General features: G+C 35.9%; 1 protein-coding gene across 1 annotated transcript; it reads right to left on the reverse strand.

The window, feature by feature from the left end:
• Window positions 1-37,665: 37,665 nt before the first annotated feature.
• On the reverse strand, window positions 37,666-42,199 carry LOC149748711 (zinc finger protein 133-like). Its single transcript, XM_089915035.1, is given in 1 exon segment — window positions 37,666-42,199. A coding segment is annotated over 1 exon segment (1,047 nt). The 5' UTR covers window positions 40,274-42,199; the 3' UTR covers window positions 37,666-39,226.
• Between the last annotated feature and the right edge of the window lie 29,890 nt (window positions 42,200-72,089).

Raw genomic sequence — 72,089 nt, forward strand, 5'->3', positions numbered from 1 at the left:
ATCCTCCAAACAAAAATATTAAACGTTAACACATATAGGACACTCTCCATGTCAGTTACAATTTTAAGCCCTTTAATAATTCAAAAAATCCTTACGACATATACAGACAAGATAACTGACACATAAAGTATTAAGTAATTCATTCATGATTACATACCAAGTGAAAAGTGAAGTTGGGAAATTCACAGCTATAAATGCCTATGTTAGAAAAGAAGTATCTAATAGCAATAATGTACGCTGACATTTCAGAAAGTAACAAAAAGAAGAGCAAAAAAAAATAGAAACCCAAAGTAAGAAGGAAAATAGTAAATATAAGAGCAAAAATCAAAAAAAGAAAAAAATTATTTATTTAAAAAGATAATAATATAGAAAATCAATGAAATTAGAAGTCAGTTTTTAAAAAGTTCAATTAAATTGATAAACCTTAGCTAGACTGACCAAAATAAAAAAGAGAACATACAAGTCACTAAAACCAGCAATGAAAAGAGGGCCATACTAAAATCATTACCAAAATTTCAAAAATTGTAAGAGAATGTTATGAACAACTTCATTTTAACACATGACACTACTTATATAATAGATAAATTCCTAGAAAAACATAACAGCTATCTGAAGAAGAAATAGATATTTTGAATAAAGAAATTAAATTTGTAATTAAAAATCTTCCTACAAATAAAAGTTCAAGCCTGGATTGTGTCACTGGTGAATTCTAACAAATATTTAAGGATGAGATAATATGAATCCCATATAAAATATATCAGAAGATTCAGGAGAAACCACTTTTTAAAATTTATATTAAGAGAACATGAAAATCCACAAAATAAGACAAAGTACAGCCCTATATACTTCATGAACATAGATACAAAAGCCCTTAAAAAAACATTAGCAGATCAAATCCAGCAACATATACATACTATGACCAAGTAAAGTCAATCCCAGGAATGCAAGGTACATTTGACATCTGAATGTCAATTAATATATTGCAACATATTAATAGAATAAAAGATAGAAAACACATGAAAATCTCAAATGACCCAGAAAAAAATGGAAAAATCTCAACATCCATTCATAATAAATACTAGCAAGCCATTAGGTATAAACAGCAACTTTTTCAAACTAAAAAAAGAAACATCTACAGCAATCCTATAACTAACATCATGCTTAATAGTGAAAGACTGAGTGTTTTCCCTCTAACTTCAGGGACAAAGCAATAATTTCTTCTCTTACAACTCCTGTTGAACGTTAGTACTAGAAGGTCTACCCAGTGTAAAATTATAAGTCATAAAAATTAGAAAGGAAAGGCAAAACATTCTTTATTCAAGGAAGACATAATCTTTTTTTCTTTAACACCTTTATTAGAGTATAATTGCTTTACAATGTTCTGTTAGTTTCTGATGTAAACAAAGTGAATCAGCTATATGTATACATATATCCTCGTATCCCCTCCCTCTTAAGCCTCCCTCCCACCCTCCCTATCCCACCCCAATAGATGGTCACAAAGCACTGAGCTGATCTCCCTGTGCCATGCAGCTGCTTCCCACTAGCTATCTATTTTACACTTCGTAGTGTATATATGTCAATGCTACACTCTCACTTTGTCCCAGCTTACCTTCCCCCTCCCCATGTCCCCAAGTCCATTCTCTACATCTGTGTCTTTAATCCTGTCCTGCCCCTAGGTTCATGAGAACCATCTTTCCTTTTTTAGATTCCATATATATGTGTTAGCATACGGTATTTGTTTTTCTCTTTCTGACTTACTTCACTCTGTATGACAGACTCTAGGTCCATCCACCTTACTACAAATAACTCAATTTTGTTTCCTTTTATGGCTGAATAAAATTCCATTGAATATATGTGCCACATCTTCTTTATCCATTCCTCTGTCGATGGACACTTAGGTTGCTTCCATGTCCTGGGTATTGCAAATAGTGTTGCAATGAACATTGTGGTACATGTCTCTTTTTGAATTATGGTTTTCTCAGGGTATATGCCCAGCAGTGGGATTGCTGGGTCATATGGTAGTTCTAGTTTTAGTTTTTTAAGGAACCTCCATACTGTTCTCCATAGTGGCTGTATCAGTTTACATTCCGCCAACAATGTAAGGGGGTTTCCTTTTCTCCAAACCCTCTCCAGCATTTATTGTTTGTAGATTTTTTATGATGACCATTCTGACTGGTGTGACGTGATACCTCACTGTAGTTTTGATTTGCATTTCTCTAATGATTAGTGATGTTGATTATCCTTTCATATGTTTGTTGGAAATCTGTATATCTTCTTTGGAGAAATGTCTATTTAGGTCTTCTGCTCATTTTTGGATAGGGTTGTTTCTTTTTTTTGATATTGACCTGCATGAGCTGCTTGTATATTTTGGAGATTAATCCTTTGTCAGTTGCTTCATTTGCAAATATTTTCTCCCATTCTGAGGGTTGTCTTTTCATCTTGTTTATGTTTTCCTTTGCTGTGCAAAAGCTTTTAAATTTCATTAGGTACCATTTGTTTATTTTTGTTTTATTTTCATTTCTCTAGGAGGTGGGACAATTAGGATCTTGCTGTGATTTATGTCATAGAGTGTTCTGCCTGTGTTTTCCTGTAAGAGTTTGATAGTGTCTGGCCTTACATTTAGGTCTTTAATCCATTTTGAGTTTATTTTTGTGTATGGTGTTAGGAAGTATTCTAATTTCATTCTTTTACATGTAGCTATCCAGTTTTACCAGCACCACTTATTGAAGAGGCTGTCTTTTCTTCATTGTATATTTTGCCTCCTTTACCAAAGATAAGGTGACCATATGTGTGTGAGTTTATCTCTGGGCTTTCTGTCCTGTTCCATTGATCTATATTTCTGTTTTTGTTCCAGTACCATACTGTCTTGATTACTGTAGCTTTGTAGTATAGTGTGAAGTCAGGGAGCCTGATTCCTCCAGCTACGTTTTTCTTACTCAAGATTGCTTTGGCTATTCGGTGTCTTTTGTGTTTCCATAAAAATTGCAAATTTTTTGGTTCTAGTTCTATGAAAAATGCCATTGGTAGTTTGATAGGGATTGGCTTGAATCTTTAGATTGCTTTGGGTAGTATAGACATATCACAATGTTGATTCTTCCAATCCTAGAACATGGTATAGCTCTCCACCTGTTTGTATAATCTTTAATTTCTTTCATCAGTGTCTTCTAGTTTTTTGCATACAGGTGTTTTGTCTCCTTAAGTAGGTTTATTCCTAGGTATTTTATTCTTTTTGTTGCAGTGGTAAATGGGAGTGTTTCCTTAATTTCTCTTTCTGATTTTTCATCATTAATGTATAGGAATGCAAGAGATTTCTGTGCATTAATTTTGTTTCCTGCTGGTCTACCAAATAAATTGATTAGTTCTAATAGTTTTCTGGTAGCATCTTTAGGATTCTCTATGTATAGTATCATGTCATCTGCAAACAGTGACAGTTTTCCGATTTGGATTCCTTTTATTTCTTTTTCTTTTCCGATTGCCATGGCTAAAACTTCCAAATCTATATTGAATAATAGTGGTGAAAGTGGGAAGCCTTGTCTTGTTCCTGATCTTGAATAAAATGTTTTCAGTTTTTCACCACTGAGAATGATGTTGGCTGTGGGTTTGTCATATATGACCTTTATTATGTTGAGGTAGGCTTCGTCTATACCTAGTTTCTGGAGAGTTTTTATCATAAATCGGTGTTGAATTCTGTCAAAAGCTTTTTCTGCATCTATTGAGATGACCATATGGTATTTATCCTTCAGTTTTTTAATATGGTGTATCACATTGATTGATTTGCGTATATTGAAGAATCCTTGCATTCCTGGGATAAACCCCACTTGATCATGGTGTATGATCCTTTTAATGTGCTGTTGGATTCTGTTTGCTAGTATTTTGTTGAGGATTTTTTGTCTCTCTTCATCAGGGACACTGGCCTGTAGTTTTCTTTTTTTGTGACATCTTTGTCTGGTTTTGGTATCAAGGTGATGGTGGCCTCGTAGATTGGGTTTGGAAGTATTCCTCCCTCTGCTATATTTGGGAAGAGTTTGAGAAGGATAGGTGTTAGCTCTTCTCTAAATGTTTGATAGAATTCGCCTGTGAAGCCATCTGGTCCTGGGCTTCTGTTTATTGGAAGATTTTTAATCACAGTTTCAATTTCAGTGCTTGTGATTGGTCTGTTTATATTTTCTATTTCTTCCTGATTCAGTCTTGGCAGGTTGTGCATTTCTAAAAATTTGTCCATTTCTTCCAGGTTGTCCATTTTATTGGCATAGAGTTGCCTGTAGTAATCTCTCATGATCCTTTATATTTCTGCAGTGTCACTTGTTACCTCCCCTTTTTTATTTCTAGTTCTGTTGATTTGAGTCTTCTCCCTTTTTTTCTTGATGAGTCTGGCTAATGGTTTATCAATTTTGTTTATCTTCTCAAAGAATCAGCTTTTAGTTTTATTGATCTTTGCTATTGTTTCTTTCATTTCTTTTTCATTTATTTGTGATCTGATCTTTATGATTTCTTTTCTGATCCACTGCTGACTTTGGAGGGTTTTTTTGTTCTTCTTTCTCTAATTGCTTTAGGTGTAAGGTTAGATTATTTGCAGTTTTCTTTTTTTTTGAGGTAAGATTATATTGCTATAAACATCCCTCTTAGAACTGCTTTTGCTGCATCCCATAGGTTGGGTTGTTGTGTTTTCATTGTCATGTGTGTCTAGGTATTTTTTGATTTCCTCTTTGATTTCTTTAGTGATCTCTTGGTTATTTAATATTTATTTTGTAGCCTCCACGTGTTTGTATTTTTTACAGTTTTTTTCCTGTAATTGATATGTAGTCTCATAGCGTTGTGGTCAGAAAAGATACTTGATATGATTTCAATTTTCTTAAATTTACCAAGGCTTCATTTGTGACCCAAAATATGATCTATCCTAGAGAATCTTCCATGAGCACTTGAGAAGAAAGTGCATTCTGGTTTTTTTTGCATGGAATATCCTATTAATATCAATTATGTCCATCTTGTTTAATGTGTCATTTAATGCTTATTATTCCTTATTTATTTTAATTTTGGATGATCTGTCCATTGGTGAAAGTGAGGTGTTAAAGTCCCCTGCTGTTATTGTGTTACTGTCGATTTCCTCTTTTATGGCTGTTGTCATTTGCTTTATGTATTGAGGTGCTCCAATGTTGATATTTTCAATTGTTATATCTTCTTAGATTGATCACTTAATCATTATGAAGTGTCCTTTGTCTCTTGTAACAGTCTTTATTTTAAAGTCTATTTTGTCTGATATGAGTATTGCTACTCCTGCTTTCTTTTGATTTCCACTTGAGTGGAATATCTTTTCCCGCCCCCTCATTTTCAGTCTGTGTGTGTCCCTAGGTCTGAAGTGGGTCTCTTGTAGACAGCATATATACAGGTCTTGTTTTTGTATCCATTCAGCCATTCTATGTCTTTTGGTTGGAGCATTTAATCCATTTACATTTAAGGTAATTATATGTATGTTCTTATTACATTTTCTTGCTTTTTTTTTTTCTTATTACATTTTCTTAATTGTTTTGGGTTTGTTTTTGTAGGTCTTTTCCTTCTCTTGTGTTTCCTGCCTAGAGAAGTTCCTTTAGCATTTGTTGTAAAGCTGGTTTGGTGGTGCTGAATTCTTTAGCTGTTGCTTGTCTGTAAAGGTTTTAATTTCCCTGTCAAATCTGAATGAGATCCTTGCTGGGTCAAGTAATCTTGGTTGTAGGTTTTTCTCTTTCATCACTTTAATATGTCATGCCACACCCTTCTGGCTTGCAGAGTTTCTACTGAATGATCAGCTGTTAACCTTATGGGGATTCCCTTGAATGTTATTTGTTGCTTTTCCCTTGCTGCTTTTAATATTATTCCTTTCTATTTAATTTTTGATAGTTTGATTAATATGTGTCTTGGCATGTTTCTCCTTGGATTTTTCCTGTATGGGACTCTCTCCCCTTCCTGGACTTGACTGACTATTTCCTTTCCCGTGTTAGGGAAGTTTTCATCTATAATCTCTTCAAATATTTTCTCAGACACTTTCTTTGTCTCCTCTTCTTCTATGACTACTGTAATTTGAATGTTGGTGCATTTAATGTTGTCCCAGAGGTCTCGGAGACTGTCTTCAATTCTTTTCATTCTTTTTTCTTTATTCTGCTCTGTGGTAGTTATCTCCACTATTTTATCTTCCAGGTCAATTATCCGTTCTTCTGCTTCAGTTATTCTGCTCTTGATTCCTTCTAGAGAGTTTATAATTTCATTTATTGTGTTGTTCATCATTGTTTCTTTGCTCTTTAGTTCTTATAGGTCCTTGTTAAACGTTTCTTGTATTTTCTCCATTCTATTTCCAAGATTTTGGATCATCTTTACTCTCATTACTCTGAACTCTTTTTCAGGTAGTCTGCCTATTTCCTCTTCATTTCTTTGGTCTGGTGGGTTTTTACCTTGCTCCTTCATCTGCTGCATGTTTCTCTGTCTTCCCATTTTGCTTAACTTACTGTGTTTGGGGTCTCCTTTTCACAGGCTACAGGTTCGTAGTTCCCATTATTTTTGGTGCCTGCCCCCAGTGGGTGAGTTTGGTTCAGTGGCTTGTGTAGGCTTCCTGGTGGAGGGGACTAGTGCCTGTGTTCTGGTGGGTGGGACTGGATCTTGTATTTCTGGTGGGCAGGGCCATGTCTGGTGGTGTGTTTGGGATGTTTGTGAACTTAGTATGACTTTAAGCAGCCTCTCTGCTAATGAGTGGTGTTGTGTTCCTGTGTTGCTAGTTATTTGGCATGGGGCGTCCAGCACTGGAGCTTGCTGACCATTAGGTGGAGCTGGGTCTTGGCATTGAGATGGAGATCTCTGGGAGAACTCTCACCGATGGGGCTGGGAGATCTCTGGTGGTCCAATGTCCTGAATTCAGCTCTTCCACCTCAGAGGCTCAGGCCTGACACCAGGGCAGAGCACCAAGATCCTGTCAGCCACATGGCTCAGAAGAAAAGAGAGAAAAAAAAGAAAAAAATAATAATAAAATAAATTTTAAAAAATTATTAAAATAAAAAATAATAATAAGAGAGCACCCAAACCAATGAACAAATCCACCAGTGATAACAAGTGCTAAGAACTAAACTAAGGTAAACATAAAAATCAGAAAGAAATCAGTTGCAGACAGCAAACCCCAAGTCTACATTTGCTCCCAAAGTCCACCACCTCAATTTTGGGATGATTTGCTGTCTATTCAGGTATTCCACAGATGCAGGGTGCACGAAGTTGATTGTGGGGATTTAATCTGCTGCTCCTGAGGCTGCTGGGAGAGATTTCCCTTTCTCTTCTTTGTTTGCACAGCTCCTGGGGTTCAGCTTGGGTTTTGGCCCCACCTCTGTGTGTAGGTTGCCCTCAGGCATCTGTTCCCCGTCCAGACAGGAGGGGGTTAAAACAGCGGCTGATTAGGGGGCTCTGGCTCACTCAGGCCAGGGAGACGGTGGGATATGGTAGTCCTAACTGAAATGCAGGGCGGCAGTGGCCACCATGATGTTGCAACAGCCTGAGACGCGCTGTGAGTTCTCCCAGGGAAGTTGTCCCTGGATCACAGGACCCTGGCAGTGGCAGGCTGCACAGGCTCCCAGGAGGGGAGGTGTGGATAGTGACCTGTGCTTGCACACAGGATTCTTGGTGACAGCAGCAGCATTAGTGTTTCATGCCCATCCCTGGGGAGCTGATAGCTGTGGTTCATGCCCATCTCTGGACCTCACTTAGGCAGTGCTCTGCCTCTGTGGGCACACGGGGAAGGAATCCCCTCTCCTTGTGCACACTAAAACAATGGTCTCTTGCCTCTTTGGCAGGTCCAGACTTTTTCTGGGACTCCGTCCTGGCTAGCTATGGTGCAGTAGCCCCCTCAAGCTGTCAAGGAAGTCATAATCTTATAAGCAAAAAATTTTAAGGACTCTACAAGAATATGAATATGTGAGTTTAGTGGTACTGCAGCATAAGAGATCAATATATAAAAATCATTACGTTGTTATGTACCTAGAATAATGCATTCTGAAAATGAAATTAAGAAGGCAATTGGATTTGAAATAGCATCAAAACTAACATAATGCTCAAGAATAAATTTAGCAAATAAAGTGCAAGATTAGTACATGAAAAATTATAAAACATTGCTGAGAGAAATTAAACAAGATCTAACTAAACAGAGGTACATCACATTCGTGGATTCTAAGACTCATTGGATTGGGATTTTTGCAATTTGATATATAAACTCAATGCAATCCCTATGAAAATCCCAAAAGGCTACTTTGTACAAACTGACAAGTTGATCTTAAAATTAGCATATTATCACAGAAAGGGATATCAGTCACACCGAGGGGACATTTGGCAATGTCTGCAGGCATTTTGGCGTTCATGACTAGGTAGAGGCCAGGAATGAACCTAAGCATCCTATAATGTATAGGGTCACCTTCCATAAGAAAGTATTGGTCCCCAAATGCAAATAATGCTGAGTCTGAGAAACCCTGATTTAACAGCAGCAAAAAAATAGATTAATACCCACATTCCTTAAATTGGGGTATACTGTCCCACCAAAGCCAAAAGATCTAGTAATAGAGAAGAAAAAGAGCCTTTTCACCCTTGGAGAGTACCTAATGGATACTGCCAGCTCTGACTACATACAATCCCTCTCTTGCATGTTTACATGTCTTAAAATTTTTCTTTTTTTCATGGACACTTTCTTCCAATGTTCAATTAACTGATTATGGTCACATCTTGCCAGCATGATAGCCATTTGCCTTTGCTAATAATCTGTCCTAAGGCATTAAATATAATTTTACAGAATCATATTCTCAGATAACAAAATTTCACATATTTCTTATATTTTGAAGGATTTGTCTGTAGCTTCTGTGTACTAAAATTTTATATTAGGAACATTTCTAAGTGGTTGACTTACTTTAGTATTATTATCTATACAGTGGTGATTTATCATATTTCTCCCTTTATGTTTATTAGGCAACAAATGCCCCAAAGTCTCTAATAGTTACTTAATTCAAATCTTTGAATTTCTGCACTTCTGTGCTTCTCAGAGACTAGATTGCTTTGGGAAATTTTAGCGTCAGCATGTAATAGTAAAATTGATCAACTGCACCTCAATTAAAAAGTACAAATTTGATTTTCTTGTAAAAAGCGATTATTTGTCTCTGAGGTAAAATAAAACTCATATTTAATGCATGTAGTTTATACAATGTGTTATTTTACTCTTCGCATTTAGAAAATGTTGTATCTTAAGTTTGGATATTGCAATTCTGACAACTCCAACTTCTGGGTTTTTCCTCATACCACCAAGCAGTTCTCCAACACCAGCTGGATGTCTTACAATTCAACTCAGTTCTGACACTATCTACCTGGAGATAGCCTCAATTCTCAAAGGTTTAGGGCTCAGTCCCACAAGACTGCCTCCCACCCTCACTTCTGATGCCAATTACATGTCCAGGTGGTCACCTGTGCTTCTGAACTACCAGTTTTAGATTAGAGGTTCCAACAACCCCCTCTCTGGGTTTGATTAATTTGCTCAAGTGGCTCCAGAACTCAGGAAACCAATTTACTTATTAGATTACCAATTTATTACCAAGGGCATAATTCAGGAACAGCCAAATGGAAGCAATAAATGCATTGGGCAAGGTATGTGGGAAGGAGCACAGAGCATCCATCTTCTCTGTGGCCACACTAGTCTCCCTGCATCTCCATGTATTCACCAACCCAGGAGCTCTCTGAACCTTCTCCTTTTGGATTTTTCTGGAGGCTTCATTACATAGACATGATTGATTATATCACTGGCCATTGTCATTGTTGATCTAGCCAACCTCCAGCCTCTCTCCCCTCCTTGAAGGTTGGAGTGGGTCTGAAAGTTCCAACTCTGTAATCATTTGGTTGGTTGATTTCCTTGGCAACTAGCTCCCATTCTTAAGTGCTTCCAAACCTCAGTCACCTCGTTAACATAAACTCAGGTGTGGTTCAAAGGTGTTTGTTATGAATATCAAGAAGCCTTTATCACTTTTATCACTTAGGAAATTCCAAGGGTTTTAGGAGCTCTATGCCGGGAACAGGGATAAAGAACAGGCATGTATTTCTAATTATAAACCACAGCATTATATATATGAAAAATTCTTGCTTAGCCGACCAATTAATATTAAGGTCTGTAGCAAAATTTCATTTAGCACATTAAATAATATGATAAGGACTTCCTATGGTCTTTTGCACATGCCAACTTGGATTTTAAATCAAGCCTTGAATTTGTGAGCCATAACGAATTGAAATACGTACTCAGTACCATAATTTTCAGTTCATTTAAACATTTAGTTTCATTTAGTTCAAATCTAATTAAAATCCATCTTCTCTCCATCTCTATCATGTTATTACCTTGCCGTCATTATTATATTAACAGTTGAGTTTTTTCACAGTAGTCTTTTCTTTACAAATAATTGAGTAAAATGCAGCAGGTTAGAAATTATGAAACTGGCTGTGCCATTTACAAAACCTATAAGATTCATTGATTGCCGCTCTCCTGCATCATTCTGTAGCTGGCTAAAATTTACCTTCATTGATGAAAGTCTACCAGGAGGCATGGCAATAGAAGGTATTGATGAAATGTCTACAGGGAGAAAATGCAATTGTGATTACTGTGAAATTCCACTTGGGAATCTGTTTTAAACTTCACATTTGAGAGGTAATTCCATTTGTTTTCTCCTGCTTATAAACCAGTGTTTTAAACCATAGGTAATTGCCACAGGATAGTGCAATGACAGTTTCCAAGGTGCTTTCCACAGATATGATTGGAGCAATAAAGACTCTTTCTTGCTACTCCTTATTTTAACTGAAACTTACCTTTCTCCAGGACTGTATCTTTCTATCTTTTCCCAGTAAAGGATAATAATAGAAATAGCTGCCATTTGTTGAGGGATTACCAGTGTCCAGTCCTCTGCTCAGCATTTCATAGAATTGCCTTTTTTATCAGAACCATAATCTCCTAATTTTGATATTATCACCCCTATTTTATAGAATCTGATATTCAGAAGACTTTAATAAGTTGTTTGATGGTAGATACACAGTGTGTAGGAGCATTTGAGCTGTAATACTTGCTCTTAACTGCTAATTTTTCCTCTCCCTACATAACATAACCCCATTAAGTGGAGGAAACATCAGTATTCCCCAGGCCATTATTACCACTTCCTATTCACTATACCTCCACCTTCATGTGTAAAAATGATTTTTTGAATGGCATGTCATCCTGCTATGCTTCTGTATATCATTATTTTATCAATATCATCCACAAATCTCCTGGTTTATTTCACTATCTATACTGAGCCTTTGTCCCTGGACTTGGATGATTTCAATATTCATGTTGACCATCTACTTTTTATCTTAATACTAACATCTCTTAATCACTTCTCCAATGCCCTGCACATCCACTCTTGCAAACTATACCCCGGGATGTGCCTAAACGTGGCCATTAACCCAAAATGCTTGACATAGGAAATATTACACTCCAACATTGTACTCAAAACACAACCAATTGTTCATCTTTATTACTTTTACTACTTTTCTTCTTTACTTCTTTTTTTTTTTTTCTGCAATACACGTGGACCTCTCACTGATGTGGTCTCTCCCGTTGCGGAGCATAGGCTCCGGACGCGCAGGCCTAGTGGCCATGGCTCATGGGCCTATCCGCTCCGCGGCATGTGGGATCCTCCCAGACCGGGGCACGAACCCATGTCCCCTGCATCAGCAGGCGGACTCTCAACCACTGCGCCACCAGGGAAGCCCTTTACTTCTTTATTATCTTTCATGTCTCGACTTCTTTATTTTTATCTCAGTCTATTAAATCTGTTATTTTTTCAACCATTATCTCAATATAGCAAAATGATAGCATCAAAAATAAATAATACCATGTATTATTTTTTAACAACTATGTGCTAGGCACTTTATATGTTATCACAACTGTGGATTATAGAGGTACAGCAAAGCACCCAAATTCAAACAGGACATAAGTTATATATTTAGAATAGAAAAACATGTCTACCTGTGTGATTCCAAAGTCATGTTCCTTTCACTGCACCATACGACCACAATAACAAAGACACAGTCCTTTAATTATCTGTCATCTTTTTGATCATATTTATTCTCACCTATCTTGCAGAGTTCAACCTCTGAATCATTATTTACTCCAATGAAAATTGGTTCTAGGGGCTTCCCTGGTGGCGCAGTGGTTGAAAGTCCGCCTGCCGATGCAGGGGACATGGGTTCGTGCCCCGGTCCAGGAAGATCCCACATGCAGCAGAGCAGCTGGGCCCGTGAGCCATGGCCGCTGAGCCTGCATGTCCAGAGCCTGTGCTCCGCAGCGGGAGAGGCTGCAACAGTGAGAGGCCCGCGTACAAAAAAAAAAAAAAAAATTGGTTCTAGGCGGGGGAGAGAATAGCAAATAATTAGATATTATAATGGTTTTTCACCCTTCAAAATGTATAATGTACATACAGAGTATATAATAATATTTAAATTTTATCAGGAGGGCAAGTAAAAAAAATCTAAAAAAGGCTACTTAGAGGGAGAAGAGAAGCGGAAAAACACTGCCATCAGGTCGTGTTTTCAAACTATAGCTATGAATCCAATATTGTGCTTGATCTCTCTGTATTATTCTAGTCAACTCTGTTCTCATTTATTTAAACACTCCAAAGTTTATTATTCCTTCGATTCTTATATTTCTCAGCAAACGTGTAGATATAAGAACACACACATGGATGCACGTACATATCAAATGATCTTGTATCCTTCCTCATGGAGAAATTTGAAGTTTCAGGTGAGAGATTTCTCAATAGTCTGCCCCTCCTTACTTGTCAGCCTCTTATATGAACCTATACTCATGCTCACAGTATTCCTCCTTTCTCAGTAGAAAATGTATCTCTCTTCATTTGTATTCTGAAATGACACCTCAGTATCTTGCACCATCAAAGTATTTCTCTAGTAATTATATCTTCGCTTTTCTTTCCAGTATCCACTGACTCATTGCACATGCTATATACGCTTTGCCTGCAAGAAACAGAAAACACAACTATAAGTGACCTAAACAAATAGAGGTTTTCTTTACCTAACAGAAATTCTGGAAGTAAGCAGTTGCTGTCATTGGTTTGGTAGCTTAGCAATGTCAAAGGCTGTAGCTCCTTAATTGTTTTGGCCTTTGCCTCCTGGTGTAGATGCTGCAGCTTCATGAACCACATCATTTTAGAAGCCTCCTACAGACTTCTACTTTGGTCATACTGGCTAAAATGTATTGGCCTGATTTGTTTCATGTGGCCACTCATGCTGCTTTAGAGTCTGGAAGGGTGAATATCTAGTTTTTCAGGCCTCAGAGTAGGGGCAGAAAGAAAGAAGAACGTTGAGAAAGAATATAGAGTTAGCTAACCTGTAGTATCTAACGTAGCATTTCTATTTACTCTTGTGTCTTCTGTTTCATAAAAAGAAGGGTTATGCAAAAGAGGACTGTGCCAGGTACAAAACTGTGATTTTCCCTGTGTGTTCAACCTCACATTTTTCTCTTCCTTGCATGATAGTCAGTCTCTAAGTCTTATCCTCTGCAGAGTTTGCCTGAACAACCCACTTTTCTATTTTCTGGATCCCTCTGTATGAGCATGTCTAGGACTCTCTCTAAAAGCATTCTGAATATTCCAGAGAGGAATACTTTCTAGATACCTCTGCCCTGACATAGGAATAATTATTTTCCTTCCTATCTTAACAACATCAGCAAAAAGAAGTACCTTTAGTGCTAAGTAATCTTTCCTTGTTTTCTTTTCAGTTATGAGCATTTGTGTATCTTTATCCCTTTAATAATACTTAAATTTATTGTGATAGAGAAGAAATAAAAGTATGTTCAATATGCTATCCTTAACTAGATGTTTTATTAACATATATTGTTATTATTATTTCATTTATCTGTATCAATCAGAAGATGATGAGTTCTTGAAGGCAGAGACCCTCAATTAATGTTTTTCATAAGTCTTTAGAAACAAACATGGTAATTAAATAGCACTCACTCAGTTATTGCAAGATGTGAAAGAAAGAAAGAGAATGAGAAAAGAAGGGAGGAAAGAAGGAAGAAAGAAGGGGAAGAAGGAAAAAAGGAATGCTTACAGATTGTAATACAAAGGCTTTACTTGGACTTCATAATTGGTATCTTTCAAACTTTGTGAATCATTAAAATATATTTCATCTCTGGCCATTAATTTCCTTCTTGACTAAATTTGAAATGATACTATCTGTTTACTGTATTGCAAATGGTACCTCCAAGATGAGATAAGAATATGAGCATGTTTATGAATTGTAAACAGTTACAAAATATTAGGAATTGTTACTTGACAAATTTTGTCCTTTGACAATTACTATATTGTGGCATTGATATATTGATGAATAAAACCACATTCAATTTCAGTACACTAGGAATGGAGGGGAATGCCTTTAACTTGATAAAGAACATCAAAAACTCCTACAGTTAACCTTATTTAATAGTGAGAAACTAAATGCTTTCTTGCTAAGATCAGGAACAAGACAAGGATGGCCCCTCTCACCACTCCCTTTAAACATCATATTGAATGTTCTAGCTAATAAGACAAGAAGAGGAAATTAAAGGTATGCTGACTGGGAAGAAGGAAATAAAATTGCTTTTCTTTGCAGATGACATGATTGTCTGTGTAAAAATCTGAAGGAGTCAACGAAAAATTCTGGAACTAATAAGCGATTATAGCAAGGTTGCAGGATATAATGTTAGTTTATAAAATCAAATCCCTTTCCTAAATACCAGCAATGAACAATTGGAAACTGAAATTAAAAACACAAGACCATTTACCTTAATGACTCCCAAAGTAGAATGCTTAGGTGTAAATCTAACAAGATATGTGTAAGATCCATATGAAGAAAACTATAGAACGTTGATGAACAAAATCAAAGATGACTAAATAAATGGAGAGCTATTTCATGCTCACAAATAGAAGACTCAATATTGTCTGAATGTCAGTTCTTCCCAACTTGATATATAGATTCAAGACAATACCAATCAAAATCCAAGGAGTTATTTTGTGGATATTGGCAAATGGATTCTAAAATATATACGGAGAGGCAAAATACCAAGAATAACCAACATAATATTGGAGAAGAGCAAATTTGGAGGGACTAACACTACTAGACCTCAAGGCTTAACTGTAAAGCTACAGTAATTAAAACAGTGGAGTATTAGGAGAAAGAATAGACAGATTAATGGAACAGAATAGAGAGCTCAGAAATAGACCCACATAAACATAGTCAACTGTTCTCTGACAAAGGAGCAAAGATAATACAATGGACCAAAGATAGTCTTTTCAACAAACAGTGCTAGAACAATTGAGCATCCACATGCACAAAGGAAAAAAAAAAGAAGATAGACACAGACCATACACATTTTACAAAATTAACTCAAAATAAATCAGAGACCTAAATGGAAACTCCTAGAATATCACATAGACAAAACCTAGATGACCTTGTGTTTGGTGATGGACCTTTAGATTTGACACCAAAAACTATTCATGAAGAAAAGAATTGATAAGCTGAACTTATTAAAATTAAAAATTTCTGCTGCATAAAAGGCACTGTCAAGTGAATGAAAAGACAAGCCACAGATGAGAAAATATTTGCAAAAGACACATGAGATGAAAAACTATCATCTAAAATATACAAAGAACTCTTACAACTCAATAATAAGAAAATGAACAACCAGATTAAAAGATGGACCCAAAACTTTAATAGCCATCATACCAAAGAAGGTACATAGATGGCAAATAAACATATGGAAATATGCTCCACATCATATGTCAATAGAAAATGAAAATTAAAACAAAAACGTACCACCAAACACTTAATAGAATGGCCAAAACCCAGAACACTGACAACACCAAAGATGTCAAATATGTGGAGAAACAGGAATTTCATTCATTGCTGGTGGGAATGCAAAATTCTATGGCCACTTTCAAAGACAGTGTGATAGTTTCTTACAAAATGAAATGTACTCTTATCATATGATCCTGATTGTGCTCCAGAGTATATACGCAAATGAACTGAAAATTTATATCCACAAAATACATGAACATGGATTTTATAGCAGTGTTATTTCTAATTCCAAAACTTTGAAGTAATCAAGATGCCCTGCAGTAAGTAAATGGATAAATACACTGTGATACATCCAGAAAATGGAATAGTATTCAGCACTGAAAAGATATGAGTTATTAGGCTATGAAGAAACATGGAGGAAATTAAATGCATAGCACTAAGTGAAAGAAGCCAATCTGAATAGGCACATGCTTTATGATTCAAGCTATTTGGCTTTCTGGTAAAGACAAAACTACAGCGAGAGTAAACAGATCAGTGATTTCCAGGGCGTAGGGGAAAGGGAAGGTCAAAAAGACCTAGAGTCTGTCCTACAGAGTGAAGTAAGTCAGAAAGAGGAAAACAAATACTGTATGCTAACACATATATATGGAATCTAAAAAAAAAAAAAGGTTCTGATGAACCTAGGGGCAGGACAGGAATAAAGACGCAGACGTAGAGAATGGACTTGAGGACACGGGGAGGGGGAAGGGTAAGCTGGGACTAAGTGAGAAAGTGGCATGGACATATATACACTACAAATGTGAAATAGATAGCTGGTGGGAAGCAGCCACATAGCACAGGAAGATCAGCTTGGTGCTTTGTGACCACATAGAGGGGTGGGATAGGGAGGGTGGGAGGGAGACGCAAGAGGGAGGGGATATGGGGATATATGTATATGTATATGTATAGCTGATTCACTTTGTTATAAAGCAGAAACTAACACACACACAGAAAGACCTCTAAAAAAAAAAAAGACATAGTACAGAGGAGTTTTAGGGCAGTCAAACTATTCTGTACAATAATATAATGTTATATGCAATACATTATACATATTTCCAAACTCATAGAATGTACAACACCAAGAGTTAACTCTAATATATGAACTACGGACTTTGAGCGATTATGATGTGTCAATGTCAGTTTATCATTGTAACAAAGGTCCCACTCTGGTGGGGGGTGTTGTTAGTGGAAGGGCTATACGCGTGTTGGGGGTGGGAGTATATGGGAAATCTCTATACCTTTCATTTAAGTTTGCTGTGAAACTAGAACTTCTCTAAAAAATATTTTATTTGAAAGTAGTAACAGAAAACAGCATTCACCAAATACTTACCTCTTACCTGCCATGTCCCTGTTTGTGGTGCTGAAGACATAACAGTGATCACACAAACCCATCCTGGACCAAATGACACTGAGCTTGTGTTATATTCTACTGGAGAGACATTGATTTCTTAACTCATTGTGATACTTTTTACTAAAGACTAACACCTTACATACTGTGCTTTATATGAGTCTGTTACATATGAAACTGGATGGGAAAAAAAAAAGAGAGCAAAAATCAAACATTTTTAATGCTTGTTAGCATTACAGTGGCAAAACCTTAGTCCCCAAACCCTGGCTTTATTAAGTTTAAGTTTGATTAATCTTTTTAACCTTTATGAGTTTTATAAATATTTTCCTTCCTGAGTTTTATATTTAAGTGTTAATTATTTTACATTTTATATAAAATCTTATGTATTTTAAATATTATATTTATATGTTGATTATTCCAATATTTCTTAACAATGAGGAAAATAAAGTCTCAGCAAGATTAATAACATGCCCAAATTCAACATGCAATTGTAATAGATCTTGGAATCAACACACTGTCTCCCACTCTGCATGCCTACTTGCTTAATGTGTATGAGGCTTTCTTTATTGTGTTCACAACATGCTCTTCCTTTATGAAAAGTAGGAGAAACCACAACATAATCAGTGAGATCACAAGCCACCCTATGCTATTAATTTAATATTTTTTCCCACAGAATTCAGGTTGATAAATACAAGATAGGTAGACAAATTATGAAGACAGTTTTCTATTAAAGTGCAGAGACTGTAACTCTTCTGCGTGAGCATGAAAATTGTAAACTGTTTTTAAAAAGCTACACCGTTAAAGAAGATTGCTGCATAGATGCAGTAAAGAAAAAAATAAGTGAATATAGAAACACAAAGCTTTCAAGAGTAAGAGTCTCAGAATTTTAACTATTGACAAAGAGAATTTTAACCTTTAAGCCAATTTTGATTTTGATTGCTGAATCCAGTATGCCCTTTGTGTTCCAAGAATTCAATATAGGATAAACTACTTTACAGATGGTTAGACGTTTTTTTCCAGATTTCAATGGAGAAAAGCAAATTGGATATTGAGCCATACACAAACGCTCAGTTCCCTTAGAAGCTAAACAGAAAAGGATGTATTTGCAAGTCACTAGGAAGGCAGTGTGATATTGCTGAAAGAATAATGATATTGGAGTCAGAGAGACTCCAGCTCAAGTCTAGGGATTATGCACTCAAGAAAATTAGTTCATCTCTCTGAATTTTTATTTTTTCTTCAAAAGAATGATTTCAAAAGGTAAAATTTATAAAGAACCTATCAGAGGGCCTGATATATACTTTGCCTCCATGTATTAACTATATCTATTCTTTTCTTTGTGACACCATATGCTAAGCACTGGACAACAAACTCCTGCCTAAGAAACATGAATCTAGAAGGAAAGATACACACAAAATTAGGCAATTTCAGTGTAGGGTGACAGCGATATAGATGGAAAAAATACATGGTGTTAGGAGAATACACAGGAGTATCTTCCAGATATGCCAGAGTGTCAGTAAAAACTTCCAGGAGGAGGCATGTCTACGCTGGATGAGGATCAAAAGAGTTAGTCAGATGAAGACAAAAAAGCATTCTAAAGCTAGAGGAACTGCGAGTAGCCCAGAGTCAAGACATATTGCAGTAGCCCACTACTACTAGCCTCTAAGAGTAGATCCTGGTGGATAAGAGATACAGAAGCTGGAGAGGAGAGTAGAGATCAAATTATCAAGATTAGAACCAACCCAAGTCTGATTCATCCATCATTTTTTGAGTTAGGAAAAGGTGGAAATTATGATATCAATCAATGAGAACAATAGCTGCTTTAGCACTGGAAGAGGGGCCAGGAAGACCCTGCTGGTCTAGGGTCTAACCCTTAGAAGCTGGGTCCTTGGCTATTCTAGGAAGGTAGAATCAGGCTATTGTGGTGGGGCTCTTGAGGACTCAGCACCGTAGCTTCATGATGAAAAAATTTCAACATTTAGAAAACCATCATAATCTTTCTTTTGTGTACTAGCTAAATATCAGTTCTAGATTTAGGTTTAAAGACTGGTAAATTAAATCACAGCTTAAATTTATTTTTGCTCTGAAGTCATGTTAATGTGGGCTAATATTCTGCTCCTGTTCTGTGTGAGTGTGTGTGTGTGTGTGTGTGTGTGTGATTGTTCCACAGGATATACACTCCAGCTATCAATAAATAGATCAGGTTTTATTTAAAAATTACTTGTTTATTTGAATTAAACTGTAAATGAAATTTACAATTCCAAATTAAATTTATGATATTAAATTGGTGATTCTGGTACCATACAGACTGTGTCATCCAGCTAAACTGACCTACAGTTCACAGACAATCACATTTGTATAGAACCTTGCCATTTTTAAAAACACTTTCACACTATCAAATGTAATCCTCACAATATGGGGAAGAAAATGGATCAGGTTTTCAATAATTTACAAACACTCTTCAAGTTAACGTTCATTGCTGCAATATTTTCAGGAGCAAAAATGGGCAGGTATTATCAGTATCTCTACTTTGTAAATGAGGAACTTGAAACCTGTGAGATAAAATCTATCTTGACAGCTAAAATGAGTTTGGTATCTCTGGACTGAAATATATGAAGAAATATATACAGGATTAAATTTTTTTAATTAAGGAATTTTCACAAATGTTCTCATTTCAGTCTTTATGAGTAAGTAAAAACCTAGAAATTACTTTCTTCCATGGTCTCTAAAGCATAAAAATTTTGGAACCAGATTCTATCTCAAAAGTGGCTTTTCAGTACACCATTTTTACAAGGAGTTGAAGAAATTAGAATTTGGTTTTGGACTCAGTAACTAAAATATGTCTATTTAGTGAAAACTTGAAACTAGAATTCACAAAAATACTTTCGATATGACAGGAGGCAACAACAAGGTTGCAAATGAGAACAATAGAAGAATACGAGTAAAATAATGACCACTTTTAGTAAAACTTTTTCGAAACATTCGTTCAGTGAAACTTACTACTAACATTAATTGCACTAAATAATTATTGGCCTGAGGATACAGAAGATACCCTTGTACATATAGCACTATGTTTGGTATGGCACATACATATACAGAAAATATTGTATTTCGGATTAGAGAGAACACCTTTAAAAGTAAAAAAATAAGAAGATTCACTAAATATGCCTTCTAGTTGAGTACATTTGGCCCGTTTCTTTGGAGGAATTGGTGCCTACAATACATTATATGTAAAAAAATATGATGTGTTGTAAAAAAGTAGAAATAACACAAGTGAAAAATAGAAGACAAGGGAGAGAAAAAGAGGAAAGCAGAAAAAACTCATTGATTAGTCAGTAAGCAGAAGTTAAATGATTACATTGAAACTGACAAAGCAGTTAGTACATTAAATAAGATAGCAGACAACCAAGGAAATTTTTTTAATGGTATAAATACAAAAATTAGGACTAGAACAAAAATTCCCTAAATATCCCCCCAAAAAGTTGGTAAATTAAATAACAATGAATACACATTTTCTAGAGAAACATAGCAAATGTAACACAATGCACAAAATTACAAAATATTATGACTGAATTGAGATGAAACATATATGTTACACAAATAAATAGTGTAATATACCCACTGAAAGACATATTTTTCCATTGGACTTACAAAGCAAGGTCCAACTATGCTCTGTACGTAAGAGATACATCTAAAACAAAATGATTTAGAAAGTCTAATACTAAAGCTATGGACAAGGTGAGTGGAAAAAATGAGAAAGCATTGGTAGTGATCTTGATATCAGATACAGTAGAAAGTAGCCTAAATAATATAAGTGGGATAGCTCTTATAGATAAGTCAAACTTTGTGCCCTAATAAGAGAGATATAACCTCTTCTTGGGTCCTCATGCAACACTCACAGAAAATGATCATATAATTGGCCACAAAGGAAATGTTGATTAGTTCCATGAAGTAGATGAATTACAGACAAAACCCAAATGTGAAAAACTTGAAAGTGCTCCTGAAATAACCAAAAGTTGACTTTAACAAATAGTAAAACATCCCTTCCTCTTAGAATGACTCATATTAAGAAGATATCACTTCTCCCTATGCTAACTTATAAATTTAATACAACTTTAAAAAATAAATAAAGATGTTATGTGCAATAAGATGGCTCAAAAGTTCATGTAGATAAACAGTCAAGAATAGCCAGTAAAACACTGAAAAAAGAAAATCTAAAAATAAGGATATTAAAACAGACAAACCATATATTAAGACATATTACAGAGACTCTGTGATTAAACAGTGTAGTACTGGTCCATGAATAGAAAAATATACTAATTTCAATTGTATTAGTATAGATCTAATTTTATCTCTTTAAAAAAGGATACCCAGTTGTCTGGCCATCACTTATTTAAAATTCCATCTTTGTTCCTGTGATCTGAAATGCCACCTTTAGTATAACATACATAAGAATAAATTCAAAATGTGTCAGAGATCTAAATGTTAGAAATTGAAGTCGTAAAAGCCCTAGGGGGATAATATAAGTAAAGAAAGTCTTTCTAAACTTGATTTAATATCCAGAGGCAATACAATTTTGATAAATATGAATATATAATTTGTTTAATTGTATGCCCAGAAGAAGCACTATAAACTACATCAAAAGACAATTGACAAAGGGAGAAGATCTTTGCAAAATATTTCAAAAAAATTGAGAAATAATGGACAAAAACATGGAAAAATAGAAAAATTCATGAATAGATAATTCACAAAAAAAGGAAATAAAATGGTCCTGACTCACATGAAAAGACATTCAAATTCAGTTAAAGAAATTCAAATCAGAAAATTATTGATACACCGTTTCTCACATATCAGATTGGCAAAAATTTTTTAAGTGGCTACGTATTCTATTGGAAACCAGTGAGCTAAGGAGCATTCTTATGCACTGCTGTTGGGAATAAAACCTGTTAACAACACTTTCTCATGGGAAATTTAGAAGCTACATATGCATTTGCCACTTGATCCAGCAATCCACTTCTTGGAGTGTATCCTGAAAATTCAACAATACAAACATATATATATGTACTATCATTTATTATACAATTGTTTGTAATTGCAAAACTTTGCAAACAGCTAAATGTCCTACATAAGAGAGTGGTTGAGTAAACTATAATACATTTACACAATGGAGTATTATGCAGCTATATAAAAATGAAGGAGGAAGATCTCTACAAACTTATGTGAGTGAACTTTAGCATATATTGTTAAATTAAAAAAATCAAAGTGCAAAATAGTATCTTTAATGTTTCCTTTCATGTAAGGAAGTACATGTATATGATATGATATGATATGATATATATAACATACATGTGTGCAAAAAATTAAATAAATACATGTAGTAAAACCCAGAAACTAAAAAAATATATTACCTACAGGGCATAGGTTGGAATGGGGTGAAAAAAATGGGGAAATGGAAACAGGGTACACGATATGGGAGAAGTAATGCTTCCCTGATCATACATTTTTATATATGTTTCCTTTTCAAACCATGATATAATTTGACATACTACCAAAATAAAGTACTTAAAACCAACCAGGAAGGAATTGGAAGATAAAATGAAATACAAGTGGCAACAAACAACACTAAATATATTGCATACTTATAACTCACTAGGGGATGGTGGAACAAATGAAGTTAATTTTATAAACAGGATTTTGACAGAAATTCAAAATAACTGTACATGAATACTGTGCTCTAGTTGATAAATTTGTTTTTCACAGGAATATAGGTTAACAATTCTGAAACTGTATTCTAGGTTTGAAAAAAATAAATATATTCTATAGAACTTGCTATTCAGGAAAGAATTTACAAATAAAGGAAGAGGAAGACTTGAATGAACCTTTCAGTGTTGGATTAGAGTCAGAAATATGAGAATGTCATAGATACAGATATAGAAATAGTAAAAATATGTATATGAATAGTATAAATGTGTGTATTTCCGTGTTGATGGTATATTCGCTTCCCAGCTATGTTGCTTGAAAGGGTCTAAAAACAATGACATTCCAGTAGCAATGAACACAGAGAGTTTTGATTTCTAAATATCACTGTTATATAAGAGAGAACTCCTTGGGAAAATTGACAGATTGCAAGGTTGGGGCAAGGCAAGTACAACATAAGTCTAAGTATTAATATTTTTGTGGCACAAGAAAGTGCTTAAAAAAATGTTCAGGCCATTTGAAATTACACAGAAGCCAGTGGTTGGATCTGGGACAATTTGAGCAAAATTATAAAGTAGAGTAATAGGTTAAAACCCATTGAATAAAACAAATATTAGTGAGTCTATACTGGTAATTGAATTAATAAATGAGATAAAGGGACAGCCTTACTGAGAACTCAAACTAATAAATGCAGAACTCAAACTCAAACTAATTAGAACTCAAACTAATAAATGCAGAAGGACTAAAGGAAATTATCATTCAGCAAACACCAGAGTAATATTTATTGTAGAAAATGTTCATGAATGAATGCCAAAATTAGGGAGCAAACATGATGAGAAAAAGTGTATACTCATAGTTTTAAAGTATCTACTCCAACATATTTGTTCACTACGAAGGGAAAAATTGTAACCTTACAGGGGAGAAACCTGATTTACACCACCTCTCTTAAATAAGGGATCAAAACTAGCATCAATAAATAAGAAATTTAAATAGCATGAATCCTCTGATATTATGCACTAAGAAGAGTTTATCATCACTCCCATGGCAATCTAGCCCAAAACATATCTGAATTTGAACATGAGAAAACATCAGACAAACCCAGATAGGTAGACATTGTACAAAGTAACTAGTCAGTACTCTTCAAAGATGTCAAGGTTATCAATGCAAACAAAGTCTGAGGACTGTCCCAGACTGAAAAAGACCAGAAAGACATGACAAACTAAATATTATCTGAGATCTTAAATTAGATCCTATATCAGAAAAAAAAAGACATTAATGGGACCACTCCTAAATTTGAGTACATTTGTAGATTACTTAATGTTACTATTACTTAATATTAGATTACTTAATAGAGTTGTATCAAGGTAAGTTTCCTGATTTTGATATTTGTACTCTGGTTGTGTAAGTTATAACATTTGGAGCATCTGGGTGAAGTATCTAAGATACTTTACTGTATTTGCAACTTTTTTCTACGTCCAAAATTAGTTTTTATATAATAAGTAATAGCCAGAAACTAAACAAAAACTTGGAAGAGGACTTACAGATTCATCCATACTTCATTTTTTATTTATTCAGTGAAGAATTATTAAGGCTTATTATATGCTAGGAATTGTTCTCTGCTCTGCAAGTAGAGACATATGTACAATAAATAAAACAACTGCTTTCTTGGAGCTTCTGTACCATTTGAAGGGAGAAATTGTAAAGAAGGAAAATACAAAATACTTTATATGATAAGTAAAAGTCCCTTTTAGATTTACAAAGATAAAGAAAATAAAATAGACTGCTGGTGTGATTGCTATTAACACAACAGAGACAAGGAAAAGAGACACCTTTATAGCCAATCATTTGGTATGGCACTTCTGCAAATTAAACCAAACCAGACCACAAGAGGATCTGACAGGAAAGGAAAAATCTACCTCAATGAAGAAAATTAAAGCAACAGAACCTACAGGATGGATTTTTCATCTTAAAAGAATGTTTAAGCTATATTATTAGCTTTAAATTAAAAAATGACTTTGCTCTAAGAGCCATAAGATGTCTGTGATAAACTGTTTATATGCAGGAAACTCAACATTGCAACATGCTTTTGAAGAAAAATTGGATTAGTTGATGAGGGAAATGCTTATCTCATTTACATGTTTATTTCCAACACAAAATATGTAAGACCCATACTCACCTGGCTGTACATGTTTTACAAACCGTTGATTCCCTTTAAAGGAAAATAAAACTATTTCATTCACAAGAAAATAACATTTCCAAGCCAACTTGAGGACTGCATACTAAATTATTTTTTGGAATGGGAAGACTAGTACCAATAGAGTTACTTCAAAGTTAGGTCATATTTAATAGAAAATATAGCATAACAAAATGATTTCACAGTGACAGCAAGGGTAGATTTGAAGTCAGAAATTTGAAGTCATTTTCCAAAAAAATGAAGCTCAGGAAATGTAATTTTGCTAATGTTCCAAAGTTGCAATTATTATCCTCCATTAAAACCTGTTTCTTCCCTTGCATTCCCTGTGTTTACTGATGGCCCCTCCCTCCGCAATTTGTCCAAGTCAGAAACTTTCTCCTTTTCCTTTTAGCTACTCTTTGACAGAAACTTGATTATCACATCTGCTCTACTATATTTTTAATTTACTAAGGCTTAAATTTCTTCTTCTTTTTTCTATTTCCATAACTGTTCTCCTTGGTTCAAACTCTCATCCTTCTTGTCTTAGACTATTCTTTTCTCCAAGTATATTTCTTTTCCTCAAATATCTTCACTACCTGAATCAATTCTCCATGGAGTGATCTTTTGAAAACAAATGTCGTTTCATGGATTCATCAAAGACTCAATATTTCCACAAGTCTAAATATAATGGCATCACAAAGACTGTACACTCTAAGACTTTTATATTCTTCATCTACTATGACTATCTTAACATCACAACCATAATTATTTGCCATTTCCCAAATATGTTATGTCCCTCATGAGAGTCAGTATATTTAATGGTTAAGAGTGTGGGCTCTCTAGGGAGAGACATCCTTGTTTAAGTTCTGTTTTGCCACTTATTAGCTGTGTAACTTAGGGTCCTCTTTGTGTGTCTTTATTTCTTTACCTGTAAAATATTGATAAATATGGTATTGACACCTTCAGCTATTGTAAAGAATAAAAGGGTTCATCCTTAAATATTTAATGACTGACATGAAATACAGTGATCTCTCAATAAATATTAGCTGTGATAATGATGATGATGGTACTGAGGCTGATGCAGAAGCAAATCTCAATATTTTTGTAAATGTTTGTTTTCTTTTCCAGAAACATAATCTTTCCACTCTAGTTCTCTGCTTGGCAAACTCTGAGTCATATTTCATGGCATAGACATTTCACATAGATAAAACAAGTATTGCCTGAGTTTACAAATATCTACTACAGAGCATATCCTATTATACTGTGCATATTTACTTGCCTTTTTATGCATATGATATTTATATAGTATCAATTCGTGTATGTGTAAATTGAACATAATATTTTCTACATCATAGGATTTTATGGACACTTAATGAGATATCTATGTAAATTTCTTCCAAAAGTGCCTGGTACATTATGAGCAAAGTTCAAGTGTTATTTGTTATTGTTGTTGTTTTATTTTCTAAATTTTGAGTTCCTTGGTGTGGAGGCTGTGCCTTACTTATTATCACATCTCCACTTCCCAGAACACAAATGGCACTTAATAAGCATGACCTTACTAATATGCGGAACCTTAAAAAGTCAAACTCATAGAAATAGAGAATAGAATGTAGTTAACAGGGACGGGGGTTGTGGGGTTGGAAGGATGTTGGTTAAAGGGTACAAAATTTCAGTTATAAGGTGAACAAATTTTGGAGACCTAATGTGTATCATAGTTAACTATAGTTAATAATAATGTATTTTATATGTGAAATTTGCTAAGAGAGTAGATGTTAAGTGTTCTTAACCATACATGTACACCCACACCCACACACAAGGCAACTATGTGAGGGGATGGTTATGTTAATTAACTTGATTGTGGTAACCATTTTACAATATACGAATATCAAAACATTATGTTGGACACCTTAATCATATACTATTTTACTTCTCAGTCATATCCTAATGAAGCTAGGAAAAAAAGAGTTAAATAACTTATAAATGAATGTTCTAATTGAGCAAGATTTAGAAAATTAAAACAAATTAAGGTTTTTTATTACATATATAGCCCTCCAAAGTCAAGATTTATAGACATTGGGGAACTTGTAGGTCAAATAAGGAATATTATTACAAACCATGAAATGTAACAAAATATTATAAAAAAGTATTCATTATTCCAAGTCCCAATGCCACTATCAGAAGTTAGTCTTCTGGTGTACCTCTTCAAAATACTCTAAAATTCTGAACACTTGAAAGCTCTGAATACAAGAAGACTGGTCCAGCCCGGAAGTAATAGTAACCAACTCAAAAATCATAAGAAGAATCATTGAATTCTGTGACCTTTGAATAATCTTTATTGGCTACACTAAACAAATATCTCCATCCAAGACAGGATGCCTAGCAACATTCTTTCATTAAGCAAATGTCTATTGTGTGCCCACTCTGTGCCAAGCATTGTGCTAGGTGTCGGGACAGTGGCTAACAAAATGAACATCCTTGTTTTACAAGGAGATCTGAGTCTAGAGGGAAGATAGGCCTTAAATAAGAATAGCTCTCACATCTAAAGTCTTTCTCAAGGAAAAGCACTAAATATCAAGATATTTGTAGAAAGTATATGTTATTATCTGCCATTTATTACCTTTTAGTTGCTTCCCCATTTTATATTTTATTTCAATTCCATTTAGTCAAGTTTAGAGTCTTCAACAGAAAGCCATGCCGACAGCCTTTTAAGATGTCCTGTAGTTCCTGGAAATGTACTGTTAGGTGCCTTAGTGATGCTGTTGGTATATCAAATTCTTAATGACCTCTTACTGAACTTAGAGCAACAGGACAGATTTTACAGTGGAGTTCAAGCTCTACAAACACTAAGGGCTAATCAATGGTCCTTTAGTAGCTTGTCACAGTGTCAAGACATGGCACATGATAAACTCACTCTCTGTAGTTATACAGTGGCTCAGGCTGAATTTCCCAGGTGTCTGTTTGGAAGTCTGTCATTTGGCTCTGGGAAGCCAAATGGCAGCTGGAGAAAAGAGAAGCAGTGAGGCTGAGTAAGCAGGAGCATTTCATAAACGAAAGGTGAGACAAAGCATTTACATCCTCCCTCCATATTTTTATCGATTTCAACTTTAGAGCACGGGGAGAATTTAAGGGCTGTGGCTAATTATCCTCCTCCAACTTTAACCACAAAATAATAAAGTTCATTTAAAAAATATAATCACCACAATCCTGGAATATTTAAATAAATAAAGCCCCACAGTGTCTAAATCTTTTTTTCTGCTAGGGTAGAGACACATGTTTATGTGGGTTTGTTTGTATGTAACTGTATCTCACATCCCAGAATTACTCTTATGATCAAGGACTCACAGATCTGGCTAAGACACAGGGAAACTGTTTATAACCTTTCAGGCGCTGTGTCTACGTCTGGGATTTTCTAGAAATGAACACAGTTCAAGTTTAGTGTTGTGCCCATATTAATCTTTAAAATACTATTTGCATTTTTAAGATAGCAGTACCTTAGATTTTTATTGCACAGAGGTACTTTGAAATGAATCCAACAGAATATTTGTTATGATATATACTTGTTCCTCAATTCAATACCTACTTTCCTTGATTTGCATTTATTTATATCAGCAGAAACAAGGGTATAATCTGTAATCATGACTTGTGTCATTTATTTTTATTTTTTGAGCATATAGATGGTTGTAACTTTATTTATTTAATTTTTATTTTATATTGGACTATAGTTGATTTACAATGTTGTGTTAGTTTCAGGTGTAGAGCAAAGTGATTCTGTTATACCTATACATGGATCTGTATCATTTAAAGAAAGCAAGATGTGATACAGGGAATTAGGGTTGTCATTTTATTCTTACTTTAGGTAGCTGAATAAACTTGCGCAAGACATTTCAGTTTTGAAGTTCTTATTGCTAGCACTTACTGTCTAGGAAAGAAGCCATTATTTTTAAAGTAGATGTGAATTAGATGTCCTCCCTGCAGCATTGTAACATTCATAGAGCATTTCCTATGAACAAAGCACTACCTATTCTTCATATTTTCCAGACACCCTTTCATTTAATATTAACACGATTTTTTGAAAGTGGTCTTCATTTAGTAGATATAAACATTGAGAATTAGGGAAGTTAATAGTTGAAGGTCACAGAGCTGTGATGTAATAGAACAGGATTTATACATGGATCTCTCTGCAGACTGAGTTTTCTGGTATCTTATGCCAATACTCAAACATCAGGAAAACATTTCATGACATGTGAACCCTAAAAATCTCAAGAAAAAGAAGTCCAGTGCATTTACATTTGAATCTCCTCTCCCACGTCTACAAGCAGAAACCTATACCTTAGTGTGCAAGTGATTGGGAAAAGATTTGGGTTATTGGTGATGACAATTGCATGAAGACAATACAAGTAAAAGAAACATTCGTATCTTTATTACTTCCCAAATTTAATAGGGTCTCTAAAATACTAAGGGACATTGACACCTATTTCAGACTAGGGGAAGTCTCATAAGATCTTGCATTTTAAGAAAAATATAGAGGAAATGTAGCATATTCTAAATGAGGCGGGTGAAGAGAACTCATATGATGTCACATGCAGAACATTTGAAGGGACTGGGAGTTGTTTAGCCTAGGTAGGAAAAAATTATGAACTATGTTTGCCACATATGGGCATTGGAAGGGTAAGCAATCAGGAAAACAATCAAGCAATATCTTAAGCAATTAAAAAATTAAATGGTAGGTTCAGCAGATAATTGCAAGCAAAACATGGAAGGATTTCCTAATGATTAAAGTGGCCTAAAGATGAAATGTGCTATCTAAGAGGGAAATAACCAACCACAGAGGTCAGGTGACCATCTGGCACTGAAGGTCTGGCATGGATTCACTGATAAATTCAGACCTGGGGTGATGATATTGACATCAGATGTTAATTATAATCTTGGTATTTCTTCCTGGTTCAACTGTAGCACAGGCCTTTGGTGACTCTGTGTGCCTTTCTTTCCACTTGACTGCCTCAAAGACAAAGGAGAGACTGTCTCAACATCCTCATTCCCTTGTTGATGGCTGAAAAACACTTGTCTTAAATGAGGCCGATAAACCTTAGTTGAGAACCCAAACAGTATAAAAACAAATAAACTTTGGCTATAAGCTATCTATCTAGATAAACTATTAAAAAATTTTTCAAAGACAACAATCTAGCTTGGCTGAATAAAAAACAATCATTTGGCCATTTGTGCAGACTCAAAGTTTTTATTATCATGCCAACTTCTTATTTGTTCCTGACTTTTTTGTATTGGCAACAAGGCTATCTTTTTTTTTTTTGCGGTACGCGGGCCTCTCACTGTTGTGGCCTCTCCCGTTGCGGAGCACAGGCTCCGGACGCGCAGGCTCAGCGGTCATGGCTCACGGGCCCAGCCGCTTCGTGGCATGTGGGATCTTCCCGGACCGGGGCACAAACCCGTGTCCCCGGCATCGGCAGGCAGACTCTCAACCACTGCGCCACCAGGGAAGCCCAACAAGTCTATCTTTGTTATTGTTTCTTTAGAGGCAGAAATATTCCATTGTGCTGTCAACAGCGGCAGCCTTCCCATATCCCATCAAGTTTCATTTTAGATGGACACAAACCAGATTGCTTCCTTACTGTGGCAAATCTCTTTTTCTGAAGATAGCATAGTAACCCCCCAACCCCTACCCGGTGAGTTACCTTTAAAAAGACAACTTTGACTCTAACTCATTTAGCTCATTTTCAGGGACAAAGTGGCAGAATTTATTTTTCCTTCCATCAACGAAGGAGAGACGTGTACTTCAATGTCTAGTGTCTATCTGTCCTCACTTCCTCCCAACCCTACCCACATACATGCATACCTTCTTCATCTGAAATATCCCAAAATGTACTTAAATAAGTTACTCAAGCATCATCTTCTCTAAAAGTTATTGATGCCACATTCTGCTTCTCCTTTACTTCTTGGGAGCCCTCTTCTGGGTTCATAAATCACTGGAAATAATGGGTCTTATTATTATCACTGAAATCATCAATTTACTTGTCTCTTACAAATACTGCCGCTGGGAGGCAGCAACTCTGGTTTTGCTCATTTTATTCTCAGAATCTGGCCAGATACTCCTGTTCCTACAAGACAAGGAGTAGGTACTTGGTGAAAGTTTTTTAGCCAGGCAACAAATGTGTTAATACTGTTTCTTACAGTCTGAACTGTTTTCTGGAGTAAAGGTGGTAGGGAGTGCTAACCAAGTGTATACTGCAAGAAGAATATGTTATTTTGCTTCATGCAACATAGGATGTCTTGTCATGAAGCCCAGCCAGTCCTAGAATTCACGTAGTCTGCTGCTTTGACTAGATATGTGCTTTTTGTCAGAAGAAATAACTCCTTTTAGAGGCACATCATATCTCATCCTCTTTTTGAGTCAGTTACTATTTCATTCTTAAATATGCCTGTATTTAAAGATCTTCAAAGCCACACCATCCAGCATATTATACATAGAGTCAGAAAGTTTGATACCTCTGAATATATGCTGACCCACAATCTGATTATAGAAAAAGTAAATGATGTTATATCATACCTGGGGGTATTTTGTGGCAATCATGTGGAAAATTATGCAAGATATTCCCTTTGTGCAGTACACACAGTCTTAGTCTAATGCATCACAATGAAGTATAATAAAACACTTCAAGAACGCCTTCATTAATTACGGATTATAAAAAATAATGACAATCATCTCCCACACTTTACCTAATGTCTCCATGTAATGAATCTTCAGTAATGGATGTGTGCCTGTCTTTGACAGCCTCTATTTTTCCTTCCTAATAGCCCTCTCATTTATTTTACTGCAACTATGTCTTCACTACTGGAAGTGTTTAAGACACACACTGTAAATAGTAGTTACATCTCACCCAAGACAAGCCTAACAGACCAGTTAGACCAATTAGATGCCCCTTTCTCAGAACTGGACAATTCAGTAGAAAACTGTTTGGTTTCCATTTCTTCTGAGCAGCAGTATATTAACTGGGTTGTTCCTGCTGTGAAATTGCCTTTTTGGTCCTAATCACCTAGTACCTGGATCTTGATGACTCTGAAGCCTACTTTTCTAGCCTTCTGTACTTTCTTTTATCTCCTCTTTCTGGGCTGTAAAGCAAGTTTGTCGTTTTCAACAGAACTAAGTGAAGAAAAATGCAAACAAAATAAAATATAAAATTGTACCAAATGAAAGAAGAATTGATGAAATTAGGATTAAAATATTCCCCTTTGTATTTATTCAGTGAGTTATATGGCTTTCATTAAATGTAATGTGCTCTCGGAGGTAGATGTACCTGAGCTGGCCTAACCACAAATTGATTTCTGACCTCAGGAAGTTTTTATAACATATGGAACAAAATATCAGGCCTAGTGGAGAGTAGGAAGCATCTACATAGATGGTGTAATGTATAGTAGAGGATATAATGTAACATTGTATGAAAGATCAGATACATTGCTATGAGAGTTCTGAAGAGAGAAAAATTAACTATGGCTTATGGGGCAGAAGTAGTCAGAATAATAATTAAAGAAAAAACACACATTTAACTTGGAAACAGAAAAAATCAAAACTTTGTCGATGCCATGAGAAATGTGAGAAAAAGGATGTAAGTCAGGAAGTTTGAAGATGATTCAGTTAGTAGGTCATTTAGACGGGAAAGTCGACTAAGTACAATGGAACAGCAGAAAAATCATAAGATCAACTGCAGTTGAGATCATGGAAGGCTTTGAATGCATTTATTTGTAAAACAGCTGGGAGTCAACATGCTTTAGAATTAGTAGCCTAACAGTTCTGTGGAGGATGGATAGGAGGCATGACAGAAGGGGAGGGTTCTACTGGGAGACCATCACCACTGCACCTCTGAGATTTACTGAGTGTGAGCTTGCCTTTAACATTCTGAACATGCTCAGTCCTATAAGTAAGGATCCCTTTTATTCTCTTATCCTCTTAATTTGTTTTCTTATGTAAGAAAAACGGAGTCTTTGGTAAATCATTCTATTTTAAAGTAACATTCAAATCTTACAGAGAAAATGTTAAAAGTCCATTTGAGTCTGCAGAAAACTGAAGAACAGGCATTGTTTGAATTTTACGCATCACTGATACATATCTTCAATAGACTCTGTTCTTAAAAGCACAAAGAATTCTACTGAAAAACTGTTTCTTTTTTTCTCTCTCTAATTTTCTATCTCTTTTCCTACTCCTATTATTATTTGGCTGTGACTTTTAATAGAAATAATAGTTTTCCTCTTTACACACTAGGTAATAACTTGACCACCAACACATTTAGAGGGTTATTTATATTACACTTTCTCTTTCAATCCAGAGAATGACATTCAGATAAAGGTTTTCTTCCAGCTTTCTACCCCTGAATATAGAGACTGTGCTTTAAATGAGTTTCATTGAGTCATTCAGCATTCAGTAGAACATGTTCACAAATCAAGTCTGACTAGGAGAAACGCTTCCAGTTATCATTTTAAAAGTCATATGTAGAAAGCCATACCTAGAAAATGATAGCTGAGGCATTTTAAAAATTGAAGACATATTATAAAACCTGCTGGCTTCCTTAATAAGCACATATCATGCACTTGGACACAATGTTTTGCTCATCTCTTAAATAAGTAATTTCATTAAAAAACATTCTAATGTCAACAATATTTTTCCTAGAGGTATGGTAGTAAATCAAAACCTCAAATTCAATGTAAAAAGGTCCCCTAGATATTAGTAGGAGACAAGACAATGATAGGCCTGTTTAAATGTAACACTAAGAGATTCATGACACCAGGTATATTTGGCACATACTGCTATCAGACAGAGTGTAATCAAAAATTCCTGCAAAATCTCCCAATTAAAATGCTTAGTCTTTGCTAAGTGCAAGGTTTATCAAATCACAGTGAGAAGTGCCGCTGGCTGAATGGTAACTGTGCACAGAGTTGCCCTGGTGGGGTTCTCCGTTTCCTGCCGGCAAGGTACAGTGCTTTTTCCCAGCGGCTTTTTGTTAATCTACAAGGACTCAATAGTTATATTACAAAACAGTAACAATTTGCTAAAATGGACTTAAATGAAAACTGGCAGGTATTTGTTTTTAGTTAAAGGCCAATGTGTCCTGGGCAACAGATGCCCAAATCTCTTTAGAGAGTACCTGGGAAATAAATATTTTTTAATGTTATACTTGTTATTTTTATTGCAAGTGACACTTGGCTTCTCCCAGAGTGCAGCCTGCTTTGTGGATGTTACTGCGTTCATCTTCACAGCATGGTGAGCAGGTGTCAACTATGATTATCTTGGTTTTGCAGGTGGCAAGACAGAAACTCTGAGAAGTTATATGACTTGATCAAGGTCCTAAAAGGACCTGAAGCTGCAGCTGCCCTGGACCAATTAAGTTTCTTGTTTATTTAGACGAGGGGGACCTACTAATAGGAGACAGCAAAGGGAAAAGAGTATTTTTTTAACGGCTGCTTACCATAATTCTAGTTTATATAGTATCATTTTAATCTTAATAACACTGAAGATAAGGAAATTAAACTTTTAGAGAGAGCCAATGAAGTCCAACCTTGTGGAGCAAATTAAAAAACAGAGCCAAAATTTGAACCAAGATGATTCCTATGACTCTTCCCACTGTATTTTGAAGATTTTTTTACTGCTATGGCAGTTTATTTGTCTTTATTTGCCAAGGTACTGCATAGAAACAGCAATTATGATTAAGTTACCTGGTTTTAAGAAGGTGAGAGAAGTAGGAGGTAACTGAATCCATCAATATCCAAATCTATCAATTTATACTCCCCCAGCCCAGAAAGGCAGCTTGCCTTAATTATTCTAAATATTTTCCTATGGCCTCCCTACTATTGTATATCATAGCTGGCATCTTGAAGCTGACAGGGGATCTTGTCCCTTAAACTAGATTTTACAGATGAGGAATCCATTTAAACGTTTATCCAAGGACCAGATGTCTAGAAAGAAATTCCTCTATCCAGATTCCTTCTGCTCTTGCTGGAGGAGACTCCAGAGGGAAAAGTTTGACAAGCAGATATTGTAAACAAACTTTCTACCCACTTCTCATATACACAGCTCCAGATTAGCACCATCTATGGCTCACTCCTCTCACATTTTGATTTTAATTCCAAACGTTAGACTCCTAAGGCAGTGTGTGTTTGAGCTTGAGCAGAGATCGTAGAATGACCCAAGATTGCACGTGTTGAATTATTACATAAAGCTTATAAGTTCTTATGTATTTGCTGCTCATTTAGTGCCAAACTTTTCCAAGGAAAGTATTCTTAATAGGAATCTTATATGAAATTTTAGATTTTGTGGGGTGTGTCTGTGTGTGTGTGTGTGTATGAAATCATAAGTAAAATCCTTTGCCTAAAAAGTTTTGAGATATACAAAAAATAAAGTCATATAGTTAAGTCAAATAACCTCACACTGCCAAAAGGGGAAACATAAATTTTAATAACCCCAAACCAATAAATGTTATTTGTTTTACACTAACACAGTGAACTGAGACTGATTCAGATCATTCTCTGATGTCAAAGAAAGCTAGAAAAGGAACATAAATCACAGTTGCCCAAAACATCTTGATCATATTATATCTATTGCAGGTCAATTTATATAATAAATGCTAATAATTCCCTAGAAATTTCATTCATTTTAATCCCAATAATAAGTGGATCACATCTAGCCAGTTTAATGTTTTCATAACTAATTTAATATGGGAATACTGATTAATGAGAATGGGTCAACCATGAAAATTTATAGTGGTTTATTGCTTATTTGAAATTGAAGTTGCAAGAACTAAAATGTTATATTTACTAAATTAGGAGAGAGAGTTGGTCTAAATACATTAGAGAGAGAGAAAGAGACAGACAGATACAGAGACAAAGAGAGACAGTAAAAGAGAGACAGAAAAAGAGAGACAGAAGATTCTTGCTCAAGCTAGAAGATGATGTAAGTTTAAAAGAAAAATTATTTATGAAAAAGAAAACTACTTAGGCAAGTGCCTTAAGACAAAGCAAATATCCTGTTTAAAATTTGGAACTAAAAACATTTCTAAATAAGAATCACAGAAGCACATCTGCTTCAGAAGCAAGTGGCAGAGTTAAGTAGTGTAATTTTTATTTAGAGTCCAAAATATGAGAACAAATTTTAAATTTAGTGCCTCTTCCTAATATGGTTGACTAGATCAGGGTTTAGTGACTGGTTTTCCCAGTTCTAAAGAATGAGGTGATGAGTAACTTTCAAAGCAACAACTCCCTTCTAATGTTATTTCTGGGTTCATTTAAATCACTCATTTGAATCTCCATGAAAGTTATTTCAGAAAGAAGTGGAAGAAAAATGACAGTTAATTTTACTGCATCGGCAGATTTGGAGAAAAAAATTCAGATGTTGCATATTTTAATATTAGTATTCATGTTTGGTCCTTTTCTTGGAGTTCTGATTTTCCTTTTGAAATATCCTTCCCCCCCTCAAATTCTTTAAATTAGTTATAATAATTGATTTAAAGCCCTTGCTGCCATTTCCAATAGCTGGGTGATCTTTTGGTCTACTTCTATTATTTTCTTTTGAATCAGGTTACATTTTCCTACTTTATTCTATATCTGTTAATTTTTAATTATATTCAGAACACTGTGTATTTGAAAAGAATGGTTAGAGACTATTGTATGGATATTTCAAGAGAGTGCAAGCCCTTTCTTTTATCTGACAGTCAGGATATGAGCTAATCTTTCTAATTTCTGTAGGAGTTGAGTTATTCTGGGCTGTGTTGCAAGTCCAATTTTAACTGTGATTAATACTCCAACTACCAACCAACCTAACAACACAAGAGCTTCCTTCCTTTCTTTCTTTCGTCCTTACTCTTCCTTCCTTCTTTCCTTCCTCCCTTCCTTTTTATTTTGTGCTAATATTTTTATTTTGGTATAATAAAAAATTTAGAGGAAAATTGTAAGGAAGGTAGAAGGCATTATTGTATACCTTTTAATTGGACTTAACCAATGGTTTATATTTGTTCCATTTGTTCTCTCTCTCTCTCTGATCGCTCGCTCTCTCTCCTCCCTTCCTCCTGGAAAATGTACTTATATTTTATATACATTTCTTTTCTATGAACACTTTGAGACCATTTTTTTTTCTGAGCAATTTGTGAATATGTTGGAGTCACTGGGCCCCTTTACCTCTAAAAACTCACCTGTGCACTTCCAGACTGAGGGCATGACTTCCATGACCACCTTACACTGCGTTTATCACTGACCCAATATTGATTAAACACTATTCTCTAATCCATAGTCTTTTGTAACTACATGTTTTTCTGTCCACGATCCAATCATATACCAAGCATTGTGTTAAGTTTTCATGTGTCTGTAGTTGCCTAAAATATAAAGCAGTTTATCAACCTTTCTTTGTCTTTCCTGGCCTTGATAATTTTGCAGGGCAGTAGTTTCATAGACTATTTTAAAATTTCTGTTTGTCTATTTCATTTTTGTGTGGAAATTTTTTAAAAACAAACATCTTTTTATTGAAGTATAGTTGATTTACAACGTTGTGTTGTTTGTCTAGTTCTTATGGCAATATTTAGGTTACATATTCTTTGGCAGGAATATTAAAAAGAAAAATAACATGGTGTCCTTTCCAATGAATCCTAGTAGGAGGACTGTGGCTAACTTTGTTAAGGTGATCTAGGCCAAGTTGCTTCATTATAAAATTACCATTTTTTCTTTGTAATTGTTTCAGTTGGAGTTTTCTGAGAAAGCAGGTAGGATTAGATGTTCAAGAGACTTTTGGGAAAATCATATTTGAGGAAAAAAATGGAAAGGGAGGCAGAGAAGGCAAGGAGAGGCCTCAGATCTAGACATGGGGGAGAAGGGGAAGGAAGGAGGCTGGGGAGGAAGGCTCTCAGCTGAAGCGTAGTCTAAGAAACCTTCCGCCAAGCCAATGGGTGGCCCTGGAGCCAGAGCTAGCCTTAGAGGGGCCAAGTGTTTTAGGGTCGGATAGTTCTTTGTTGTGGGGAGCCATCCTCTGAACTGTAAAAGGCTTAGCAGCATCCTTGGCCTCTACCCACTAGATGCCCGTAGCAGTCTCCCAGTTGTGATTACTGAAAAGTATCTTTAAACATCATCAGTGTTACCTAAGGGATAAAATTACTTCTAGCCGAGAACCACTGCTTTATACATTTAGGTCTTCTCCTATCTTCTGGTGAAAGTTCGTATCTCTGAAGACCACTCGTTTTTCACATAAGATTTCCCCTAAAGTTGTCCTTTCTTGCTTGATGGGGTGTGATTTATTGCTAAAGCCTCGTCTACATTCGCTGGGCATAAAACTTCTCTACAACGAGTGAGTCCTCCTGTGTCTAATGAGGAGTGATTTCAGCCGAAAGCCTTCCCCACACTTACTGCAAATATAAGCCTTCTCCCCCGAGTGTGTCCTCTGATGAGTGCTGAGGGTCACCTTATCAGTGAAGCCCCACTCACTCTCCCTGCATACATAGGGCTTCTCCCGTGAGTGTGTCCCCTGATGTCTTAGGAGGGCTGCTTTCTGGCCAAAGCCTCGCCCACACTCAATGCACTCAAAGGACTTCTCCCTGGAGTGGGTCAGCTTGTGTCTGACTAGATTTGCTTTCTGGCTAAAACCTTGTCCACACTCAGTGCAAACGTAAGCCTTCTCCCCAGAGCGTGTCCTCTGATGACTGATGAGTTGTGACTTCTGTCGAAAGCCTTGCCCTCATTCCCCACACACAAAAGGCTTCTCTCCTGAGTGTGTCCCCTGATGTGCAATGAGAGTAGACTTAGGCCTAAATTCTCACCCACATTCCTAGCACATGTAACGCTTCTCTCCTGAGTGTGTCCTCTGGTGTGTGGTAAGGTTTGATTTATCACTGACGCCTTGCCCACACTCCAGACACACAAAAGGCTTCTCTCCTGAGTGTGTCCTCTTGTGTTTAACGAGATATGACTTCTGACTAAAGCTCTAACCACATTCATTGCACAAATGAGGATTCTCCCCTGAATGAAATCTCTGGTGTTTCCCGAGAGTGGATTTATCTCAAAAAAGCCTCCCACAGTCCCTGCAGACGTAAGGCTTCTCCCACGAGTGAGTCCTCTGGTGTGTGATAAGGTTTGACTTAGCCCTGAAGCCTCCGGCACACAAAGGGCTTCTCCCCTGAGTGTGTTCGAAGGTGTCTGATGAGGGTTGACTTCTGGCTAAAGCTTCGCCCACAATCCTCACATGCAAAGGGCTTTTCCCCAGAGTGTGCCGTCTTGTGTGTGACTAGGTTTGACTTCTGGCTGAAGGTTTGCCCACACTCTCTGCAGAGGTAAGGCTTCTCCCCCGTATGTGATCTCTTGTGTGTGATGAGAGTTGATTTATAGCGAAAGCTTCGGCCACACTCACTGCAGAAATAAGGCTTTCCTCCTAAGAGAGTCCTCTGATGACTAAAGAGAGTTGATTTCTGGTTAAAGCCGAGCCCACAGTTTCCACAAATGACTACCTCGAATCCCGAGATTTCTACCCACTTTAATGCTTTGCCTGTTTCTAAAGGTTTTGGCTTCCCAGATGAGCTGAACCTTATTTCCATCACTGTCTTGCTTTCTCTTGAGCTTAGTAGCTGTTCTTCAGATGGGCTGGAGAAAGTTCTTGAAGTAACTCTCTCCCTTGTCCTCCCAAACAAAGATTTGGAGCCACCTTCTCTGTCTTCACCTTCCACTCTGTCACCCCAGAAGCTTTCATAAGAGAATAGCTGCAGCTGCTGCTTCTGATCTGCTGGGCAGAGATCTGCTCTTTGGAGGGTTCCTGCAAACAAGCCTGGACAGATTGGAAGGTGATGATCATGCAGCACATGTTGATGTAATTGCTGACCACAGAAGACCAGAACGGAGGAGGAATAAGGTGGAATTTCTGGCTTTGGATCTGCTGAACAGGGGCTGGGCTGATGTCCTCTCTCCTCTTTCCAGGGCTCTTCTCCATACTCTAGCAGAATGACAGGTGTTGGTTTGGAAAATGAAATTCCCAAGGAGACTAGGTTGCTGTAGTTTTGCAGCATCACTTCCCTGTACAGGGTCCTCTAAGCATGACTTAACAGCTGCCACTCTTCCTGGGTGAAGTCCACAGCCACATCATGGAATAACACGAATGTTTCTTCTCTCCTGGCTTTCAAGAGCCCCAAGACCATTATTCTGGTCCCCTGAATGTTCTCCCTGGAAAAAGGTGAGGCTAAAGTCTTGGGGACACGCTTGCAAAGTCTATCCCATGGCAAGTGTGACAATGGTAAGGGATGCCGAGTTAGAGGCAGCCTGCTATATCACCTATCTTTCTTTTAGAAGTTATATAATTTTAACTTTTCCATTAAGGGTATGCTCTGTCTCAACTTCATTTTTTGTGTTTGGTGTACGATAGAGGTCAGTTCATTTTTTTTCAATATAGATGTCAAGTTGTTCCAACATTTCTTCAAGAAGATTTTCTTTGCCTTTTGAATCGCATTGGCACTTTTGTTGAAACCAATGGGTTATACAAATATGAATCGATTTCTTGACTCTCTTCTGATCTCTGCTCTGTTCTGCTAGCTGTATATGATTGTCTGCATTTGAGCTGGAAGACTTGGCTGAAGTTTCAGATAGGTTTGCTTCATTACTGTTTTTGACCTCACAAAGTCCTTGAATCCAGTCATTTGGAGAATGCCCAAGACTAGGTGACTTCTCTTTACTTACCAGGCTTTTTTTTTACCAGGTTTCTTAGTTAAACACGAGAGTGGCGAGTGTGGAGAGGTATAACTGCTTAGCTGAGTTGGAGTTCTTCCAACCTATAGTCCATTCCACTGGCCTGCCCTGTCCTCAGTCCTGGCATTGGAGTCTGAATCCAAACTTAGCAATGACCCCCAGATGGAGGTGGCAGCTGCCTTCCTCCTCTCTGAAGGGTTTGTTTCTCTATGGAATTCAGTTTATTTTGCTTCTTAAATCCACCACTCTGCTGTACCTTCGTAGAAAAGTATGATTTTTATTTTATTTTGTCTGTTTTACTTGTTACATTGGAACAAAGCTTTTTTCTGTTCTTTTATAGTCTAACTGGCAGCAGAAGTATTGCTGGTGGAAAAAAAATAAAGGGAAAGTTTAGAATTGTTCATAAATAAAAGAACTTGCATATTGAATCTTTTGTGCTACCAATTCTTTTTTCTTCTCTTTACCATGACTATCACAAATGGCTAGTTTTTGTCTTCAGCCATTAAAAATGTATTCTTAAGTCTTTAGCACTGTCTAATATTTAACTTTAGCAATATTATTTTAGAATACAGGGTCAAAGTTTTACCTTCCTTTTGTGAGCTGGAGAAAAACGGGCTGAGATAGGTCCATGTGACAATCAAAAGAACAGGAGTCACCGTAGCAACTTTTCCTCCTCGTATTTTTTTTTTTTTTTTGATCATTGACTATGTTATCCAAAAAGGCTTTCTCAGTGACCCTTGAGAAAGTCCTTTCCAGCAGAGACTAGGCACGCAGAAGGCCAGAGTTTGTTTGTTGTTTCTCAATTTGAAAGGAACAGGATATTTACCATTTGAATAGAAAAGAGGGTGATGAATACAACATATTATGAATTGTAGAAATAAGATAAATTTTTAAAGTAAGTTAGAGAAGGTGTCTCTGTTGGTTTAAATGATACAGTGAGACTTAAAATGATGACTCAAGAAGCTCACAACAATAAAAATTAATCTGGACCTGACACTGGCTATTGACTCACAAGTAAGCCTCAGTCTTGGATCCTATGTGATAACATTTGGACAGACCCGGTCAAACACAGTTTCACTGGATGTACAGATTGTTTGAAACAGTTTTTGTTTTTTCAAAGACAGTATTCACTGTGGTGCTCCTGCTGTCTTTCAAGGTATGAAAGTCAAGTGAATAGATGAGCTGAAGAAAAAAAAGTCTTTTTATGTTCTTTTTCTGTTTTTCACTTCTTTACTCATGGTTACACCCCCGCCCCCTTGTGATGTTTTACCATTCAGACTACACAGTGACAACACTCTTCACACAGAGGGGCATAATTAAATATTGAAAATAATTTAAAAAATGTTCTTTATATTTTATGTAGGAGCCAAGCCAGTAAGCATTTCTAGTACTAAATACTAGAGATCATTTTAGAATCTAAACGTTCACCCTAGAATCCTCTATGGGTATTATGAAAAAGTAAAATGTGTCTTTTCAGCATTTGAGTTTCATAGAATTAATATGAGTTCAGCAAGATGATTCTCAAAATATCAGTGGTACTCAAGCTACAAGCAAGAGGAAAGGAATAAAGGGAGTTCTGTGCTCTGGTAAGTTTGAGAATCATTTGGCTAATTCATCTTACACACATTTCTTTATTAAAACTCTTCTCAGATGCTTTATGTCTAAGTTCACTCTCAAGCTCCAAGGTAGGGGCATGGCATGTAGTGTTTCTGAAATTATTGATTCAGAAATGCTTTTCCCAGGAATATCTTCAATTGCCTTGAAAACATCCGTCAGAAAAATCTGGTCTAATTTCAATAAACCTTATGATTTTTTCAAAACCCTGCAAGATCTGGAATTCCTTTTATCCAAAAATAAAATAATTTGTCCAAAAGGAAATGCTTTATTGCATTCATAGCTCCTTGAAGATTTTGATGATAATTGAAGCATTTATTTGATAAGAAGTAATCGGAGGAACTCAGAATTTATGGAGAAAAGTATACAGTAGAACATTCATAAAAGACTGATCTTTGACCTTGGTTGGTATCATGGGAGGTAAATAATGAAATAGTGACATTTTCTTCCCATGTTCACAAAGTGCAACAAGCTTCATACCCTTGTCAGGATGTTTTGTGATAGTGCTGTGTTTCTGTGTTGTGAGTGAGTTTTAGAAACTTTAATGAATCTAAGCAGTGAATTCCACAAAGGAAAAGACCAGCTATTATAACTTTTGTTTTCCACACCTATAACTGTGCCTATAAAACAAAGAGGAGCGTCAAAATGAGCAGTATTTGAACCACTTCATCCAGTTTCCTTTCAAATCATTGTGTTTTGTATTCTACAGTTCTGGTACTTAAATATTTATTAAGTACCAAATATGGTCTGTCAGTAGGCTAAGTGTTAATAAGGACTCTTCTATTACCACTACCCATTTATCAAGGAGCTCAAAATATTGGAGCACAATTTATTTCCTAATATGGAGGTAGTTTGAGTTTAGTAACTTCAATTATGAGACCTAAACAACTGTGGAAAAGCTGCTGCTGCAACAGCTCTTAGGTTACTGAGGGCTCTCTGCTTGATCAAGAGAAATTAAGATATTTGTTCACCTTTAACCACCTAGAGAGTAACATACCAGATGTATCATTACAGAATGGGTAAAGACTAGTGGTTTTCTTTGCAGGTGAACAATAATAAATGAATGTCAATTTTGGCACAAGACTTGAGGATCAAATATAAAGAGCAGGGCTTCCCTGGTGGCGCAGTGGTTGGGAGTCTGCCTGCCGATGCGGGGGGCACGGGTTCATGCCCCGGTCCGGGAAGATCCCGCGTGCCACGGAGCGGCTGGGCCCGTGAGCCGTGGCCTCTGGGCCGGCGCGTCCGGAGCCTGTGCTCTGCAACGGGAGAGGCCACGGCGGTGAAAGGCCCGCATACCGCAAAATAAAGAAATAAAGAGCAGCTTACATATATTTCAGGTACTGGAGGACATATGGATGTTGCACCAGAATTTCAGCTAGGGGACCAGAGTGACCGCTGGTGGGGCTGGTGAGAGATGAGGGTATGGGAAGAGGTGGAGGGTAGGTCAAATTGAAATGAATAAAAATGCAAGAAAGTAAAAATAAAGAATGAAACTAGTGTTCACGTTCTCATAACAGAATATCTGCAAAGGAATAGAGTTTACTAATGTTTAAGAATGAGTCATAGGGATCCTGTACAAAGATCCTTGCAACACTAACACACAGTATCTTCCATGTGAAACCTATCCTAAATTTTCTATAAAAATATACATATATTTTATATATACACATATATACATAGAGTAAATACTATTATTTTCTCCATCTGAGGGATGAGGAACTAAAACATGACGAGGTTAAGTTACTTTCCAGTCTTAGAGTAAAAGACAGGGCTAAAGATTCAAACAAAGCAATCTGGTTCCAGTGTCTGGACCTTCATCAAATGACGTACTATCTCTCTCAACATAAACCCTCTAATACGGGTCCAAACCACTATATAAGAAGAAACTGAGCCCATGCAGAGCAGAGAATAAGGGGACAGAGTAAACCATTTCTTAACAATTAGCTAAGAAATTTCAGCTTGTTTGATTGATTATGTGTTTGTTTTAAGTTTGAATTGACATAGTAATATCTTGTATCTGTAGGAACATATAATCTAGATACAGTGAGTATCTTTTAAGGACGGTTGCTTACATGTTATTCTGCCAATTGTAGAATAAGGCCAGTAACCAAGAATGGAAGATGGCCTAGAGGAGGCCACAGAGGATTCTATGAAAGCACACTCAGTGCTCTTCATGCCATTATTGTCCTGGGCCCCCTTGATCAAATCAGAGAAATGGCCATATGTGGTCAGCCGTCTCAGCTGCTCTCACATCCTCACTACCTGTCAACCACAAATCTATGGGAAGAATTTGGGCTAGCTTCAAATATTCCTTTTCCACTTCCTCATGATTAAAGAAATAGATGGTCTTTGTATTTCCATCCTGTAAATTTACTGATAAATAATAGATAATGACATTTAAGAAAATTTACACTGTATACCTTACTATAGTAGTAGAGTCAGAACCAAAACACTGAACCCATAGATTATCAATCTGTTACCTGCTACCTCATAACTTCATAACCTTGCTTCATGTAGCCCTTATACAATAAATTCTTTCATTATACAAAGTGAGTTAGTGTTCCTAATAGGGACCTTAAACTACTGCAAGAAACTGAATTCCAAAATTAAAATAAAATAAATTGGAGTATTAGAGCATTGGGCTAGTGTTAAGTACACTGGATTGACTTTCCTTGAAAATCTTTTGAATTCAGCCAAACTAAGTGGACAACGTTTGGCATTTGCTTATTTCCCATCTTAAACCATCTTCATCCTCCCAGATGTATCTTCTTTCTTGAAGATGTCTCTGAATTCCTGATCCTAGTTTTTAGGACTGATTCCCCACAGGTCCATGTTCTACACCAGGATAGACTATGACATTAACTGGTTCCAGTTGACCTTTTAAATTTTTTTTATTTTTTAACATCTCTATTGGAGTATAATTGCTTTACAATGTTGTGTTAGTTTCTGCTGTATAATAAAGTGAATCAGCTATATGCATACATGTATTGGTATACCCCTTCCTCTTGTGTCTCCCTCCCACTCTCCCTAACCCACCCCTCTAGGTGGTCACAAAGCACCGAGCTGATCTCCCTGTGCTATGCAGCTGCTTCCCACTAGCTATCTATTTTACATTTTGGTAGAGTATATGCTAACACATATATATGGAATGTAAAAAAAAAAAAAAAAGGTTCTGATTAACCTAGGGACAGGACAGGAATAAAGACGCAGACATAGAGAATGGACTTGAGGACACAGGGAGTGGGGACAAAGTGAGAGAGTAGCATTGACATATATACACTACCAGTTGACCTTTTAATAGTCGACTTAGAAATGGCAACCAACACAGAGATATAATCACCAAGGAGGATTTGAGGGTAAAATATCCTGAGATCTTGTGCTCTGAGATAGTACCACTTAGACACTCACTTATTCTTCTGCAACCCTGTAGCTCTAGAAGTCTCTGATTATGCCTTTTTGAAAACCTATATTATTCCAAAAGACAAAACATGTATATTGCAGAAAATGTGGATACACAAAAAGCAAGGAGACACCCCAAATTCTTCCTACCTGGAGACATCCACTGCAAACCCCTTGGTGCATTGCTTTCCAGATCCTTTGATTTGAGAGTACATCTCTATCCTCTGAGATGTGACAGCTCTTTACATACTTAAACACAGTTATTTTGAGGTTGTCCTTCTTTAATTTCTTTCAAGCAAAATTAAAAACAAAAACAGAACAGAAACCTTTCTTCCTGGCATTGAATGGCTAGAACCATCCAAATACATCCCAATATCACTTTGCCAGTATAAAGAATAAGAGATGCTTTCTGTCATTCTGAAAAAAAAATTGATAAAGTTTTGTACACCCAGCATTTTTTCTTACTGATCGTTGTCAAAGCCAGGAGCTCGAAAGTGAGGCATACTAAAATAGCTTAGAGTGTTGACACATATTTAAACTTGGGCTCTATATAATTGTTTGACAAGTAGCTTCTGGATAAAAGCACAACCAAAGTGAGGAGATTTCCACTTATGTTTTGCTTACCTTATATAGGGCAGTAAAATGAATTAGTTTAAAAGATCTTTATCAATAGAAGGACTTCTAGAACAAAAACTACACTAAGAATTCCTGACAAATAAACATGGTAAGTTTCTTCATTTGCAAAATATGGTAAACTGATGAATACTTCTTTCTAATGAACACTATTCAATAAAAACGACTTGGGATAAAATCATGTAAGATGGTGTGAAAGTCACATTTGAGAGGCTTACTAAAATATGTGTATCTTCCAAGAATGTACAGTGTTGAATAATTCATTAACTGTTTAACACATTTACACACTCTTAAAAACCATGCAAACTGTTTTATTACTGGACTTTTTTTCATTTTGCAAGTGGATTATATATATTTTTCATCTGTGAGACTCCAATGTTTAAATGCAAATTAATTGACATTGAGCTCTTGCTAATTAAATCAGCAGAGGAGATTTTGCTGACACTATGCTAGGTGCTCAAATCTAGAGACTGTCTCATTGAATTAAACAGAGTACATTTATCATGGATAAGCTCTCAGCCTATTTATCTGATATGACAGTTAATGGGTAAGGAAAATAAATCTTCCCAATATTGTAGGCAACAGATGCACAGCTGTCTTACTTCTGTCTTATCTAGAAGTTTTGAAGCAAAGAGAGAAGACATAAAGACTGTTGTCCTTAAACTGAACAAGAATGTAATAAAACCTAAAGTTAGTTTCATTTCGATAAGTTGACTAGTTTTATTGAACTAAATAAAAAGTAGAAAAAATTTCAAGATATGTGCATATGTAACTTGTACTCATATGGCAGCTGAAATCATAAAACAGACATAAAATGGAAACAACTAGGCCATCCTGTGCTTCTTTTAAATATCATTAAATATGTCCATTCAGACATCCTGTCACCAACTTCTTTTAATATTTTTATTTATTAATTTATTCATATTTATTGAATTTCTATTTTACGCCAGCCACTATGCTAAGTGCTACGAACATAACTACGAGGAACAGCATATGTGTCTTGCCTCAAACCCTTCCTTGTAATGTATTTTATAGAAAATTTCTGAGAATTTAGTATATGAGTAGAGTAGATATGAACTTATAACTTAGAATCTGTCTCTGTTAGGATATGTCTGTTACCTGACAGAAAAATGGTGCTTAAACAATATCAGTGGCTCAGGCTTCCCTGGTGGCACAGTGGTTAAGAATCCGCCTGCCAGTGCAGGAGACTTGGGTTCGATCCCTGGTCCGGAAAGATCCCACATGCCGCGGAGCAACTAGCCCGTGTGCCACAACTACTGAGCCTGCGCTCTAGGCCCCACAAGCCACAACTACTGAGCCCGCATGCCACAACTACTGAAGCCCGCGCCCCTAGAGCCCATGCTTCACAACAAGAGAAGCCACCGCAATGAGAAGCCCGTCCACCGCAATGAAGAGTAGCCCCCGCTTGCCGCAACTAGAGAAAGCCTACGCAAAGACCCAATACAGCCAAAAATAAAAATAAATAAAATAAATAAATTTAAAAAAACCAATATCAGTGGCTTAAATGAATACCACTAATAGCTTTCTAATTTTTTAACATATGCTTGAGAGATTTCTCAGGTTTTTTTTCTTTTTTTTAGAATAAAATAAATTAGTTTTGGAATTGACCACATTCATTATTGACCACATTCTTCATATTTTTTAAAGTAAACACTCGAAGTTGATTTTCTAAACTGCAATATTCCTAACATACAACTGATTTTCTTAAAAAAATAAATTATTTTCTTTTAAATGTATTTATCTGCAGTTAGGATACATTTAGCTAACTTAATTCCACATGACTTTTTTGCTACTTAGTGTACTTTTTCAATACATCATGTAAGTGGCTTGTTTTACAAGCAAGGACCAAGAAAAAACAAATAGCCCCTAATGATCCTGTAATGATTTCAATACCACCATGATTTAGGGTTTGATCAAGGTCAGGAATATGGATTTGTAGGGCAAAGGAATCAAAGGCTAAAACCAGAGCAATTTGAGCATTTATAGTAACCTTGCTCCTATAGTTTTGCAGAAATATGCTTCTATGCCTGATAAAAATTGGGAATGGAAATATTAGTAAATTAACATTGCTAGTTGCCTTGGACTTCATGCAAGGACCTAAAATAAATTGTATCTTTCACCTACAAGGGAATATTTCTCTCATTCTTGACATGTCTTCTTTGACAGTAAAACTAGTTCAGTCAACTAAGGTCAGTCTGGCAAAGAGAAAATATTTTATAAGACTTCTAGGAGAATAAAATGGAAAAGAAAGAAGTTCTTCATATGTCCATTATGATCCACTATATTTATGCAGCTTTCCCCAATTGTTCCACTCCCTACTTGTAGATATACAGATATTTGTGACAGTTATTAGATTCACAAAATAGTGAATTCTATTCCATTCCATTCCATTTCATTCCAGTTTTATCATGTGTCTGAGACCAGAGCAACTAAGGGAAGTTCTGTAACGTAGTGATTATCTGGCCTGAGTTTGATATTAGAAAACCTGGCTTCAAATCCTAGTTCTGCTCTTTTATAAATATAGATTCCTGGTTGCTACAAAATATATCGTTTCCCTTTATTTTTAAAAAAATTTTACTAGAATCCTGATATTTTCTGTAGTAGCAAAATGCTCAGATAAAAAGTTGTATTTTGGGCTTCCCTGGTGGCGCAGTGGTTGAGAGTCCGCCTGCCGATGCAGGGGACACGGGTTCGTGCCCCGGTCCGGAAAGATCCCACATGCCGCGGAGCGGCTGGGCCCGTGAGCCATGGCCGCTGAGCCTGCGCGTCCGGAGCCTGTGCTCCGCAACGGGAGAGGCCACAACAGTGAGAGGCCCGCATACTGAAGAAAAAAAAAAAAGTTGTATTTCCCAGCCTTCTTCGCAATTACATCTGACTATGTGATACATTCCTGGCTGCTGATACTTAAGTAGAAGTTTTTAGAAAGAGCTGGAGAAAGGACCTTAAAATGGGGACATGGACTCAGTTGGCAAGAAACTGCCAAATTCTGCCCTTTCCTTTTTCTGTCTGGAAGGAAGACTAAATTCTAGAATGTAAGCAATACTTTTTTGACTATGAAACAATGGGCACAGTAGTCATGGATGAGTTTATAGAAAAATCAAAGCCCCGAATCCTGATTTCAGCAGGGAGCCACGGTATTAGTCCCAAAATGCCTACTTCCAGACTTCTTTTTCTATGATAACAAATGAAATCCCTATTTTAAGCTACTTCATTTATTCCTTTTAGCTGAATGCAGTGGTGGATTAATACATTAGCTTGATATTAAATCCAATCTGAATTTCAGTTTAAAATTAGAAAAGTTTAATTCATGAAATGAGTAAACCAATAATTATTTTACTAAGTGAGAGAATCAAGTAAGAACAGAGAGGTAGAGGGCTTATCACAATGCCTGTCACAGAATTTGCAGTCTATGAATCACAATAATTATTGTTATGTGCTGTTTGAAAGGCAGTGATTTTGTTTCTTTTTTTTTTTTTTTGTAATTTTTCCACTTGATATGTTACACCTGAGAAACGAATCAGGCAACTAAATATTTAATGACTCGATTTTAAGATAAGTATAATTATGTGTCTTCACATGTCTTTTTATTCTACAAATAACCATGAATATATAAGAATTATAAAGTAATTTTGCTGGATGCATTGGCAGGCATATATGATGCATTGCTTTTAAAGTTTGTTTTTCCAAAACTTGCTCTGTAATTTGGCCTTTGAGAAATCCCTAGTGAGCCTTCCTGTTTATCTCAAAATAATGAAAAAAATAAGTTTATTAAAACTGGATAAGCTGTAGCTATCATGAAAGTGAAGGAAGGAAGGAAGGAAGAAAGAAAGAAAGAGAATGGACGGTATGGAGGGAGGGAGGAAGGAGGGAAGGAAAAAGATTATGTTTACCATGACTTTTTTTTTTTTTTTTCGGTACGCGGGCCTCTCACTGTTGTGGCCTCTCCTGTTGTGGAGCACAGGCTCCAGACGCGCAGGCTCAGCGGCCATGGCTCACGGGCCCAGCCGCTCCGCGGCATGTGGGATCTTCCCGGACCGGGGCACGAACCTGTGACCCCTGCATCGTTAGGCGGACTCTCAACCACTGCGCCACCAGGGAAGCCCCTACCATGACTTTTAAATGAATATTTGGCTTCTTACAAGGCTCTAGAAAGGCACAAGTCATGTCCATTAAGATAAACAAAGCATTAAGAAGAATTACTATAGTAAATGTATTAATGATTTGAAGACTCCTCAGAAAACAAATCAAACTGAAAAAAATGAGTCTGAAGTATGACTCTCACATGCTCTGTGAAGAGCTTCATCCTTGTACTTTCTGTGGTCTTTTCTCAACTTGAATCATTATTTTCTAGTGAGCAATTATATAATTGTGTTTAAACAGCTATATTTTTCACTTACATTTCAAAGAAATCACAGAAGTTCAAAACAGAATGTTTATTACAATTCTTGTATTTAACATTTCAAACCAAACCATACCTCTGTGCAAATAACTAATCAACTACTTAATTAACTGCATTTGCCACCATTTTTTCTCCTTTTTCAGCTATGCCAATTCTTTCTCTAGATTTCACTCAAAAAGTTAATTCTCTGTTATCCACCAGAAAAACAAAAGTATTTTCCTGGTTTATTTGGTTGAACTGTTGTCATGTTTGATTTTTGCACTTTTAATTTTCATATTGTCAGTCACTTCCAAACAGCAGTTGGTGACATTGATTAGACACAGACTTATTCAGATGTGAATTCTCCCCACCAAATTCTCAAAATTTCCCAACTTGATACTTATTCTTCTTATCTAGACACCCAGTGCACAAAATCTAAAATGTGTCACTATAATCTTTATAATGTAAAATAAAGGTATTGGCTTACAGAAAAAATGAAAGCTAGTACTGAGTCAAATGTGAGTTGATAGATTTGTAAAATATGGAAAAATTTTCAAAAGATATTAAGATAACTGTAGTATCTGCTTACCTAAAAATAGTGATGTGGGAACTGAGCCTTTCTTCAACTATCTTGAAGGCATGAATTGTGCCTCATTCCTTTGGTATCCGCAGCACCTACGTGGTGACTCATACTCAGTGGAAGCTTGACTTTAATTCCATCCCTTAGCTTGAAGGCATCCGTTTCTCTCACTGAACATCAACCCCTCTCTACCAGATTTTTCTGTATTCTGCTTGAAGGAGAAATTTTGAACTTTCCTCATGTATTTTTCAGGAGGAGAAAAGCCCACTGATATCAGGATTTCATCCTTAGAATCTCAGAACTGCTTGAAACCAAGAGGCTTTAATCACTTGCTGGTAACTCGGCATGAAAAGAATGCTCATTCACTTTAGACCTTCCTTACACCTATGGTGTCTGTTCTGAAACTTGTTCTCTTTCCTAAGCAGACAAAGATTATGGTCAAGTTTAGTGCCTTCAAATCCCCTGTTAGTATATAAAAATGTTATGCAGTTTCTTATTCACTTGTAGAGAGAGAGTTCCTATCTGACATCTAGTTTTACATGGACCATTCCATCTTTCCATTGTGACAATCAATTCTTACCCTATTTTCTCTAGTTGTAGCAGTCTTTCAGAATTTTATACTCTAGCACTAACAGCTTATAAATACAACTAGAGCAAATAATTTTTCTGCTTCTTATCCAGAAATGGTTTTCTCACAGAGATTATGATTATTGTGAAATGTCATAAAGCTTTACAATTTTATATATTTTGATTTAAATTGTGGTCAACTATACCGTCAGACTTTTTGTGTGTTTATGTGTTTATTTTTCTGCTGTTTTTACTCCTAGACAGTTATTCCAAATACACACACACACACACACACACACACACACACACTTTTGCCTGTAAGCATAATATCATGACTATGTTCCCACCAAAATTCATTCTCCATATATGGGACTACTTTTCTCATGTTTCAATCCTGTCTTGACTTTTTTCCCTACCTTTCAGAAAAATACTGTGTCCAATTTAGTATTATCATAAACTGATTATCATACTTTCAAAATCTTGTTGAAGTCTTTGAAATGAAGCCTGGCTTCTTCACAGATATACCAACTCAGGGCATTCTTGTATAAAATTTTTAAAGGCAAGTAATACCAAAATTCATTCTCCATATATGGGACTACTTTTCTCATGTTTCAATCCTGTCTTGACTTTTTTCCCTACCTTTCAGAAAAATACTGTGTCCAATTTAGTATTATCATAAACTGATTATCATACTTTCAAAATCTTGTTGAAGTCTTTGAAATGAAGCCTGGCTTCTTCATAGATATACCAACTCAGGGCATTCTTGTATAAAATTTTTAAAGGCAAGTAATACAGTGCAGCAAGAGAAATAGAATGCAGGTTTTTTTCTATCTGAAGCCAAGAGATATCTCAGGTGCAAGAGCCCCTGTGTCTTTGCCTTGTACCACCGAGATCTATGCAAGGAATCTTAGTTTTGGGAGAAGCTCAAGCCAAGTTTTTTGAACTTATGAGATCAGTTGCAAACCCATTTTCTCATTTGAGAAAATGAGAGAATAAATAAGACAGAAAGAGAGAGAGGGAGAGAGGGAGGAGTGGTTATGTTTGTGTAGAGTAAGCACAGGAGGGATGCTCTAAGAGAAGAGGGTGGTTAGCTAAAATAAAACCTCAACGGGCCTGGTAAACAAGGTTAATGATAGAGATGAATGTTACTTAAATCAGGAGAGGGGTTTGGTATGGGCCGCTAATTTTCCAGCTTCCCAAAGTCTTTCTAGCCACAGGAGAATGGTTGATGTAACCTAAACACAGTTCTCCATTAAAGCCTTTTTTCAGACTCAACTCTTCCTAGATGCATTCCTTCATCTCTCTAAATTTCACACTCTCTTTCATGCGTCCATCCTATGCTGCCTCCCTTGTGAAGTCTTCCATTAAATTAACTGAGTAAATGCATTGCCTCCTTTCTCTGAATCTGTATAACTTTGCTTAGTTTTTTCCCCTTCCAATATAGTATCTTGAACTGTATATATTTGTAAATTATCTTCCCCTCTCACTAGACTAGCTTCTTGAGGGCAGGTCTTAGTCATTTTAGAATCCCCTGTAATATGGTCATTCATAATTTATTAAATTAAACAACGCTGCTTAATTAGGCACAGGAAAATACTTTTTAAAAAGACAGATGTTATGGGTTTTCGTTAGGACTTACATATAACAGAACATTATTTCATCAAACGTTTAACCCTTTTTGGGGGGAGGTTGGAAATTTATATAAGATTATGTTTTTAAAATCATCTGATTCGTATTGTCAGTTTTGCTGATGCTGCTGAAACTGTAATTTAGAATGTATTTTGTCAGTTGAAAGAGCACCATTCTCCACTGAGTAAACAGCTGAAACAGGAACTTGTAGATGGATTGAATGGGAGAACAAACTCAAAGAAAAGTAATCATATCTACTTTTAACCAGCATTTCTTTCTCAGGAAGATGAGGTTAGCCATATATATGAATGCATTTCTTTAATCTGAATGCTTTGGCTCAAAATAATTGAAAATAAGCATTCAACATATTTTGGGAACATGAAAAATATCGTTTCATTTTCTACTTAGATAGGATAATTCTTTTAGATAATGATTATTCCTTGCTGATTAGCAGAAGTTCAAGTTCCCTTACCAATAGCAAAAAACCCCCCCAAAAATGTATATTTCCACTCTCTACATGCACTAAAATTTATAATTATTGATCTGGTCTACACACACACACACACACACACACACACACACACACACACATACACTCCCCAATGTAAATACTGTATTTGTATCATCAAAGTTGAGAATTTATTGGTATAAAGGCAAGTATAGTTCATGTGTAAGAGTACTATAGCAATAATAATTGAGGACTAAAAATGCCAAGCCCTTTATAAGTTATATCTCATTTTTTTAAAATAACAATACAGAAATACATTTTCTTCTTCAATTTTGCAGACGAATAAAATATGAGGCTAAGATTGCTGAGACAAATTCCTTAAGGACACACGGTGAGAAATAGGCAAAGTTAGAATGTGAATTCATATCGTTATGGCTTCAGAATCAAAGTTCTTTGCCAATATCTGCCGCAACCTTAGGCTCCACAGCATCATGGGGTGAATAGAGGTGCTGCTCTATCCAAGCCTGTATTCTCCTTTAAAGCCTCCAGCTCCCCTTCAGTTTTCCTTTTCACCCTTTACTGGATCACAAAAACAGAGTTTTTTGAAAAGTCAAGAAATTACATTTTTAAAAGTCAAGATCCAATCAGATTGACATTCATTCTGTGATTATGTCCTTATTTAGTGCCTTTCTACTACTGAAGGTGGAATAAGCATAAAACCTGAAGAATCAGGGCCTATGACTTTATGCAGAAATAAATTAAGTTTTTGCTTGTTTTTGATGAACAGATTTCAAGATTACATATTCCATGAGTTTGAAAGGATCTCAAAGAACCTAAAGTAGCTGACAATCTCTCAGTTCTTCTGAGCATATATCCCTGACAAGAGATGATCTAATAGAGATGGGGAACTTACTACTTATCAAAGCCTACAGTTTTTACCCCTGGCTAGCAGAGGAATTCTAATTCTTACTGAGTACAAATTCATTTACCTAAACTTCTGCCATATGATCTTGATTATACCATCTTGAAGCCAGAAAGAACAGTTTTCAACTTCATGCTACGTGTAATCCTTCAAATATTTGAGACTAAGGCAACAACTTATTCCTCCTGTCATTTAATCTTTTTCAGGGTAGACATACCTAGTTCCCACGTTTATTTTTCAAAATGATACTTTCAAAATGGCCTCACTGTCCGGGATGGGTTCAGCTTTGGTTTTATTCTTAAAACTCATCAGCCAGAGCTGAATGGGATACTAAAGACGGACCTTTGGCGGCCAAGGGAGTCCCAATTTCTTTTCTGAGACACTGTTTTATCTATTAATTCCCAGTTGGATTATATTCGTTTTTGGTTTTGTTTTTTTTTTTGCAACTAAATTGCATTGAAGTGTAACTAAATCCACAGTTCACGTGCCTAAGGTGTTTTCAGTATACGCTACGTGCAGAGCCACATCTTCTACCTTGGCTATTATTGCTGATTTTCTGACAAGATGCAAGGCAAGGGAATTACTTGTCTATTAACATCCCTTTGGGTTCTGAATCTAATAATCCCTGATTGAAAGCAATGAACAGCCATGGCTGAGGCTTATGGGTTTTGGTACAGAACCCCAGATATCCTCCCAGACATTCATTAAATCAATAATAAGTGAGCAGTTAATTGGTAAAATATTTTAAAGGAACAAAGTCAAGATTTTTTTTTTGTCTTTTAGTGAAAAAAAAATAGGTATCAAAGTTTACTTTCCAAGGATTTACGAACAGGCTGAATTGAAACTGAGGAGAAAACTTTAAAAAGAAAACTTTAAAAATAAATCCTATTAATAAAAATTAAATTGGTATTTTAAAGTTATATGCACAATATAGAGTACAATGTTTCTTTAGGAAACAATTTCACATTTTATTATTTCATCTTAAAAGTACACTTTGTAAAGTATTATTTTTTAATTATGAAACATAGTAAGGCATTTCAAAATAAGGAAAAAAAAGTCGCCATCCCATGACTAAACAAATCAACCTATTCATTCTCTTGTTTTCTCTTAGTCTGGATCCAAATACATAAGCAATATAAATGTATATTTTAAAATATTGTCTTTATTTCTACAAATACATTTTGCAGAGTATGCCTGACATCATGTCATGCACACAGTTTTAGAACATTGGAAAGTAAAGCAGCGTAGAAGAAAATAAAGCTTTCCCCACCAAATGATTTCAGTTTTCTGAAGTTACAATTCTCAATTTAGCTTTTCATGGTCTCCCTGTTGGCACTTTAGACTGGATACAGAAGCTAAAAGCTCAGCCGTCAGCACCTGAGCATCACATTTACAAAGAAAAGCAAACATCAAACTTCCAGTCTTCTGTGCACTGCAGAACAAATGTGCCAGGAGGAAAAACAGTTGCCTGTGTGGCCTGCCCCAAACCTTTCTTCTTCAGAACTGTAGAGAGAAATACTTTCAAAGTCTTTTGAGTCCCAAGCGAGCTAGAGGATATTCATGACTAGGGCAGTTTTAGCCATCTTTTCTCACACAGAGAGAAGGTGCCATTAAGGGAAATGTCCTGCTTAAATAACTCAAACATGAGAATGGATTTTTAGCACTTAAAAGGTGAAGGTGGGTGATGGTACAGAAAATGGTGTGGACATGGATATGATATAGCTCAGCTCACAACTGACATTTTCACTTGTTATGTCTCTGGGTATCTAACACAATGTACACTGAACGATAAATAAACCTTAAAAAAATAGGGAGAGGGAAGACTACTCTACATTTAAACAAAGGATTTTTGAAAAATGATTCCTGCTCTAAATCATATCTGGGCTTATAGGGAGACTCTTCATAATATCCCACAGCTATAAGTGATCTAATTTGCCCAAAAGTCTCAATCTAAACATTAGGTCCATATTTAATATTTTCTATGAGACACTTGCTTCTTACAAGAATTTGAGAATTTAGAGGTTAACATCATACACTTAGACATAAAGGAAAGAAGACAAACTTCCAATCTTCTAATGATGATGAAACGTATATATTTTCTGTTTTGTTTTTCATGAGGTTCGTTCTAGTAATGGAGATAATAAGAGTCTTTATTGAATGTGTACTATGAATGAAGCACTTTCTACACATTTTATCATTTATTCTTAATTATAAGTATTAAAGGTATAAATATTCCCATTTTGAATTTAGGCTGTTTGAAACAGTAAAATAATTTGGCCAAAATCAAATAGCTGATTAGTTTTAGAGCTGAAATTTGGATTCAGATACATCGATACTAACTCTCAAAACAATTTTGGCTCTGATATGTGAAAAATAAATACAAACGTGTGCGCACACACACACACACACACACACTGCTTGCATATTCAGACAGGGTTGGCAGACATTTTCTATGAAGTGAAAGTTTCTCTGTCATAGCAACTCAGTGTTCCCATCGAAATGTGAAAGCAGCCATGAACAATGTGTAAACATAAGAATATGGCTGCGTTCTAAAAATACTTTATTTACAAAAAAGTGTGAAGGCCAGATTTGGCCTCTGAGTGGTAGTTTGCCTATCCTTGGCTTAAAATATCATAAAAGAGTAATTAAAATATTAACATAATGTAAAAAGGAATAATTGTGTGATAGAGAAGCAAGAGAAAAGCAGTAGTTTTAGAAGGACAGAATAACAAAGTACCTAAACTCTTTGTAATATTTTACCTATGGATTATGCAGGTTTCAAGAGAGTGGCTGTAGTGCATTGAATTAAAAAGTAACAAGAACCCAACAGAGACAATATCCATAGTGAACTAAACTTAGAAGATGTCAGGGACATGTAACCAACATGAAGAAAAGAAATTTTAAAAGTTCTTGTGGTAAAAATGTAATTATTTAGAATCTAAAGAACCACATAATTTCAACAAATGACTGCTTCATATTATGGCGGAGTCATAGGAGATATTGTCAAGTCACTATTAATATTCTTTCTCTCCAGACCAAGGCGAAGTAAAAGGGACTTTATTTATACTCTAATCTGAAGCAACTGAAAACCAAAATATGAAACAATGTTTTTTTAGACATTGAATATCATGTAGTGCAGAGAATAATCCCTGAGAGAGCAGAAACTAATGAAATAAGTCATGCAACTGTCCCAATTTATTGCCTGGAGCAAGTGCCAGGCTGCAACAGAGGTAGGGGAAACCTAGGTAGATCCTAGTGGTGTTGCTTAGTTGAGAAAGTCAGAACCGGGTGTCAAGGTCACTAGAGTTTGCTTTGCAGAATACCATAGAAGAGAAGGCTATACAGAGAGAGCTCCAGAGATCTGCAGAAAGGTCACCTTAGAGTCCTTAGCTAAGAAATGATCAGCAGGTAATGGTGAGGAAACCATCCCAGGCCAGTGAAACAACCAGTAAGAATTGTACAGTTGACTCTTGAACAACACAGGTTTGAATTGCATGGGTCCACTTGTATCAGACTTTTTTCAATAAATACGTGCTATAGTACCATAGGATCTACAGTTAATTGGATCCACAGAACCATGGATGGATATGAAGGGCTGACTGTAAAGTTATACACAGATTTTTGACTTTACAGAAAGTTGGCCCCCTTAGCCCCGAGGTTGTTCAAGGATCAACTGCATTGCCACTTAATCTGAAACAAAACCAGAATCATAAATTATTATTTTTGCTACAAGCCAAAATGTAAAAAAGCAAAAAAACCACCAAAACACCTCATGATTCACAAGGTATTAAGTTCAGTACTCAAAAGGGTTTTGACTCAGTAGTTTGGCAAAATTAGTCCTAAACTCGTGGCTGGTCTCATGTAACAGATTTTAAAAACAAACCTCCAAAGCCTCAACATTTTTCAAAATAATTTAACTGTGACTCAGAACAAGACTGAGGATGTTTATAGGGTTATGAAAATACTCAACACCAAGAAAACAAAATTCACAGCAGCTGTATGTAATGATCTGTATGTAAAGAAGCAGGCAATCCATAAGGAGGTGAAAATTTAATCAATGGAAACAGACCCAGAAATGACACAGATGACAGAACTAGTAAACAGAAAAATGAAAGCAATTATTATAACAACTATAACCTGAACTACATATAGTTCAAGAAGTTAGAGTAAAGACTGAACATGTTGAACAAAGAATATAAAAATATAAAAAATGATCTAAATCAAACTTGTAGAGATGGAAAAAATATTGTCTGAAATAGCAAATACAATAGATGATATTAAAAGCAGATCAGCCACTGTAGAAGAAAATGTTAGTGAACTTGAATACATAGCAATAGAAACTATTTAGAATGAAATACAGAGCAAAATAAGACTAGGAAAAAACCATAAACACAGCATTTTACATAACAGTTTACAGTATTTTACATAACAGCTTATTATTTCTGGAAAGCAAATCAATTTGAGGTAGTTCCTTCCAAAAATATCAAAAGAGCAAAAGGTAAATATAGGCAAGAGAGTAATATAAATATTTTGTAATCAGCTTTCATATTGACTTGGAATTTGCACTGTTTCTTTTAAGGTTAAATTTATTCCAAACTACTTTGTCAGGATATTTATAATCTTTCAAAAAGAAAAATAGGGCATTTCTTTCATGTTCAGTTATTGAACTACTGAATTTTGCCAATAGAAATATTTTCAAATTTGAAATATTTTCAAATTCAGTTGTTTTCAGCACTTAATTTTGATAACCTTTATGCTCTCAATAAATGCTGAGATATTATGAGTAACATCTGGTTATTTTTAGCAGGACAATAAATAATTTACCCCAGTTAGTTATTGAAAATTCCTGGAGCAATCTATGTAAAATGTTCTGAATATGAAATTGGCTCACAGAGCCAGTGGGAAAGATTTGCTTTTTTCCCCAAAAATGTTAATTCTAAAAAATAAATTCAAATATGGAATCATTGCTTCTTTCAAAAACAAAGATAAATATATATATATTAAAAAAATAAAAATAAAAAAAATTAAAAAAAAACAAAGATAAAAAGTTTCTCTTTTCTTCTTAAACCATCAAGAGGTATCGAACATAGAGTTAAGATAATAAATAAACATTTAATAAGTTTCCTTTTTTAAGGAAGCTATATTCTTTGCAAATCTAATGTGGAAAAAGTGATCCAAAGTAGAAATGTCAATGTTATTGCTTTTAATAGACAGCTATATCTGAAAGTGAAAAATTTTAAAGTGTGGGCCAGGATAGAAATTATTTTCGTAAGAATAAATTATATTCATATTTAATCCATAGATACCCACAAAAATTAATAAAGATTGAAAAAGTAAAAGGAGTATTCAAGATGGCAGCATAGGAAAATCTCAAATTCACCTCCCATGGACACAACAAATTTACAACTACATATGGAATAATTCCCTTTGAAAGTAACCTCTGAACTGAATGAGCAGAGTCTCCACAACAAAGGGTAAAAAGACAGCATTGAGATGTATAGGAAAAACAGAGATATAGTCATGCTAAAGAAAAAAAACTACACACCAGCCTCAGCAATCCACACGTAGGAAAGATCACAAAGGTAGAGTTATTTCTCCTGAGGAGCGAGATATTCGAGCTCCACATAAGGCACCCCAACCCTTAAATCTGGCACAGGAGAGACAAGCCTCTATAATAGCTGGTATTGAAAACCAACAGGGAATAAGTCCAGGAAAACTACACAACTACAGGGAATGGAAAATCCACTCAAAGTGCGTGAGTAAGCATGCACTCACTTGACCTGAAAACCTGTGCAAAAACAATGAATTGAAAAGCACATGGACCATAGGTAAAGGAGATCCACTTACTAATCTTGAAGCATCTGACAAAGAGGAAGGAACCAGTTGGGACGCTCCCTGGAGACTGAGATGGTGACAGGAGCCATTTTAAAATCTCTAACTTGCTACTACCTGTGCTGGTGGTCACTATTTTGGAACTTTCCATCTAACCTGTTACTGCCAGTGGACACACCCTAGTGAGAGCTTTGCTCCCTCCCAGGTCTTGACCAGGCTTCACAGTTGGCCAGGTGATAACCCTTGCCACTAGTGCCTGGCAGCCATTGAAGCCAGGCCTGCAGCCTTTCCAGGGGTCAGCCCCACCCCCCAGCACACAGCAGCAGCCCTGACACAACAGGAGAACATATACAGCCCACATAAGGGCCAGCCCTTGAACTCCTGGCTCTGGTGGCCAAGTGGGTTTGCACTTCTGAGCCCCATAGGACATCTCCTATATAAGGCCACTCCATCAAGACTGGGAGAGGTAGCTGACTTATAAAAGAGGTAGCTTACAGAAACAAATATAGAGAATTAGGCAAAATGAGGAGACAGAGGAATATGTTTGAATCAAAAGAATAAGATAAAACCTGAGAAAAAAAAATAAATGAAATGTAGATAAGCAATCTTTTTCATAAAGAGTTCAAAGTAAGGTTTATAAACATACTTACCAAACTCGGGAGAAGAAGGGACAAACACAGTGAGAACTTCAACAACAAGATAGAAGATATTTTAAAAATACCGAACAGAAGTTATAACTGAACTGAAAAATACACAACAGAGGTTCAACAACAGATTAGATGAGGTAGAAGAACAAGTCAGTGAGCTGGAAGACAAAGAAATGGAACTCACCCAGACAGACCAACAAAATAAAATATAAAGAACTAAAAATTATTTTTTTAAAATGAAGATATCTTAAGGGACCTTTTCGACAACATCAAGTGGAATAACATTCACATTATAGGGGTTCCCGAAGAGAGGGATAAAAAGCCAGAAAATTATTTGGAAAAATAGTGGCTAAAAATTTCCCTAATATGGGGGAGGAAACAGGTATCCAGAACCAGGAAGGCCAGAGAGTTCTGAATAAGATGAACCCAAAAGGACACATACCAGGACACATTACAATTAAAGTGGTAAAAGTTAAAGATAAATAAGAATGCTAAGTGCAGCAAGAGAAAAACAATGTGTTACATACAAAGGAAACACCATAAAGCTATCAGCAGATTTTTCAGCAGAAATCTTACAGGCCAGAATAGAGTGGCCTAACATATTCAAAGTGCCAAAAGAAAAATACTTCCAACCAAGAATTCTCTACCCAGTGAGGTTATCATTCAGAATTGAAGGAAATATTAAGAATTTCCCAGATAATCAAAAGATTAAAAAGTTCACCAACATTAAACTGGCTCTACAAGAAATGTTAATGGGACTTCCTTAAGCTGAAAAGAAATGCCACTAATTAGTAGAAGGAAAACATACAAAAATAAAAGTCTCACTGGAAAAAGTAAATATATAATAGGTTTAGATCAATCACTTATAAAGCAGGCATGAAGGTAAAGAGACAAAAGCAGTAAAATTAACTAAAAATTCCAACAATTATTTAAGGGATGCATAAAAAGATGTAAAATGTGTTATCAAAATTATAAAACATAGAGGAGTAAAAAGTTTTTAAAAATCTCCACATATTTGGAAATTAAAAATCAAATCCAAAATTTGTTTTATTTACAAAATATCCAAACTTCTATTAAGATTGACAAGATTGATTTTAAAAATCAGTGAAGATACAAATGAGTATTATTGTACTTTGATCAACAATTGTGTAGTATCTAGAAAAATCAAGAGGTGCATTTATTTTTTGCTCTTTTTTGTGTGTGTGCCTGTGTATTGATCTCATTTGTACCTGGTTGGGCATCTTCCCAAGGGCAGTTATCCCAGAATGGGTGTCAAACCTACATCATAAAGGCTACTGTCACTGTGACGGTGGATGTCTGCAAACTCAATCTACTGTGTTCTTTCCTTCTAAGAGGGCTCAAAGGGCACTGGTTTGGGCCCTGGTATAGGAGAGGGAGGATGACAAGGAGGTACGACAAGTAAGCCTAGTCTTACTATTATGGAGTGAATTGTTTCCCATCAAAATTCACATATTCAAGTCCCAATCCTTAGTACCTCAGAACATGACCTTATTTGGTCTGGGAGTTCAGTGGAGAAAATGTGCAATTTTTTTTAGGTTTGTACTCCAGAAAATATCTTGAATATGTGCACAACGGAGCACGGAGAACATCTTTGTTGAAGCACTGCTGATAATAGAGAAAAAGCAAGAAATGTTTAACTATTCATTCATAAGGGAATTAATAAATATTTTCATAAAATCTGTTTAAGTATATAAATGAAGATAAGAATATATTTCATGAGTGTAATGTACAGAGAAAATGCAAATTGAAAATCATATAACAGGATGATAAATGATGTGATAAAAATATAAGATAGCATGAAAAAATTAAACACACAGACCATAATATATTCCATCCTTCATAGAAATAAGATATATTTTTCACATTGACATCTCTGAATTCTGAGATTTTAAGTCATAATTTAATTTCAGAGTGTTTTTATTTTAGGTAGTACATGACATGATGGTATATCTTATATTTGGTGTGTTATATTTGATAAAATAATATATTTATGCATATATACATGTAGATTAATAGTGGGGAAACATACATGTCTATGATAAACATATATTTCAGGATACTAGTTCCCTCTAAGGAAAAGAAGATATATTTAGAAATAACAGTAGCAAACAGAATAGAAATTCAGTATCTCATTCTTTGTTATACAATTTCTATATTTTCTCTGTGCTTGACAAATCTCAAAATGTTTTAAAATGAAAACGTTAGAGGTAGAAACCTAGGACTAATGAAAAATCAAGAAGGCATATTTCTCATCATGAAAGTTAAAGTACTGAATAGTAAATTAAATAATTATTATTAGCAAAGAGGTAGCATACCAGTTTGTCAGAGGAATGAATAAAACATAAAGATTCAGACTAAAGCCAAATGACTAATTGTTATTATTTACCTTCTTCCCATACCAAATATGGAGTCATATGTCATCATTATAGAATAAACCTCTGTGATAAAAGAACAAGTTTGAAATTTGTTTTGAGTGAAGATAATCATGGATATTGTGTATCATTTCCAAGGCTTATGTGTGTGTGTGTATACATAAATATTGCGAAATCTTGCTAAACAATTGACATTTTTACTTTTTTTTTTTTTTTTTTGTGGTACGCGGGCCTCTCACTGCTGTGGGCTCTCCCGCTGTGGAGCATAGGCTCCGGACGTGCAGTCTCAGCAGCCATGGCTCACGTGCCCAGCTGCTCCGCGGCATGTGGGATCTTGCCGGACCGGGGCACGAACCCGTGTCCCCTTCATCGGCAGGAGGACTCTCAACCACTGCACCACCAGGGAAGCCTAACATTTTTGCTTTTAATTCACAGTTTCAAGATGTGGAGAATTTCCAAATAAGACTCTTTTTTTTTATAAGTCTCATGGTCCTAAAGGAAATTAAATAACTAAAAATAATTGAATGCTTATCTTTCGTATATTTTGATACCTCTAGCAAGGATTAGAATATGGAGCGCTTGCACCCAGATAAGTCTGGGTTAGTGTCAGCCTGTTGTTTCTAAAACAGAAATATCAAATGGAGGTGGAAACTGTTTGGCTGCATACTTTTGGTGATGGAGAGAATGCAAGTTGGACGAATTAAGTATAAATTGATTACGTATATACACTGGTGGTTCTTGCTATCTGAGTGACAAATTAAATGTGTAGGCAAAAAGGTTCAAAAAGACCAGTGCAGATTCCGTGGACAAGTTCTTTGTCTTGAATATAGTTTTGCTTTTTCAGTTTTTGCCTCTGCACATTTAGGCTGGAGATGAGGGCCTTATCTATAAAGGATATAATAATAGCAATACCTATCTCACAGGTTGTTGTTAAAATTAAATGTGAAGTATGTAGGACAGTGTGGAGTATAACATGTACTGAACAAATATTAGTTACACTTAGCGAAGGAATGAAAGGTCATTAAACCCTTTAAAGCACCTTTTTCCCCAGATGTTTCCACCAAATTACCTATTTCCTGAGATTTTCTTATTACTCTTTCTTTTTCTTTTATGGTAATGACACTTGAAAATTAAAATAATCTGGAGACAGAGTATTTAAAGAAGTAATTAAGTTAAAATGGGATCTTTAGGGTGGCTTATAATCCAATATGTCTCGTGTCCTGAAAACAGAGGAAATTAGGACACAAAGGGAGTATTGCGTGAAGGAAGAGGGAGAAGAAAGCAATCTACAAGCCAAGAAGAGAGGACTCAGAACAAAAACCCTATCAACAATTTGATCTCAGACTTCTATTTTCTAGAATTGTAAGAATATAAATTTCTGTTGTTTAGGCCACCCAGTCTGTGGAATTTTTATGGCAGTCAGAAAATTAATATAGTAGATAACTTTAAAAACTACTACTGAATGGGATGCAGTTATAAGGCCATTTTTAAAAATTTTTATTTGAGTGTAGTTGACTTACATTGTTGTGTTGGTTTCAGGTGTACAGCAAGGTGTATCAGTTATACATATATCCACTCTTTTTTAGAGATTCTTTTCCCATATACGCCATTACAGAGTATTGTGTAGGGTTCCCTGTGCTATACAGTAGGTCCTTATTGTTTATCTATTTTATATACAGCAGTGGCTAAAAAGAATGAGTAAAGTAAAAGATTTACAAAGCCTAACCTGTTTCATTGTTTGACATATACAAAGAACAATTTACAAGGCAACCATTCTCTCCTGCTCATTCAGCACCTTTCAAAAGTGGAAGCTCTGATTGAGGGGGGACAAGATGGCAGAGTAGGAAGACCCTGGGCTTGTCTCCTCCCACAGACACACCAAAACTACAACTACATGTGGAACAACTATCTCTGAGAATGACCTGAAGACTAGCGAAAAGATTTTACACAGCTAAGGATAGAAAGAAGAAGCCACGCTGAGATGAGTAGGAGGGGCTGAGATATGGTCTGTCCAGGACCCACACCCCTAGTGTGGTGACCCAAACAGGAGAGGGAGCTCTGTCTCCAAATACAGTCACATCTGAGGTACTGAGGTCAGGTCTTCAACATATAAATTTGTTGGGAAGGCACAATTCTACCAATAACACCTTGCTAAGAAAATCATATCTTTTTGTTTTGCATGTGCTTTTAGTTTGCTGAGGCTTGTTCCCAGCTAATAAAATTAGAAATGCTGAATATCAATTGTATTTGCCTACAGTTACTTGGTTAGATTATTCCAAAATGGGATAAAAGAGCTACAGCACTGCCAGAACTTGGCTTGAAGGCTTGTCTTTGCAGCACATTTCCATTTCCTAAACTAGGATAAGAGCACAATCATTTTTTAAATCATTGTGGTATTTAACACTGACATTTCTTTTCCAGAAGATTATTAATTTACTTAAGAGCGTTTTTATACAGGAAAAAAAAAACACCAAAACCAGTAGTTTCTCACAAATACACTGTATAATGTGATATAATCTATGGCAGAAGTCATGCCTTCCTTTTAATTTCTATTCCAGCTACCCTAACCTAGACACTATTTATAACCCTCCTGATCAATGATCAGTCTTTTAGCTTACTGCAATCAATCTGTCAAGAAGAGAGACAGCACTCCTGTCTTTAATGCCTTGCAGTGCAAATACTGTAAGGTCAGGGTTGTAGTGGCAGAGGATTGAAGACATATTTAGGAGGTAAAATCAATAAGACTTGTTGACTGAATAGATGGAGTTGGGCACAGAATAGGAAAAGTGTCAAGGATAACTCCAGGTTTAAATGTGAAGACATTTATTGGATCATTTTCCTTTCTCTGAGTGAAAGCCCTTTTCCCCTAAATGAACTGGAAGTTACTTTTGCACAAAGACTATAGCATAGATTTATTTAATCCCCTAAAGCTCTCTGCTTATAATAGGCACTCAATTCATGTTGGATTAATGAGCAATGCATACAATTCAGGGACTGCAGTAGTTAAACTAATGGTGCTCCAAAGAAGTCAAGGTTCTAATCCCCAGAACCTATGAATATGTTACCTTACATGCAGAAGAGACTTTGCAGCTAAGGATCATGAGATGGGAAAATTATCCTGGATGATAATCACAAGGGTCCTAAAAAGTGGAGAAGGATGCAGAAGAGACAGAGGGTGATATGATTACAGAAGAATTTAGATTGATGTGATTTGAGAACTCAACTCCATAGTTGTTGGCTTTGAAGATGGAGGAAGAGGGCCATGAACAAGGAATGTAAGCAGCCTCGAGAACCTGGAAAGGGCAAGGAAACAGATTTTCCCCTCAAGCCTTCAGGAAGGAATGTTTCCGTGCCAGCATTAGTGAGACACATTTCAGACTTCTGAACTACAGAACTATAAGATAATAACAAATTTGTGGTGTTTTAAGCCATCAAGTTTTCAGTAATTTAGCCATAGAAAGCTAATGCAGGGAATAATGAAGTCTTCCAGTGATCCAAGCATTCTCCCTGCAATTAGCCAATCGTTTCAATCTATTGACTAATACCAAGGCTTAAGTACTCACCTTTATGGCTTATCGAATTATTATACTAAATCTCCAAGGAAACATGCATCTTAATTTTAGTCTATTTTCATTCCCAGAGTTTTTAACGAGCCAAATTTACTAATGTATATTTTATTTTTCTTTCTCATAGTGGCACAATGGAAAAAAAAATAAAATGTGTAATTGATGGACAAAACAAGAAAAGCCAAGAAAACTAGTTTATGTGCTTGAAAAATATAAGTTGCATTCTGAATTACCTGAGTAATATTCCATGATACATATTGTGAATAAATAGTTTGTCAGTGTCATAATTCTTTTATAGATAAGTACTTATATTTTATATGCATTTATTTATTCATATATGTATTTTAAAACTTATTTGACTCCTTGAAATTTGAAGATTTAAAAAAATCAAATAAAAAACTATTTTTTAATATGTTGATTGTAAACATCCAAAAAAACTTATTACAAGTCTGTGTTCCAAAGCCTGGAAATACAGATGTATGGATTACTTATTATTTTGGAATTCGTAACAAATCATTTAAAACAATTTTTTGTTGAGCAAAGGAAGAAAAATGGGTCCCAGTTTTATTTCAGAGATTGAATGATAGGTTGAGCTAATTCCAATGGTATTTTTAGTCATCAGTTATAGAGATACGCAGGACCTTACCTTGTGAAGAAATTGAGATCTAATTACAACCTGGTTCCTTGCCTCTAGGTGACGCAGTCCTCTGGGTAGTAAAGACCGGTTATTCCAACAATGACTGAATCACAATGGTCACTCTGTTTTCAGCGATTGTACATCGGTGAAAAACATTTGATTCTTGTTCTGTACTAACAGATTTGGTAGGTAAGTTGAATCCTATAATCTATTAACAAGTGATCTTTATTACAAATGTTAAAATGGGATTGTGGTAGTTCGACAAGATGTTATCATTAGGGGGAACCACATAAAGGGTACATGGTGTTTCTGACTTATTTCCCAAACTGCATGTGAAGATATAATTATCTCAAATTTTTTTTAAAAAGTTTAACTTAACAAAAAACGGGATTGGAGCAGAGTCTCTATGTGATCTTATTTAGGTATGACATTTCAAACTAACTAAATTTGACCTTTGATCCTCCTATTTCACAAGTGGCATGCTTGCAGAATGAAAAACAGCTGGAATCCAGAGAAAGCCTACATGCAAACCCCACAAGGGTAACCTCTAGTAAATGGAGTAAAACCTTTGGTAAATGCATGGTTTTACTCAGCAAGTTATAGCACAGATGGCAGAATGAAAAGTTACTATATTTACAGAGGGGCATCTGTTAAATTACATTTAACTGGATCTACAGAGTAAAAATTTTCTTTCCTCACAACCTGTACCAAATTATTGTCAATTCTCTTCACTCCATTTAGCGTCTCTGTGTACTTGGCACATTTCTGAGTTTTCATCATGAAGAGCCTTAATTGTAAAATACATAGAAATGATTTTCACAGATTCATTAAACTGAGGTAGAAAAAGTATTGAGCCAGGGCTGAGAGTGGTCACTGTCCCCATGGTGCTGTTGACTGTGCAATAATCCAGGCAGGGATTGGGGTGCATGGCATCTTAGGAAATGTACACCTGCCCGTGTGTAGTATGCCTTCCTCCCCATATCTTATTGTCACTGAAAGTAGAAATTTAGAGTCAGCAGAATTTTGAGTGGCTGAATGCCTAAAGATTTGAGGCATGTAGATCTGATGTTTTTCAGCAATGATTCTAGATTATCAGAGAGTTAAAGAGAATAGAGCCTGGCCTACGATAGTTTCTCATACTTTTTACTGTATGCATGAAAAAAAAAAAAAACAGCTGCAACTTTAACTCAAATCAAGAACTTTTTTTCTCAAAGTGATGAAATCTCAATCTCTGGCTATCCAAGAAGGGATAAATTTGAAATGGAAAAAAATGATATCTTTGTGTTAATATTAGCAATGCAGAATTCCATAGTCCTGGAATTTACCTTATTTGCTGTAAATACTCAACTAGAGTAAAGTTGATATGCTTTTATGGATTGGGTAATTTTTTTTGTATTCTTAAAATAAATAAATGAAAAGAAAATCTAATTCAATGGTTTGAATTGCTACTTAAAGACTATGTACATCAAAACTACCTGGTAAGCATTTTAACAATTCATTTTCCCCAGTGATTATCCTCTAAATGTTTGGATTTATTAGATTTGGGTTGGACCACATTATCTGTATTTTGAAATACTCAACAGATAATTCCAATATGCTGCTAGGTTTGATGATCACTGCTTTAGTTCTACCTTCAAATGTATTCGTTACTTCAATGGCTTAGAATGTCCTTTGATCAGATCACATGAACTAATCTTGTGACAAAGGTCTACAAAGTACAGTGTTTGGTTTTGGTCCTGTTATGGAGTCATCGAATCAGAAAGTTGCTACTACTGCCCCAGACCAGGAAATTACCAACAGTGGTCACAGTATATTACTGCACTGAAGTAGGTAACTCACAGCGGAATAGCCAGATCTCTGACCAAAATGCCATGCATCTGCCTGCTGCAGCCAGAAAAGCTTTCCTACAGCACTGAAAATCTTATATGAGCTCCTTTCACTGGTGGCATCTAATCAGAATTCTCTGACAAGACATTCTGGGAAATGAAGTTTCCTATTTTGCCAGAACAAAAATTGCACCAGGCAAAAAGGGCTTTATTCAAAGCAATTTCAAGAGAGGAAAGAGACTAGAGCTCAGTCTGAATTCAGCTCCATTGAAACCAGGGGCGGGAGAACTCTTATACAGAGAGGTGAGGAGAACACAGGCCATGTGTGTTTCCTAACTGGCTTCACTCAAAGGAAAAGTAAGCATATTGTCTTTGACAAAAGATAGTTTTACAACTGGAGCAAGATACCCACTGAAAGTTAGGCCTCTACCCTCTCACAGGGACTGGGAGATAGTGGCAGTATCTTCCTCGATGACCACATTTCAAAGGGATGCCTCCTAGGTCCTTGAGAAAGACATCCCTTGCCCGAAAAACTGGAGAGACTTTCAAAAGATTTAAATCTCAAATGGGCAGAGAAATGGTTTATAATGACAAGCTTTTCTAAAGTAAATGCTCTAAGAAAATGGAGGTCAGTGTCCTAGAGTTACAAAGAGGCGTGTCCAAAGCTTAGTCAAGTTGAGAGAAATGTTAAAATCTTCTTGGACAAATAAATAAAATACATAAAAGGATAAGCATTGTGCTGATTTCCAACTGCTTATCTCGCCCCCTTCCTTACCATCAAGGACAAGGATTCTAAAATCTTTCGTGATAAATTTCTCCCTCAAGGACTCATTAAAACACTCAGCCTCTCGCATACACACACACACAACTATTTGTCGTGTACTTTCTACACAAAACACATTTTATAGTGTATGGTGGAATAGATACACTCAAAGTACAGTCATTATTAAGCTTTTTTTGAATACTATTATAAGCAATTACTGACGATTATATTCCACTTTAAAGAGAGAAATGTTTTAAGAACATGTAATTAAAATGTTTAATTTCAAAGGTGGCACAAGGCCTAGGTTTGAATTCCAACTACATTACTTACTAACTTGTGTTAAGACACTTAACACTTTTTTTTTTTTTGCCACACATAGAATTTTAAAGAAAATTAATCATAAGCACAAAAGAAACTCTGAGATGTGCAGAGGTCTGTTGCAATGGGAGTTTAACGCATCATGTAATATGAATAGATCAACCATAATCTTTCTTAATGATTTCAGAAATCCATTTTTTGTTTGTTTTTTTTGTTTTGTTTTGTTAACATCTTTATTGGAGTATAATTGCTTTACAATGGTGTATTACTTTCTACTTTATAACAAAGTGAATCAGTTATACGTATACATATATCCCCATATCTCTTCCCTCTTGCATCTCCCTCTCTCCCACCCTCCCTATCCCACCCCTCTAGGTGATCACAAAGCACCGAGCTGATCTCCCTGTGCTATGCGGCTGCTTCCCACTAGCTATCTATTTTACATTTGCTAGTGTACATATGTCCATGCCACTCTCTCACTTTGTCCCAGCTTACCCTTCCCCCCTCCCCGTATCCTCAAGTCCATTCTCTACTAGGTCTGCCTCTTTATTCCCGTCTTGTCCCTAGGTTTTTTATAACCATTTTTTTTTTTTTAGATTCCATATATATGTGTTAGCATACAGTATTTGTTTTTCTCTTTCAGACTTAATTTGCTCTGTATGACAGACTCTCAGTCCATCCACCTCACTACAAATAACTCAATTTCGTTTCTTTTTATGGCTGAGTAATATTCCATTGAATATATGTGCCACATCCTTATCCATTCCTCTGTCAATGGACACTTAGGTTGCTTCCATGTCCTGGCTATTGTAAATAGAACTGCAGTGAACATTGTGGTACATGACTCTTTTTGAATTTTGGTTTTCTCAGGGTATATGCCCAGCAGTGGGATTGCTGGGTCATATGGTAGTTCTATTTGTAGTTTTTTAAGGAACCTCCATACTGTTCTCCATAGTGGCTGTATCAATTTACATTCCCACCAACAGTGCAAGAGGGTTCCCTTTTCTCCACACCCTCTCCAGCATTTATTGTTTGTAGATTTTTTGATGATGGCTATTCTGACTGGTGTGAGATGATATCTCATTGTAGATTTGATTTG

The sequence above is a fragment of the Delphinapterus leucas genome, chromosome 7 (assembly GCF_059928025.1).
Source record: "Delphinapterus leucas isolate spDelLeu-1000000601 "Yukka" chromosome 7, BTC_Dleu_Yukka2, whole genome shotgun sequence".
In the NCBI taxonomy this organism is placed as follows: domain Eukaryota; kingdom Metazoa; phylum Chordata; class Mammalia; order Artiodactyla; family Monodontidae; genus Delphinapterus; species Delphinapterus leucas.